Source organism: Mesoplodon bidens (genome assembly GCF_964165515.1).
Source record: "Mesoplodon bidens genome assembly, chromosome: 13".
NCBI lineage: Eukaryota > Metazoa > Chordata > Mammalia > Artiodactyla > Ziphiidae > Mesoplodon > Mesoplodon bidens.
The window spans coordinates 80,078,514-80,150,602 of record NC_138169.1 but is presented as its reverse complement, the minus strand read 5'-3'; positions in this window follow the sequence as shown (position 1 = coordinate 80,150,602).

The following is a 72,089-nucleotide window of genomic DNA, read 5'->3' as shown; positions in this document are numbered from 1 at the left end:
ACTAAATTTGAGTATTTCTTTCAAAATTTTTGAGTTGATCTATAACACAGCCTTGAATTGATTTACACAACATGGTACAAGTTACGTACTTAGATAACTGGACAACCACAGATGAAATTCTCCTTGCCCATTATTTTTTATCATTTCTAAGTATGTGAGGAGTGATGTAAAGGAAAAGAGAACATAAACAATGAAAATAAATGATCTAATGTGCTTTCTGACATAGAGTTTATAAGAAGTAAAGATATACAAAGTGCAGTGAGAGCACTTATATAGAAATTAAAAGTTGGGATTCAAGAAGATTTTTCCCATGATGAATTAGCATTATGTAAAGAGTATAAACATGTCAAATAGTTAAAAATAATCAGGGCAGTGATGCTTCAAGAATTCTTATATTTTTGGGGCTTCCCTGGTGGCACAGTGGTTGAGAGTCCGCCTGCTGATGCAGGGGACACGGGTTCGTGCCCCGATCTGGGAGGATCCCACATGCCGCGGAGCTGCTGGGCCTGTGAGCCATGGCTGCTGAGCCTGCGTGTCTGGAGCCTGTGCTCCACAAAGGGAGAGTCCACAACAGTGAGAGGCCCACGTACCGCAAAAAAAAAAAAAAAAAGAATTCTTATATTTTTGAAGAGAACAAAACTTTTAACTTAAAACCATTATTATCAGTTTATCATCCTCTGGTGCTATATTAACCTTTACAAATTATCATATAGAGTGAAATATAGTTTTTATCCAACTGAAAGAGGCCATTTTTATCTCTTATGAAAAACATGGTATTATTTTTAAATGACTTTCATCCACAAATATCTTTAGAATATTGGAAAGGAATCATTTGCTTTTTAGATTCATAAAAAGTTTTGGATATCTCCATGGACACATCTAGACTATCTACCATGTCTTCCTTCATTAACCATGTTACATCAGCTGACTTATGAGCTATACAATTTATTAGAAAGTAGAAAGATGTGTGTTATTTATAAACCTGAAAAATAACTACTTTCAGTCTGTTTGTATCTTTAATATGTAGCCTACAACTAAGTGTCCTAGGTGAAGTAATTTTGATTTCTTCTTTACTTTTTATTAAAGAGCAAACTTGGCTTCAATGAATGTGTTTTTAAAATCTAGTGGCTTTGTCACCTGCAGTCTGTTTCTATTGAATTCTTACCCCTCCATTTTCAACAAGGAGGATGTTCTCAGAAAAAGGATGCAAAATTGGATGTATACTCACTGCACCTGGCTGTTCTGTTCATCTGATTGAGGAGAAACCTTGAAAAATCTCAACCTCCTACTTTCAGGCTCTGCTGAAAAATATTTCTCTTTCGAATAATAGCTAAGGTGGTATTATGTAATAAATAACAGAACAATTACAGAAGACTTGCATTTTTCTGTCTCCCTAGGCAGATGTCTCTTCTCCCCTTTTAAGCTTCAGTTGAAATATTTATTTTTCTTTAATGTGCACATTCTTAGGCCTGAATCCTGAGAGATTCTCTGTTTTCACACTGGTCTCAAGCTATCTAAGTCAGCCACTCCTTCTCTTATGTGAGTCTTTTATTTTTATAATCTGGTAAAATCAGCATGCTACACACAAATATTGGTATGGAGAAATACCCACAGATATTTAATGATAGCTGAGATTGTCCCCTCTTTTTATTTGGAAAGAGAAAAACTTTAAAGTATTATATTTGTCACTATTAATAAACAGTTCAACTTGCAAAGCTTAATCAGACTTGATATTTAAACCCTTAAAATTTCATAGTTAATTTGAATTTGAAATGAATATGAGACTATGAGATGCATATATAGAATATGCATATATAATAAAGGATGATTGAACATTTGAATATATTATTTATCTGTACTGGATTATCTATTACCAACTTGGAATCATCCCCAAAGCCTTCTAAGTTTTTCTCTGCATTTCAGAGAATAAGCTAAGGACTTTACTTCTCAGAATCCCCTTCCCTCTGTGCCCCAGGTTATGATTTGCCAACATAATAAACTCACATGATATTTGGAAGGTGTTCTATTTGGAAGGTGTTCCATTTGTAGGTAGAATTGCCTCCAGACTGTCCTGCAGGCCTGAGACTCCCAGCAGATTCTTGGTGAGTCCTTGGGAAACACTCATTTTGAGGCCACATGAGGAGAGACAGGGTGGGAGTTTGAGAGCTTCCTGAAAACTGAAGCAGCTTTCTGGTGGTCTTCTTAGAACTACACATTTTAAGTAACATATTTGAGTGTGAAATTACAGTTCCCTTACTGAGAGCCTATGGTGGTCAGTTTTGTTTGCCCCAAAGGCAAGACAAGGCTCTCCAGCTGCTCCTGACTGCCATGCAAGCTCACGTGCTAGCTGGGCCACATGATCCACCCAAGAAAACAGTGATCATAGGAGTGAAGGGTCTGTGTCATTCCATTTGGAGGCTTTGGTAGGTTTTCATGAGAGGTTCTCCTCTCACTGACTTGCTGGGTCAGGGATGCCAAGATCACCGGCACGTTCAGTGCTTCACTACAAGAACTCACAGTACTCAGCATATGATTGTACTCAAGATAAGATTTACTATGGGGACACAGTGAGGATATGCCACTGGGCCAGTCAGGGAACAAGACACATCAGGTAGAGTCTGGAGAAATCCATGCATTGACTTCCTATGCTTTCTCCCACTCCTTGGTGGGGGTCACGCAGAGCATGACCTTTTCTCAAGCAGCAACATGCATCAATGTGTGTGCGCAGTATTTTTGTCCAGGGAAGCCCTGTTGTGACTTAATGCCTGAGTTTTACTGAGGACTAATCACGCAGACACTTTCCACCCACCAAAATTCTGGACTTCTACAAGGAAATCAAATATTCACATGGTAGAAACACTGTGGACAGGCTGGCACCATCCTGTAAGTAAGTCCTTCTTAGATCAGGCCTGCATATTCTTTCCTGCACACACATGTGCAGATACCTGAAAATATATGCGAACATCTGCAAATATTTAGTATCCTATTGAAAAATGGTTTCTGGCTGGCTATTGATCCCTGGTATAGATTGAACACTTGATCATGGGGTGCCCTGAGCTGCCCATTATGAAACTGATGTGGATGTGGTCATAGTACTACAAGGTAGGTCAGATTTAAGACAACTCTGAAGGACAGAAGCACAACAAGTAGTTTAGATTATTATCATAACTATGACTATTACATTGAATCCTATCCCTCAACCCATATCTATAGCATCATAGGGAAATCACTACGACTCATTGACTCTTGAAGAAGGTATTACTTTTCTGGTTTTTGGATGAAAGTGGAACACATGAAACTAGATAGCTTGAGGATTATAAACTTCACCTAGTCATGGCTCCAAAAGACAATGACAGAAATTCTTCTAGCGAACAAAACTTGAAACAATGAATGTGGAATTTTCCACTCTATCTGGAAGAGGGTATGGAAGAAGTGTAGATGCTGATTTTTTAACAATTTTACTGAGGTATGATTAACATACAATGATCCGTACATATTTGCACTGTGCAATTTGATAAATTCATACATACATTTGTGAATCCATCACCACAGTCAAGAAAGTGAACAGATCTATCACCCTCATAAGTTTCCACGTGAACTTCTGTTATCTCTCTTCCCCATCCCTCCCCAGATCCCCTCCTAGATGACCACTGATCTGTTATCTGTCATTACAAATTAGATTTTTTAAAAGTTTCTAGTGAATAGAATAACATAGTATATACTTTCTTTTTTGCCTTTTTTCACTTATAATTATTTATCACATTGTATGTTTCAATAATTATTTTTCCTGAGTAGAACCCTATTGTTCATATACACTACAATTTGTTTATACTTTTACTGATTGATAAATTTTGAGTTATTTCTAGATTTTGTGATTACAAACACAATTGCTATAAACATGTACAAAACTTGTATGAACATATGACTTCTTTCCTCTTGGGGTAAATTCTTGGGAGTGGAATGGCCGGATCATATGGCATTTGCTCTCTACCTAATTGCTGAGCTGGAACATTGATCTTCTCCTGCCCTCAGCACTCCTGGTGCTCAGGCCTTTGGACTCAAACTGGAACCTAGACCATCAGCTCTCCAGCTCTCAGGCCTTCAAACTTCACCTTGGGCTTTCCTGCATCTCCAGTGCAGACTGCCGGTCCTGGGACTCTCAGCCTCCACCATCACATCAGCCAATACCTTATAATAGTTTCTCTCTATGTAGATACTATTGCTTGTTTTTTGGGAGAACCCTGACTAATATAACTTTTTGATAAGCTGTCAAACTCTTTCCTAATGTGACTACACCATTTTACATTCCACCAGGATTGTATGAAAGCTCCACTTCTACTACAGCCTTGTCAAACTTCCAAAAACAGAAAAGGAGGGAACATTTCCCAATTAATTCTATGTTACCAGTATTACTCTGTTACCAGAACCAGATGAAGACACCACAAGAAAACTACAGACTATCCCCCTTATGAACACTGATGCAAAATGTCAACAATATACTAGCAAAGTGAACACAACAGCATATTAAAAGGATAATACCCCATGACTGCATGGGATTTATCTCAAGAATGCAAGGTGTTTCATAAGAAAGTCAATTAAATAATACACTACATTAGAGGAATGAAGGAATGAAATACACAACCATACCAACTGACACAGGAAAAAACATTTCTCAAAATCCAAAACCCCTTCATGATAAAATTGCCCAGGAAACTAGGAGCATAAAGAAGCCTCCTCAACATGATAAAGGGCTTTCACGGATAATCCACAGCAAACATTTTACACAATGGTGAAAAGCTGAAAGCTTTCCCTAGGATCAGAAAGTAGACAAGAAAGCTCACTTTCATCACTGCTATTCAATATTATACTGGCAGCTTTGGTCAAAATAATGAATCAATAAAAGGAATAAAAGGCATCCAAATTAGAAAGGAAGATGTAAAATTGTCAAGAGTTGCAATGTCTGAGATAACACTTAAGTGGAAGAAATTTTACATTAAGGGGCAAGAATTTTCATTGTGTGGCTGCTTCAAATACCAGGAACCACAGCCCTAGAGAAGCTACTTATTTTTCTGACAGTCTCAGAGCCCTGCTCAGGACCTGGGGTGAGGGAAAAGGAATATTTGGGAAAAATAGGGAAAAAAATATTTTTACAAGGATTATTTTTAAATGCTCTTAGGTAGTAGCTACTTGAAAACAAGCTAGGGGACTGGTGACAACACAGGAAAGTAAGTGAAGATTATTAACTCCTCTCGTCTTAGTAAGAAGCATATTAGAATTAGAGATTCCAATATAAAAGTGATTGTAATAATAGAAGATATTGTTATTTTTTTAATTTACTAAAATATTTAAAATTGACATTTTTGTAGTTTGGGGTCCTTATTAAAGCAATTTCTTTTCATTAACATCATGTGGAAAATAACAAGTTTTATTTAATTCTTTTAATATATATTAATTATATGGTCATAGAATCATGAATTTACAGGGGCAGAGAGGGCATGAAGAATAAGAGTGAATCGAGATTTTGTGAACCTCAGTTCTCTATTTCTTGCAATATAAAAATACAAAGAAATAGAGTTTTCTTAGAGTTCGAACCCATGAGTACTGAATTTGAATTCTACATTTTTAAAGTGACAATAAACATTACAGAAGCTGCAGAGAGTCCTAGGGTTCGTGGAATGAAGGTATTAGGTACAGGGATTTAAACCAGCCTTAAGAGTGTGTAGCCATTAGAAAAGCAGTTAAAGAAGATAAATTGAGTTATTTTCACTTTGTACTATACTTTGAGTTATTGTAGTTTTTTCTATTGTTATTGGCTCACTCTATTCAATTTAATAAGTTGCATTTAAAATGCTGTGCTTTCCTAATAGATATAACCTGGGTATAAGGATCCCCCCCCAACAGACATTTCTCTGCTAATTATTTAATACCAACAGCATATTGAGTCAATTCTAAAATATAAACACAAGCCTAAAATGGCCAACTCAGACACATTTTCAAGAGACAAAAAGCTCATTTTATCAAAAGATTCAATACATTCCCTAGAGCTAGCCACAGCAGGGATTTTCTTTCTTTCTTTCTTTTTTTTAAAACATCTTTATTGGAGTATAATTGCTTTACAATGTTGTATTAGTTTCTGCTGTATAACAAAGTGAATCAGATATACATATACATATATCCCCATATCCCCTCCCTCTTGCATCTCCCTCCTACCCTCCCTATCCCACCCCTCTTTGCAACACTATTTACAATAACCAGGACATGGAAGCAACCTAAGTGTCCATCGACAGATGAATGGATAAAGAATATGTGGCACATATATGCAATGGAATAATACTCAGCCATAAAAAGAAACGAAATTAAGTTACTTGTAGTGGGGTGCACAGCAGGGATTTTCTATGGCAATTCACTTACTTTCCCTGGAGCCAAATTATTTTTGTTTTATAGGAAACATGCACAGAGTTGTTTAAGACACACACTCAGCAACCTGATAATGGCCGAAATTTTCTTCAGTGCTTCCAAGACTCTTGGTAAACACTTAAATCTTAAGGTAAACCAAATTTACAGAGTATTTGGAGTGTGTGTTGCCAAATAACTGTGGCAAGGACTCACTATCTATGTCACACATCGGTACACACCACACCATCTCCAAAGGGCAAAAAATTTTGTCAGTATCATGACTTAATAACAAGTTTTGCCTTTACATTCTGTATAATAAGGCAACCTCCAGAGTTGGAGTAAATATTTGTAAGCCACACATCTGATAAGAGGTTAATATCCAAAATGAATAAGGAACTCATACAACTCAATAGCAAAACAAAACAAAACAAAATAGCCCAATTTTAAAAAAGTGTGCAAAGAACTTGAATAGACATTTCTCCAAAGACATACAAATGGCCAAAAGGTATATTAAAAGATGCTCAACATCAATAATTATCAGTGATATGAAAATAAAAACTACAATGAGATATCACTTCATATCTGTCAGGATGACTATTATCAAAAAAAAAAAATCCGAAGTTAAATGTTGGTGAGGATGTGAAGAAAATGGAACAATTGTACACTGTTGGTGGGAATGTAAAATAGTGAGGCAACTATGGAAAAACAGTATGGAAGTTCCTCAAAAAGTTAAAAGTAGACTCCCATATGAATCACAATCCCACTTCTGAGTATATATACAAAAGAATTGAAATCAGGATCTTAAAGAGATATTTGTACTTCTATGTTTATTGCAGCATTATTCACAATGGCCAAGATATGGAAACAACCTAAATATCCATCCAGATTAATGGGTAAAGAAAATGGTATATACATACAATGGAATATTATTCAGCCTCATAAAGGAAGAAAGTTATGTCACTTGCTGCAATGTGGATGAACCTGGAGGACATTATGTTAAGTGAAATAAGCCGGTTACAGAAAGACAAGTACTAAATGATTCCACTTATATGAAGAATCTGAAATAGTCAAACTCATAGAAACAGAGAATACAAGTGTGGTTTCCGGGGTCTGGATGTTGGGGGTAAATGGGGAGTTGTTCAATTGGGTGTACCATTTTGGTTAGGACAGTTGAATAAGTTAGAGAGATGTGCTGTGCAGCATAGTACCTATAGATAACAGTATCTTATTGTGCACTTCACAATGTGTTAAGAGGGCAGATTTCATGAGAAGTGTTTTACAACAAAAGAAAACAACTCCAAGAAACAAAAACAAAAACACCGCTGGGAGGTGGGAAGGTGTTGTATATATCTATTTCCTTGTTTGTGGTGATGGCATCACTGGTATGTTCATATGTCCAAACTCACTAAACTGCATGCATTAAATATGGTCAGTTATTTGTATGTCAATTATACCTCAATAAACCTGGGGACAGAAAGCAAAACAAAAAATCTGCATATTAGAAAACCACAGATGAGCATTCTTCCTTGTCTTCCTACTCATTCTAATTACACTGCATTTTCCCTATGTCTCCTCTTTCTTCAGTTATGAATGTTATTTAAATAAGCAAAGCCTTACTGAATTCTATAAAAGAGTTGTTACTTTTAGCCAGATTCACAACTGAAGTGAGTCTATTGCAAAATGCCCTGGGAAAAGAGTAATTTTTTTGGAAAACAGAGTTGCATGAAAAATGTCCTGATTGGGAGATTCATATACATAAAGGTGTTTGGCTACGGTGTTGACTGAGTTTTAGAATAATTCTGGACATAGTTTTTATTTGTATTTCTAAAGAGGGAATTAAAGATCTTAGAATTAGGACTTTCATAATGGTTTTATTTGTGAAAATGTTCAGTGATGTTTTATATTTGAGGTTCCCAGAATGAGGAGAGTTCTTTATCCTCTATGAGAACAAAGCTGTCCAGGTTTTTCTGGACAGTCGGTGGGCAAATGCATTGGAAGTTATATTCATGAAGAAATGTGTTTCTAAGGGTCGTTTTGGTGTTAACTTTTAATCCTATGATAAGCTAAACATATTGTTTGAAATGTATTATTAAACAATCTGTTTATGTATCCACAAATTTAAGAACACAGAAAGTGGCTTCATATTTCCACAGGGTTGGAAATTATTTCTTGTGAAATATCAAGTACATTGGGTTTTTTTCCTATTATTATTTTTGAAAGACTGTGTTGAATAATTGCTTTTTTGCTCTAAAGAAAGTACTTGGAATCAAATTCAACTATAATCGTGAAGATTACCTTATTTAAATTAAGCTATATTATAGATGAAGAAAACGAATGTCAAGAAGGCCTAGTTGATTATAATCACAGATTATTACTGGTATGCGAGATGAGAATCTTGAATACCCACCTTACATGCTATTCCTCCACTGTGCTACTGCAGTTACATGAGATAAGTAGATTTTAATATCTGACTGTTTAATTATTTAAAAAGCCTCAGAATTCCTTCCTCAATGATCTTATTAAGAAACATCGTCAAAATGGAAGTTAAAACATGTCAAAATGCTTTTAAAACTAGGGCACTTGTCACAGGTCTTAAATTAGCCTGCCATTATTGAGATGGAATTCTTGATTAAACCAAAAATTCTGGGCAGGGCAATTGCTTGGCCCTCCTCACAATGAAAACTGACAGTGATTCAACCAAATCTTTCCATTATACCTGTTCTATGACTTCAATATATGACCTTCATCTTTAATTAAACTTAACTGACCAAACCTTCTCCTAAGTACTTAAAGTTTTCAAAAATAAATCCTTTAATAGATTACTTAGATGACAGTCTTGCTCTCACCTTTCACTTTGCAGATTATAGATTACAGTTATACATCTTAGTAATGTCATCAGATTAATGATAGATTACAGAGGCAAGTAATCAGCATGGTATTTCCTTAATAATGTCTTCCCACAAGTCATCAGCATCATGGCACTACAGCGGTATTACATCGACAGTGGTTTTCACCAGCCTATCATCTATGCAATTGTACATCACTCCAGCAATAAGGATGCGAATAAATCATTTGCTGTCACCTTAGTATAGAATATTAACTTAATGCTGCCATGAGGTAACTGAAGGAAAGGATTTTTTTCTTCTGTGACTCATTACCATTGAGGTGGAACCCAATGTCTGGATGCAACTGAGGTTTAGTGAGACTTCCTTTCAAGCAGGATAAACCCCTAGCACTTTAGAAATTTTTGGATCTGCATTGTATCATCTGTTGGGATTAGAAGTTGTTTCAATCAACAAAATGATTTTTACTTTGACTAAAAACACTTAAAATAATTCATCAAACTAGAAAATGCAGACAGGTATAGATAAATAATATATAAATATATTTATAGATAGATATTTCATAGGTGATTTTATTTGACTATAACTACACTTGTTTTAGATTTATTGGTCTGCATGTTTGCATTGTGATTTGGGCAATTTATAGTAATTTAAAAAGCAATATACGGGGATCATATGTATTTAAAATGAAGTCTCCTATAATTTAGGTGTTACTTTAAGGATAATTGTGGGGGGTGTGTGTGTGTGTATCTTCATTGTACAAAATGGCATGACTTTTAAATGTTTTGTGTAATGATTACTGGAATATTCTTACAGCTAATGGATATTTTAATCTTAAAAGATGGATTCCTTTGTATTGTTGTTAATTGTTCCTCTCCCATCATTTCCCAAGAATTATCTAAATTGTGAAGAAATGCAAAATTTTATACAAAACTTTAGAAACCAATATTTTGTTATACAATCATATTCAACATTACATATGATGTAATTGCTTTTTACTTCAAATAATTATATTCTTAAGTAATGAATTTTAAGTCAGTATAGTTTTAAAATTTTTATTTAAATTAATTAAACTGAAATAGGTTTATATGTTATGAGGATTATTTCCCAAACCATGTTTTATAAAAATAGTGATTGAAACATCATTTTTTTAAAGTTGTGAGAGTGGGGAAACACATACATAGTATAAAGGAATGAGGACATGTTGTTGGAAATGGAAAGAAATCTCACAGAATATTGTGTCAATCATGTGTTCCAGTATGAGGGATAAGATATTTTCACATGATTTCTGTAATAACTGAAGTTTTATGTAAGAAATCACTAGTTTATTAAAAAAATCAGAGTTAAGAAATGAGCTTGAAGGAAGAGAGTGAATGCAAGGGAGACACAGGGAACTCAGGGGGGACTTTGAGAATTTGGGGTGGACTGAACCCTGAGTTCCAGGAAACAGCTTCCAAGGAAGATACACCAGAGATAAGAGGAAGTGATTGATGCTTGTTGAATACTCAGGACTTCAGAAGATGCTATGACGTATACGTACCCTGATGATTTATATGCAATAGTATTCACTGGGTGCAGGGTGAAGCTGCAGAATTTTAGGGTTGGTGGAATTGAGCTAACAAGCTTGGGGTATCATGGAGGCTCATTTCCAAGAAAAACAAAAAAACATTGTGACCAGGAAACCTTGGGGTGAGGGCCTCTGTGGTATATGGTAAAGACATGGTATGCATAATCATGTCAGCAAAAGCTTGATGCAGATGGGACCAGGTCCGTGGGCATTGGTTTTTGTTGGTTGAGTTTTCTAACTTACATAGGGGACATATCGAGGAACATGTGAAAGTCAAAAGAAACAGAGGAGAGAAGATTCTGGTCATTGGATTATGTCAGGAGAGAAGTAGTTTCAGCTTGAATGAAGCTTGGACTTAACTTTCAGGAAAAAAAAAAGTTCTCTGGATAAAGGAGAAAAGTTGTCCTGATTCTAGGTACAGTGTAAACTTTCAGTGAAACCATGCTTCCTTAATAATGTATGCTTCTTGGTTTTTGTTGTTTCTTATTTTTTTGTAAAATTATCTTAAGACATCAGTGTGATATTGTATTCAATTGATCATTTTAAGATTATGAACATTTAAAAGATTGGAAATGGAGTATTTATATCATAGTGGGGAAATGAGAAGGGGATAATTACTTATTATTGTTTCAGTATCAATTCGTAATCTTCAGTTAAGTTACCAAAGAAAAATAAGAGGCTTAATGCCAAATCTTTCTTGGCTGGCTGTGCTAAAGAAATCACGCATATCTTGGTCATATATTAAAAGCAAAAAAAACTGCTTCATGTTTAAGAAACTACACAGCAGGTGCCTCTCACAGTGGTACTTTATGTTGACTTCTCTGTGTAACAGATTCTATCAGAGCTATTCCAGCAGAGTTGGTAAGGGAACTAGAGTCAAAAGGTTTGGATTTACATTCTGGTCTGAGGTTTAATTGTGTCCCTGAGTCAATATTTCTTCATTTATTTCCATACCATCTTTTTTTAAATCTTTTTTTACAGTTTTACGAAGGCAGAAATAGCATACAATAAACTATACACATTTAAAATGTACAATTTGAAAAGTTGTGTCATCATACCTCTTTCCTGGATCTTTTTTTTTTTTTTTTAACTTCCATGGCTCTACTTAACTTTCGAACATGTGGAATGTGGTAGGAATAACTTTTAATTTTCTTGTCTCCTAATTCTCATATCAGTGTTGATCATGGGTCTATTATGATTTTTTTTTTATCATTATGGGTTGCTTTTTCTGCTGCTTTTCATACCTGGTGATCTTTGACTGGATGCTAGACATTATAAATTTTAACTTATTGGTGTCTGATATTTTTGTATTCCTATATTCTTGAGCACAGTTCTGGGATGAAGTTAAGTTACTTGGAAATAGTTTGATGCTTTCAGTGCTTGTTTTTAAAGATTTATGAGGTGGGATCAGAACTATGGTTAATGTAGGACTAGTTATGCAGGAATAGTTAGTGAGGCAATATCTTTCTAAGTGCTCTACCTGTTGCCCTATAAATTATGAGATTTTCCTGTTTGGCTGGTGGAAGTAAGCTCTATTACTGGCCCTATGTGGATCCTTGGTCCTGTTCCCTACATTCTTTATGAAAGTTTGTTTCTCGCCTCTCCAGATCTTGAGGGTTCTTTCTCCTCTGTGATATAGTCTCCTGTGACTTCTACCAATTTTGTTCATGGAGTCCACTGAGCTGCAGTCTGGGTTCCCCGTCCTGAACTACTACATGAAGATGCTCTTCAGGAAGTAGCCTTGAGGTGTTATAGTTCTCACCTCATTTGTTTCCCATCTCTCAGGAATCATTATCCATTGCTGCTTGATATTAATGTCTTAAGGTTCATTATTTCAAAAAATATTTTCTCAAAAAATTTTGGTTGTTCCAAGAAGAATTTAAATCTCTTCTTTGTTGCTCCATTTTGCCTGAGCCTTAAGCAATCTAATTAATGCCTCTGTGCCTGTATTTTCTGTCTACAAATTAGAGACAAGGTTAATATTTTCCTAAATGTTTTCTGAGATTACCGTTTAGTTATTATGTGTAAAGCATGTGCAACTTTATTTGATACTTAGTAAGTGCTCAATAAATATTAGTTTGTATTATCAATGTGAAGAAGTATATATTGTTTGAATTAGTGTAGTTATACAGAGTATTTTAATATTTTGTTTCTTTTAGGTCTACAACCTTCAAAAAAAAGTAACACCATAGGAGTAGCATGAATATATGTTACAATGCTGTGAGACTTATTTAAACTTTTAAGCTTCTGTAAATTATTTAACCATCTAAGCTTAAATTTCCTCATTTATTACATAGATGTTGAAATAGCACCTAGCTCATAGAGTCATCGTAAGGAGTATATGTGATATTCAATGTAAAGAACTTGACACAATAAAAAGGCTTTGATTACTCATTGTAATTCTTACTTTTATCCCTAGAAATGAGTTTGTCAAATAAACATTATGAAGTTGCATAAAAAGACTAATAAAATGATTTAATTTGTTGCAAATTAAACCTGCTTTAAATATACATTAAATGTCATTTTGTATATATGTTGCAAATTAAACCTGCTTTAAATATACATTAAAAGTCATTTTGTATATATTTTTGTCAATTATTTTTTTAACATATATATGTATTGTCAATGGATAGAGAATTCTTGAGTGTATAAAATACGTAAGTATACTTTTGTCCAGAAACTGCTGGTTCTGTCATCTCTTCTTCTAATCCTTTGGTTTGTCTGAGCATCAGTCTTCCTGATAAAAGATAAGAATGTTGCTGCTACCAAAATTCCACAGGTTGACCTATTATCTTAGGAGATGGGGTACATCAACAATCTGTGTGATTTTATTAGCTTGACTCTATTGCATCACATGTAAAGCATTTTAATTAAGGTATTTTGTTTAATTGGACTTTCAAATAACTGTGTGCAATATATCAGGAATTGAAATTAATTATAAGTGAATCTATTAAAATGTTTTTGACCAAGATTGAAATAGCAGTTACTAAATGACTGAATCATTATTGGATTTAAATGCTTTATGGTTATGACCCACATATATAAAAAAAGTTTCAAATTAGTTAAATGCTGCCTTATTTCACTATTGATTAGAACCTTTTAGTTACCATATTCTGAACTTTCAGAAAAGAACAATGGATGAAAATACATATCAACATTTTTACATGTCTTGTTATTAGGAAACTTTTTATTAGAAAGTAATGCTTATTAGAAAGTGTTCACAATCCCCATGGAAAATAAGCATTGTTTATGTACTTAATACCTGTTGTCTCACAATTATATAGAGAAGCTTATTTTAAAACATTACTGAATTTATGGAAACCTTTGTCATTATTCTTTTGCTATTTGCTTCTGATACCAAAATTCAACTATCATACATGTCGTGGGGGTCCATAAAGTTATTTGAAGTGTGTAAAGAATCTCCATGCCTGAGATGATTAGATATTTCAGCTTTAGATTATGGTAGAAGTTATAGGACAAATCTAGCCTGCTTTGGGGATTCCATAATAGAACTTTCATGGGTATGAAAAACAAGTCCACCTTGACTCTGGCAACTGCCATGGTGTATCTCTTTCTTGATCAGCAGCAGAATTTTGCTAAAAATACTGAACTTACGGGGGTAATTACTTAAAATATCTGGGCTTATTACTAATAGCTATCATATCGCAAAGTTAGCTATTTCTAACAAATGTGAACTAAATCAGAGAGTAAGCACCTTCTGTTTGAGAAATTGACCTACAGTGTAGAAAATAAAATATAAAATAATGATTAAAATCAGATCACAAGTTCTACTGGTTAAAGTTTGAAACCATGTCATAGTTAAAATTATTTTCCCCAGAGACATAATGGGATAATTGTGACACACCTTTTAACTCAATCATTTCAGGGTTTTTGATAACATTTGGAAACATTTTTTGCCTGTAACTACTGCTTTTCACTGATGCACATATGAAATATGGTAGGATGTTATTTTTCCTTATCCAGTTCACCTGGATTTTCAATAGCTTTTCATATCTTGTTCCCTGTAGCTTTTCATTTCCCCCCAGTCGAACCCGAGAATGTCTCAGCATGAGGGACTGCTGCTGATTTGCGGGTTCAGCTATTTTTTCTGGTGAAAGTGTTTTTCACTTTGTTGTTTGGTTCTTCTGGCCCTCATCTGTTGGACTAAGAAATGATGAAAGGCAAAATATTAACTTGTGCCATGTTTTATATGATATACTATTATATCTTAACTTTTTAACACAATTCAAATATTTTAAATAGAAGGTTTGATTAATAACCTGGATAATCACTTAAATGATCAGAATAAAGTTATAATTTAGATTGGCTTAATATTGTTGCATCTTCTGAGAACTCACAATATTACGTTTAGATCACCTGCTCTGCCATTTTGTGTTACATATAGTTAACTGGGTTTATATGAGCGTATTTAACTGAATGCAGAACTCCTGAGTACACAGTCTGATTTATATTTTTGTTACAACATAAAGCATATGGACTAGCACACTGAAGGTCGTTGACTGAAAATAATGTGTGCACACACACACACACACACACACAAATAAGACTTAACTAAATGTTGCCTATTGGAAGCTTACTTCATATATAAAGACACAAAATATTAAAAGATAATGGACAGACTAAGGTATAATGTACTAATAATAATCAGAAGAAAACTAGAGTGGCTATTCATATCAGACAAAGTAGGTTTCAGAACAAAGAATATTACCAAGGGTTAAGTGTGTATTTCCTGATGATAAAGGCATATATTAATGAGGAGTACATAAAGAATATAAGCATTTATGTATCTAAAAACAAAGCTTCAATTTATATGAAACAAAGACTGATAGCATTTTTTTAAACAGAGAAATATACATATGTAATTTTAACACCTCTGTTTCTCAATAACTGAAAGAGTGGGTAGACAGAAAATCAGTGAGAAAATAGAAAACTTAAGCAGTGCTATCAAACAACTTGACCAAAGTGATTTGGATAGAACTCTCTAAACAACATTAGTAGAATGAACACACACTCTTTCCAAGAGCATATGGAGTATTTATCAAAATGGGTCATATTCTGGCCCATGCACTGAGTCAAAATAAATCTAAAAGGAGTCAGTTCATACACAGTAGGATCTCTGACTACAGTGAAATTAAATTACATATCAAAAACTGCATGGTATTATTCAGCACTAGAAGCAATGAGTTATCAATCCAAGAAAAGACATAGAGGAAACTTAAATGCATATTATTGATACTAAGTGAAAGAATCTGAAAAGGCTACATAGTGTATGATTCAACTGCATGACATTTTGAAAAAGGCAAAACTATGAAGACAGTAAAAAGATCAGTGTATGCTAGGGATTAAGGGCGTGGGAGAAATGAATAGGCAGGGAACAGAGCATTTTTAGAGCAAAATACTCTGTGAAAATACTTTGTATGATACCATAATGATGGATACATGTCATTATACATTTGTCCAAATCCACAGAATGTGCACACCAAGAGTGGAATGTAGTGTAAACTATGGTCTTTGGGTGATTACACTGTGTCTAATTAGGTTCATCAATTGTAACAAATGTACCACTCTGATAGGGGATGTTGAATATGGTGAAGGCTATTCTTGTGTAGGGCAAGGGAGATATAGGATATCATTGTATTTTCCCCTCATTTTTGCTGTGACCCTTACACAGCTCTAAAGAAAAAGAATTATATAAAATCTGACCATGTTTGTATGGATAAACACACATTAATAGGTGTTCGTTATACTATCTTTTCATTCTTTAAAAGTATTATTGAAATTTTCAAATAAATACTTCTTGTATTTTAGTTTAATTTATTTATGGATGATCTTAGCATTGATAAGCACTGATATATGGATATATCTATAATATTTGATTTTCTACATTTTCTAAAAGAAATACATTTTATTTTCATTACCAGAACAAATTTGAGTAACATAAAATTTGTATAGTATTAGTTACAAACCTAGAGGCATGCAAGTATAAACTAAATAGTATGGTGAAATTATTGAATAAATTACAGTATTAGATAAAATATAGGACTCTAGACCACTACAATTTTCAACTTTGTTTCTATTTTTATTATTTATAAAAATATTTCTGTTAATTATCCACAAAGTTATTTAACATATAGCTTAGTATAGTTAAACATAGGGATTGGATCTAGGTTTAAGAATGAGTATGGAAACTAAGAAAATACAAATATCTTTGCAATTTAGGAAGAACAGTGCAGACAATATAAATGCTGGTCAACATGTGTGATTCAATTCTGAAAATATTTAGTAGCTATTATTATACATTTATAATATATTAATACAGAGAAATGTAACTAATTTCTTGAAGTTCAATACTAGTATCAAAAATAAGAAGTTCAATTAATATATTCAGACAAAATTAGTTCTACTAAAAGGCTTTTAATAAGACACAATTGTTCTCTGACTCAAAACAAAGAGTAGTTTTATATAGAGTGTTCCACAAGTGAAAACGGTAGATACCTTTTTGGTCTAACTGAAATAGTGATTCCTTCAATGGTCTGATGAATCATATCACACCTCATTCCCAGTATAATAGTAACTGAATTCACACAGTGGAAACTGACATAGCAATGTAGGAAGTCAGGAAACCAGGCATTCTTTTCCTTCTTTCCTTCTCTCTTTCTTTTTCTCCCTCTCTCTCAAGGAACAGAATCCCACTTCTGACTGTGCAGTTAAAAGCTTGTAGCGTCCTGGGTCCCTGTGTTTCTCAGAAAATAAACAAACTAAATTTCACCATCTGCTCTATTGCTATATATCTGCTTTTGAAGGCAACGGGTAGTTTTTAATCAACTCCTCTGATGACATAAAATAAAACAAACCAGGGGAAAAAATAGAACAGTTCTTTGAAGGAACTATAGAGCAACTGAGTTAGCCAGGATGAAATAGCCAAGATCCTTGGAGAAGGGACATGAATTCAGGCAAGTCCGTCACTCTCCACTAATTCTCCATTTGAGAGGATTGACAACCCACAGGCAACAAGGGGCCCAGGGTCACACTTTCTGCAGTCTTACAAAAATGGAAGAATGCTGCTGAGAGTTCCTAAGCATGGTCTGAATTTGAGCAGCCAAAAACGTAGAGATAGGGAACCACAGTGAAGTCAGCCTGATATTCTGTTTCACACTTTGTCTCAAAGCATCTGGGGCACCTAAGTTGCATGGAGCAGGAGGCCAATAAGAGAGCATCAACTTACAAGGCCAAAGAGCTAGGCAGGACTTTCAGCTGTCTCAGTGCTGCGAAGGGAAGCAGTGTAAACCCAGGATCTACAAAGGGAGAGGTGGACTGGTTAACAGCCCACACTTTCAAAGGAGACCCCTTGAGGCTAAAACTTAACAGTAGGGGCGGGGCTTCCCTGGCGGCGCAGTGGTTGAGAGTCCGCCTGCCGATGCAAGGGACACGGGTTCATGCCCCGGTCCGGGAGGATCCCACATGCTGCGGAGTGGCTGGGCCCGTGAGCCATGGCCCCTGAGCCTGCGCGTCTGGAGCCTGTGCTCCGCAACGGGAGAGGCCGCGACAGTGAGAGGCCCACGTACAGCAAAAAAAAAAAAAAAAAAAAAAAAAAATATATATATATATATATATATATACACATATATATATGTATATATATATACATATATATATATATACATATATATATATATATATATGTATATATATATATATAGTAGGGGCAAAGATCAATACTGTAACCAGGCTCAAATCATCTCAAGGAGCAAATTTATTCTTACAGGAAGAAGAAAACATTACACTGAACCTCTACAATTTTTCATACACCGTGCAATTTTCAAATAAAGTATTAAGCAATTTTCACATTCTCCTGCAGCCAGAGAGCAGTAAAGCTCATTTTCAAACCCAAGTAAAGGAAGAGTAGAGAGCAGAAGAACAGTAGACACTAAGGTAAATGATATTTATACCTAGCAAGGGGCACCCCTCTTTTTCTGTCAGACTTCTGAACAGGGTGGGTGGTGTGTGTGTGTGGTAATTTAATCCTTTATAGTAGGAAGTAGCTTGACTCACACCATGCCTATTACAATACACACTGGTCTTTGCCGACCTCTGTAACCTCCCCCCGTAGACATACAGTCAATTAGCTTTTGCTCTACTATTTAAAAATTTTTTATTCTGCCTCTAAGAGGGCATATACTATAGTGCCTAATATATTATTAATTATTTGATTTAGAACACTTTTTTTTAATGAAACATAGTTCAAACAGTAGAGCTAGAGTTTAAAAATTTCTCAGAGTAAAGGGCAGCTTCAGTTATGCCAAGGAAATGTCAAGAAATCTCCACTTACACTGTGACTTACAGTTGGGCCTGTTATAAGTTGGCATGCTTTGTACCTTCTAGTTAATGAAAAAAAAAAGTGCAGCTTAACTGGAGTGATAATAGAGAGAGAGGAGAGAGAGTGAAAAATAAGAAGGAAGAGAACAATGTTCTGGAAAAGTATTTTGTGACTTGAAGCATTATTGATACAGTGCCAGCCATTGTCAAATGGGATTATTTTGTGCCATTTTGGCAGTTGAGTGTTCTGACTTCCAAGTAGAAAATTACTTCCTTATCCTCAACTGAACAGTGACATATAGGGAAAGTGTTGGGAAAAAATTGAAAGGGAAAGAATAATCTGTCATAGGGAATCATATTTTACCATTTAGGATCCTATGTCAGAGCGACAAGACAGACTGATGACCGATTAGGAGATAATAATACAGACACATGACCTAATATCGAAGATGGACGTTTGTTTGATGAAAGATTTTTCTCCCACTAATGTTGAATTATTACAGGCAAAGTTCCCTCTGTGATTCACTTCATGATGTTGCCAATTGCGCTGACTTTTCAAATATCATTTATAAATAAAAATTTGACCTTAATATTTCAGTAGCATTAATGAGACTTAAGTCAAAGATAATACAATTCAAGAAAGGATATACAATAGGGAATGTCAGATGCAGAACTTTTCTCTGACGTTATATGATTAGGAAAAAAAAGTCATGAGGAGTTTAATAAAGTTTCTAGTTATATACAGGGATGCTAAGAGCTCTCCCAAGCCAAGGGTCCTCAAACAGATATGGAGGTTCAGGCTGGGGACACAGCATGATACACATGAACAGCTGTCCAAGGACAGCGCATGCACAGTGGTGTCCCTCAGACTTGGAACTCGTGTTCTCTTTCTCTTACTGCATCATATCCCTCACTCTAAATCTCTGTAGCATCTTGTGAGTACTTTTAAATATCTAACTTGGGGAGAATGCACCTAGATATTGTAAAAAAATTAAATATGTAATTAAACCTCTTCAAAAATATCCACGATGAGCAAAAAAGTAATGAACCACAACAGTACTCCAGATCCAGAAAAGATTTCCTTGTGTATTCTTCCATATACTTAAGGAAAATATGATCTCCATCTTAAACTTCCAGAAAAAGGAAGAGGAGGTAGACGTTCTCAAATCATTTTATGGATTCAGTATAATGACTGTACTAAAATCTGAAAAAGACACCAAGGTGGGGGAACTACAGATGTAAAATTCAATAAAAATGTCAACAAATCAAACCTACCAAAATATAACAAAGGATGCTGTATCATAACCACGTAATGATTATGTTTAGAACTGAAAGGTGATTTAGCACTTAAATTTATTAACAATGTGATTTTTCACATTAGCAGGAAGAAGTAGAAAAAACATATGAAAAATTCAATGGATGCTGAAAAAATCATTTGCTATAAAACAAACTTTTTTAATATGATAAAGTGTCTAAAATAAATACAAGTAACATCATTCAAATGGTAAATAAATTAAGAATTTTTCTTCTAAGTTCTTTAATAAATCTCTCTGTTTCTATCAACCATTTTGTAGCCTTAGAAGCAAAGCCTACCACATGGTATATGTTCAATAATTGTTAGCTCTGCAACTGTTATTTTTGATGGAATATAGTTATTTTTTTATTAAATGATGGATATTAAAATGTTCCATTTCATGTTATTAAGTCCCTATTACTTCATTTCAGATTTCAATATGCAAGGATAATTTTCTATCCTTGCAACTCTTCCTGTTTGCCAAAATAAGCTTGTCCAGAAACTTCCTATGAAATATGATTCCCTCCCTTTTTTTTTAAGGTTTGTCCTGGATTCGGTAATCTTACAAAGTTTCACAATCAAATCTTACAAATTCACTTATACTAATTCACTGCATGAACTTTCTGATCAATTTATATTAGTCCCTCCTCCCAAACCCTCTAAATTCTAACCTTTAATGGCTCATGATATTTCCCTGAAATGCAGTGTCCTCCTGGTCTCCTCAGTTTGATTATTACAAATTCTGAAAGCTCCAAATCAAGGTCCATCTACACAATAACACCTTCTCTAGCTCCTCTGACACATTCAGATCCTGCTATTGTCAGAACTAGAAAGCAAATTATTTTTATTTTGAACTTGACATATGCTCATCCCTATAGTGCATTTGCATACTAATAGTTTATGGACACAACCTCACTGAAAATTTCTCAAGCCCAAGACCATGACTCTGATTCTTATTATTCCCCAAGATGCTCATCTTATTTTGGTCTTGTAGATAATGACTGAGTTTTACATGGTTCCCTAATAACAAACACCTTTCTTATTTACAGGGCTGGGGCTCGGAGGAAGTAAATGTGGTACTCACTTTGAGTGCAAAACTAAGGGGAGCACCAAAAAACCCTCTCATGAAGCAAGATAAATAATGAATGTAATATATTTTAAAAATTACACTTAATGCAAAAATTCATAATGAACAAAATATATAATTTTAAATAAATACAGGATCAGTATTACTAATTTTACCTTATGTCTCAGGCCCTAGTATTACTCAGTACAACAATGCTTATTTATAAGGTGAGAAAAAATTACATATATGGGGTCTTTTCATCATTGTTTTAATCTATTGGTAACTGTAAACACAAAGCTGAAATGACAGAATGAGACCAGGAATCCTATGGAACACCTAGGTGACTTCAATTTTTAAATACTTTTATCCTGTTAGGAAATGAATTGCAGTGGTCAGAGCTCAGATATTGAAGTCATACAGATTTAATTCATAATTGTGGCCCTTTTTAAAATTATTGTTAACTGGAAGCTCTTGATAAAATACCTAACATTTAAGATATAGTTTCATGATTAAAAGAAAAAGATATTGATGTCTTTGTAGGGCTATTAGGAAGATTAAGGGAAAGAAATAATGCATATAAAACAATTGCTGGAAGAATTGTAATAATCTCTAGATTACAGATATCTTGGTTACTACAAACCATTTGTAAGATATGTTAAAAAGAATTCTGATCTATAAAAATACAGATGACTCCTGAGGAGAGGAAGAAAAATGATCTGTGCTTTATGGAATTTATAAGCAGTTCAAGGTAAACAGGAAAGCTGGAGTTCATCAAGAACCCAAGAATTCTCTAAATGGGTCATGAACATCTGTAAGACGCCTTTGTCCCTTTCTGATGAAACCCTTCAAAGTTAAAGACTAACTCTTTAAAGTGAAAGACTCACTTCCCAAAAGAGCGAGCTGAAGTTGGACAAGACAAGCAGATGGAGCAGGAGGGACATTGCTGCTGTGGGTGCTGTGGAGCAAGTCTGGTGTGAAGAAATTAAATTTTATTTTCTGTAGAATTGGAAAAAAGAATACAGTATTACTGAATCCTTGAAGAATGGTTTGGACTCTTGGGAAAAAAAAATTTATTTACAATCTTGCTTAAGAAGGAATCAGTAAGCACATATTATGGGTCAAAAATAAAAGAAAGAGATAAATGATTAATTAATAAATGAAAAATTTTTTTACATTGTAAAATTGTGATAGAACATGATTTCTATATCCAGGGACTCACAATCCAATGGAGTAACAAAAAATATTAATGACTGTAACTCAAAGAACACTGGAAAATTATTTAAACTATCATAGAAGTATAAAGAAAGAGCCTAAAAACAGTAGGGGGTCTATTTTGTCTGATATGAGAACTGCTACTCTAGCTTTCTTTTGATTTCCATTTGCATGGAAAAACTTTTTCCATCCCCTCACTTTCAGTCTGTATGTGTCCCTAGGGCTGAAGTGGGTCTCTTGTAGACAGCATATCTATGGGTCTTGTTTTTGTATCCATTCAGCCAGTCTATGTCTTCTGGTTGGAGCATTTAATCCATTTATATTTACGGTTATTATCGATATGTATGTTCTTATTACCATTTTCTTAGTTGTTTGGGGTTTATTATTGTAGATCTTTTCCTTCTCTTGTATTTCCTGCCTAGAGAAGTTCCTTTAGCATTTGCTGTAAAGCTGGTTTGGTAGTGCTGAACTGTCTTAGCTTTTGCTTGTCTGTAAAGGTTTTAATTTCTCCATCAAATCTGAATGAGATCCTTGTTGGGTAGAGTAATCTTGGTTGGAGGTTTTTCCCTTTCATCACTTAAAATATGTCCTGCCACTCCCTTCTGCCTTGCAGAGTTTCTGCTGAAATATCAGGTGTTAACCTTATGGGGATTCCCTTTTATGTTATATGTTGCTTCTCCCTTGCTGCTTTTAATATTTTTTCTTTGTATTTAATTTTTGATAGTTTGATTAATATGTGTCTTTGTGTGTTTTTCCTTGGATTTATCCTGTATGGGACTCTCTGTGTCTCCTGGACTTTATAAATCAATCAATGTGATACACCATATTAACAAAATGAATGAGAAGAAAAAATATGATCATCTCAATAGATGCAGAGAAAGCTGTCAACGCCCATTTATAATAAAAACCCTCCAGAAAGCAGGCATAGAGGGAACTTACCTAGACATGATAAAGGCCATATATGACAAACCCACAGCCAACATCATCCTCAATGGTGAAAAACTGAAACCATTTCCACTAAGATCAGGAACAAGACAAGGCTGCCCACTCTCACCACTCTTATTCAACTTAGTTTTGGAAGTTTTAGCCACAGCAATCAGAGAAGAAAAGGAAATAAAAGGAATCCAAATTGGAAAAGAAGAAGTAAAGCTGTCACTGTTTGCAGATGACATGAGACTATACATAGAGAATCCTAAAGATGCTACTAGAAAACTACTAGAGCTAATCAATGAATGTGGTAAAGTAGCAGGATACAAAATTAATACACAGAAATCTCTGGCATTCCTATACACTAATGATGAAAAATCTGAAAGTGAAATTAAGAAAACACTCCCATTTACAATTGCAAAAAAAAAAGAATAAAATATCTAGGAATAAACCTACCTAAGGAGACAAAAGACCTGTATGCAGAAAATTATAAGACACTGATGAAAGAAATTAAAGATGATACAAATAGATGGAGAGATATATCATGTTCTTGGATTGGAAGAATTAACATTGTGACAATGACTCTACTACCCAAAGCAATCTACAGATTCAATGCAATCCCTATCAAATTAGCACTGGCATTTTTCACAGAACTAGAACAAAAAATTTCACAACTTGTATGGAAACACAAAAGAGCCTGAATAGCCAAAGCAATCTTGAGAATGAAAAACGGAGCTGGAGGAATCAGGCTCCCTGACTTCAGAATACACTACAAAGCTACAGTAATCAAGACAGCCTGGTACTGGCACAAAAAGAGAAATATAGATCAATGGAACAGGATAGAAAGCTCAGAGATAAACACATGCACATATGGTCACCTTATCTTTGATAAAGGAGGCAATACATACAGTGGAGAAAAGACAGCCTCTTCAATAAGTGGTGCTGGGAAAACTGGACAGCTACATGTAAAAGAATGAAAATAGAACAATCCCTAACAACAAACACAAAAATAAAGTCAAAATGTATTAAAGACCTAAGTGTAAGTCTAGACACTATCAAACTCTTAGAGGAAAACACAGGCAGAACACTCTATTACATAAATCACAGCAAGATCCTTTTTGACCCACCTTCTAGAGAATGGAAATAAAAACAAAAATAAACACATGGGACCTAATGAAACTTCAAAGCTTTTGCACAGCAAAGGAAACCATAAACAAGAAGAAAAGACAACCCGCAGAATGGGAGAAAATATTTGTAAATGAAGCAACTGACAAAGGATTAATCTCTAAAGTTTACAAGCAGCTCATGCAGCTCAATATCAAAAAAACAAACAACCCAATCCAAAAATGGGCAGAAGACCTAAATAGACATTTCTCCAAAGAAGATATACAGATTGCCAACAAACACATGAAAGAATGCTCAACATCATTAATCATTAGAGAAATGCTAATCAAAACTACAATGAGGGCTTCCCTGGTGGCGCAGTGGTTGAGAGTCCGCCTGCCGATGCAGGGGACACGGGTTCGTGCCCTGGTCCGGGAAGATCCCACATGCCGCGGAGCGGCTGGGCCCGTGAGCCATGGCCGCTGAGCCTGCGCGTCCAGAGCCTGTGCTTTGCAACGGGAGAGGCCACAACAGTGAGAGGCCCACATACCGCAAAAAAAAAAAAAAAAAAAAACTACAATGAGATATCATCTCACACCGGTCAGAATGGCCATCATCAAAAAATCTAGAAACAATAAATGCTGGAGAGGGTTGGAGAAAAAGGAACCCTCTTGCACTGTTGGTGGGAATGTAAGTTGATACAGTCACTATGGAGAACAGTATGGAGGTTCCTTAAAAAACTAAAAGTAGAACTACCATACCACCCAGCAATCCCACTACTGGGCATATACCCTGAGAAAACCATAATTCAAAAAGAGTCATGCACCACAATATTCAATGCAGCTCTGTTTACAATAGCCAGGACATGGAAACAACCTAAGCATCCATTGACAGTTGAATGGATAAAGAAGATGTGGCACATATATACAATGGAATATTACTCAGCCACAAAAAGAAACGAAATTGAGTTATTTGTAGTGATGTGGATGGACCTAGAGTCTGTCATAGAGAGTGAAGTAAGTCAGAAAGAGAAAAACAAATACCATATGCTAACACATATATATGGAATCTAAAAAAAAAACAGTCATGAGAAACCTTGATGCAAGACGGGAATAAAGACACAGATCTACTTGAGAATGGACTTGAGGATATGGGGAGGGGGAAGGGTAAACTGGGACACAGTGAGAGAGTGGCATGGACATATATACACTAACAAATGTAAAATAGATAGCTAGTGGGAATCAGCCACACAGCACAGGGAGATCAGCTCGGTGCTTTGTGAGCACCTAGAGAGGTGGGATAGCGAGGGTGGGAGTGCGGGAGATGCAAAAGGGAAGAGATATTTGGATATATGTAAATGTATAACTGATTTACTTTGTTATAAAGCAGAAACTAACACACCACTGTAAAGCAAATATACTCCAATAAAGATGTTTTAAAAAAAAACAGCAGTAGAGGATTCGTGTTTATTTTGATAAGCAGAGTTCAGAACAATGTACTTAATACATGAACATTTGCACTTTTAAAAAGAAGGAAAAAAAAGGAGGTGGTAGATGTAGTCAGAATACATATTTAAATCCACATGAGTATGTATTTTTTATACTCACATGGAAATGCAATGACCCTACTATATAACCAAGAAACCAATACAATTAGTTACCTTTAGTAGGTGTGAGGTTATATGGTCACAAGTTTAAGGGGGAAGGTAAGACAAATTTCCACATAATCTTTGTCTTTGATCAAATAAATACACTCCTAATTCCACAAAATAAGTACAAAATCTAAATTATAAAAAAGTTCTATAAATGAATACAAACTGAAACAAATCAACCTAATCTTGGATCAATTTCATAGTATTAACACAGGAAGAAATAACTTATGTCAAGTAATTGAAGGGAAAGGTATTGACTGTACTGTAAGATTGTACTTTATGTGATGCATGAATGAAAAGTACAAGGACGTTTAAAATTTCACACTATGTTATTTTTAGCAACAAAGTTGAAATTTTGTTATGGAACTACTGTTATTATTGCCAGATTAATTAATTACTATGTTAACTATGTTACAAATCAAGATTTTTGGATTCGGAGAAAATATGTACAATTATAAAGCATAACAAAAGAACTGAAATATTAAAATTAAATTAGAACTTTCTTTTTTTAATTTTTTAAATTTTTTATTAGCTTCTCCTTTATAACAAAGTGAATCAGTCATACGTATACATCTGTTCCCACATCCCTTCCCTCATGCATCTCCTTCCCTCCCACCCTCCCCATCCCACCCCTCCAGGCGGTCACAAAGCACCGAGCTGATCTCCCTGTGCTCTGCGGCTGCATCCCACTAGCTATCTACCTTACGTTTGGTAGTGTATATATGTCCATGCCTATCTTTCGCTTTGTCACAGCATACCCTTCCCACTCCCCATATCCTCAAGTCCATTCTCAAGTAGGTCTGTGTCTTTATTCCCGTTCTACCCCTAGGTTCTTCATGACATTTTTTTTAAATTCCATATATATGTGTTTCCATACGGTATTTGTCTTTCTCTTTCTGACTTACTTCACTCTGTATGACAGACTCTAGGTCTATGCACCTCATTACAAATAGCTCAGCTTCGTTTCTTTTTATGGCTGAGTAATATTCCATTGTATATATGTGCCACATCTTCTTTATCCATTCATCCAATGATGGACACTTAGGTTGTTTCCAGCTCCGGGCTATTGTGAATAGAGCTGCAATGAACATTTTGGTACATGTCTCTTTTTGAATTATGGTTTTCTCAGGGTATATGCCTAGTAGTGGGATTGCTGGGTCATATGGTAGTTCTATTTTTAGTTTTTTAAGGAACCTCCATACTGTTCTCCATAGTGGCTGTACCAACTCACATTCCCACCAGCAGTGCAAGAGTGTTCCCTTTTCTCCACACCCTCTCCAGCATTTATTGTTTCTAGATTTCTTGATGAGGGCCATTCTGACTGGTGTGAGATGATATCTCATTGTAGTTTTGATTTGCATTTCTCTAATGATTAATGATGTTGAGCATTCTTTCATGTGTTTGTTGGCAGTCTGTATATCTTCTTTGGAGAAATGCCTATTTAAGTCTTCTGCCCATTTTTGGATTGGGTTGTTTGTTTTTTTGCTATTGAGCTGCATGAGCTGTTTATAAATTTTGGAGATTAATCCTTTGTCAGTTGCTTCATTTGCAAATATTGTCTCCCATTCTGAGGGTTGTCTTCTGGTCTTCTTTATGGTTTCCTTTGCTGTGCAAAAGCTTTAAAGTTTCATTAGGTCCCATTTGTTTACCTTTGTTTTTATTTCCATTTCTCTAGGAGGTGGGTCCAAAAGGATCTTGCTGTGATTTATGTCATAGAGTGTTCTACCTATGTTTTCCTCTAAGAGTTTGATAGTTTTGGCCTTACATTTAGGTCTTTAATCCATTTTGAGCTTATTTTTGTGTATGGTGTTAGGGAATGATCTAATCTCAAACTTTTACATGTCCCTGTCCAGTTTACCCAGCACCACTTATTGAAGAGGCTGTCCTTTCTCCACTGTACATTCCTGCCTCCTTTATCAAAGATAAGTTGACCATATGTGCGTGGGTTTATCTCTGGGCTTTCTATCCTGTTCCATTGATCTATCTTTCTGTTTTTGTGCCAGTACCACACTGTCTTGATTACTGTAGCTTTGTAGTATAGTCTGAAGTCAGGGAGCCTGATTCCTCCAGCTCCGTTTTTCGTTCTCAAGATTGCTTTGGCTATTCGGGGTCTTTTGTTTTTCCAAACAAATTTTGAAATTTTTTGTTCTAGTTCTGTGAAAAATGCCAGTCGTAGTTTGATAGGGATTGCATTGAATCTGTAGATTGCCTTGGGTAGTAGAGTCATTTTCACAATATTGATTCTTCCAATCCAGGAGCATGGTATATTTCTCCATCTATTTGTATCATCTTTAATTTCTTTCATCAGTGTCTTATAATTTTCTGCATACAGGTCTTTTGTCTCCTTAGGTAGGTTTATTCCTAGATATTTTATTCTTTTTGTTGCAATGGTAAATGGGAGTGTTTTCTTGATTTCATTTTCAGATTTTTCATCATTAGTATACAGGAATGCCAGAGATTTCTGTGCATTAATTTTGTATCCGGCTACTTTACCAAATTCATTGATTAGCTCTAGTAGTTTTCTGGTAGCATCTTTAGGATTCTCTATGTATAGTATCATGTCATCTGCAAACAGTGACAGCTTTACTTCTTCTTTTCCAATTTGGATTCCTTTTCTTTTATTTCCTTTTCTTCTCTGATTGCTGTGGCTAAAACTTCCAAAACTAAGTTGAATAAGAGTGGTGAGTGTGGGCAGCCTTGTCTTGTTCCTGATCTTAGTGGAAATGGTTTCAGTTTTTCACCATTGAGGACAATGTTAGTTGTGGGTTTGTCATATATGGCCTTTATTATGTTGAGGAAAGTTCCCTCTATGCCTACTTTCTGCAGGGCTTTTACCATAAATTGGTGTTGAATTTTGTCGAAAGCTTTCTCTGCATCTATTGAGATAATCATATGGTTTTTCTCCTTCAACTTGTTAATATGGTGTATCACATTGATTGATTTGCGTATATTGAAGAATCCTTGCATTCCTGGGATAAACCCCACTTGATCATGGTGTATGATCCTTTTAATGTGCTGTTGGATTCTGTTTGCTAGTATTTTGTTGAGGAGTTTTGCATCTATGTTCATCAGTGATATTGGCCTGTAGTTTTCTTTCTTTGTAACATCCTTGCCTGGTTTTGGTATCAAGGTGATGGTGGCCCCATAGAATGAGTTTGGGAGTGTTCCTTCCTCTGAAATTGTTTGGAAGAGTTTGAGAAGTATGGGTGTTAGCTCTTCTCTAAATGTTTGATAGAATTCGCCTGTGAAGCCATCTGGTCCTGGGCTTTGGTTTGTTGGAAGATTTTTAATCACAGTTTCAATTTCAGTGCTTGTGATTGGTCTATTCATATTTTCTATTTCTTCCTGATTCAGTCTTGGCAGGTTGTGTATTTCTAAGAATTTGTCCATTTCTTCCAAGTTGTCCATTTTATTGGCATAGAGTTGCTTGTAGTAATCTCTCATGATCTTTTGTATTTCTGCAGTGTCAGTTGTGACTTCTCCTTTTTCATTTCTAATTCTATTGATTTGAGTCTTCTCCCTTTTTTTCCTGATGAGTCTGGCTAATGGTTTGTCTATTTTGTTTATCTTCTCAAAGAACCAGCTTTTAGTTTTATTGATCTTTGCTATCATTTTCTTCATTTCTTTTTCATTTATTTCTGATCTGATCTTTATGATTTCTTTCCTTCTGCTAGCTTTGGGGTTTTTTTGTTCTTCTTTCTCTAATTGCTTTAGGTGCAGGGTCAGGATGTTTGCTCGAGATGTTTCCTGTTTCTTAAGGTGGGATTTTATCGCTAAAAACTTCCCCCTTAGAACTGCTTTTGCTGCATCCCATAGGTTTTGGGTCATCGTGTCTCCATTGTCATTTGTTTCTAGGTATTTTTTAATTTCCTCTTTGATTTCTTCAGTGATCACTTCATTATTGAGTAGTGTATTGTTTAGCCTCCACGTGTTTGTATTTTTTACAGATCTTTTCCTGTAATTGATGTCTAGTCTCATAGCATTGTGGTCGGAAAAGATACTTGATACAATTTCAATTTTCTTAAATTTACCAAGGCTTGATTTGTGACCCAAGATATGATCTATCCTGGAGAATGTTCCATGAGCACTTGAGAAGAATGTGTATTCTGTTGTTTTTGGATGGAATGTCCTATAAATATCAACTAAGTCCATCTTGTTTAATGTATCATTTAAAGCTTGTGTTTCATTATTTATTTTCATTTTGGATGATCTGTCCATTGCTGAAAGTGGGGTGTTAAAGTCCCCTACTATGATTGTGTTACTGTTGATTTCCCCTTTTATGGCTGTTAGTATTTGCCTTATGTATTGAGGTGCTCCTATGTTGGGTGCATAAATATTTACAATTGTTATATCTTCTTCTTGGATTGATCCCTTGATCATTATGTAGTGTCCTTCTTTGTCTCTTGTAATAGTCTTTATTTTAAAGTCTATTTTGTCTGATATAAGAATTGCTACTCCAGCTTTCTTTTGATTTCCATTTGCATGGAATATCTTTTTCCATCCCCTTACTTTCAATCTGTATGTGTCTCTAGGTCTGAAGTGGGTCTCTTGTAGACAGCATATATATGGGTCTTGTTTTTGTATCCATTCAGCCACTCTGTGTCTTTTGGTGGGAGCATTTAGTCCATTTACATTTAAGGTAATTATTGATATGTATGTTCCTATTCCCATTTCCTTAATTGCTTTGGGTTCGTTATTGTAGGTGTATTCCTTCTGTTGTGTTTCTTGCCTAGAGAAGTTCCTTTAGCATTTGTTGTAAAGCTGGTTTTGTGGTGCTTAACTCTCTCAGCTTTTGCTTGTCTGTAAACGTTTTAATTTCTCCATCAAATCTGAATGAGATCCTTGCTGGGTAGAGTGATCTTGGTTGCAGGTTTCTCTCCTTCATCACTTTAATTATGTCCTTCCACTCCCTTCTGGCTTGTAGAATTTCTGCTGAGAGATCAGCTGTTAACCTGATGGGGATTCCCTTGTGTGTTATTTGTTGTTTTTTCCCTTGCTGCTTTTAATGTGATTTCTTTGTGTTTAATTTTTGACAGTTTGATTAATATGTGTCTTGGCGTATTTCCCCTTGGATTTATTCTGTATGGGACTCTCTGTGCCTCCTGGACTTGATTAACTATTTCCTGTCCCATATTAGGGAAGTTTTCAACTATAATCTCTTCAAATATTTTCTCAGTCCCTTTCTTTTTCCCTTTTTCTTTTGGAACCCCTATAATTCGAATGTTGGTGCATTTAATGTTGTCCCAGAGGTCTCTGAGACTGTCCTCTGTTCTTTTCTTTCTTTTTTATTTTGCTCTGCATCAGTTATTTCCACTATTTTATCTTCCACCTCACTTATCCATTCTTCTGCCTCAGTTATTCTGCTATTGATCCCATCTAGAGTATTTTTCATTTCATTTATTGTGTTTTTAATCGGTGCTTGATTCATGTTTAGTTCTTCTAGGTCCTTGTTAAATGTTTCTTGCATTTTGTCTATTCTATTTCCAAGATTTTGGATCTGGGAAATAGAATCTTGGATCATCTTTACTATCATTATTCTGAATTCTTTTTCAGGTAGACTGCCTATTACCTCTTCATTTGTTAGGTCTGGTAGGTTTTTATCTTGCTCCTTCACCTGCTGTGTGTTTTTCTGCCTTCTCATTTTGCTTATGTTACTGTGTTTGGGGTCTCCTTTTTGCAGCCTGCAGATTCGTAGTTCCCGTTGTTTTTGGTGTCTGTCCCCAGTGGCTAAGGTTGTTTCAGTAGGTTGTGTAGTCTTCCTGGTGGGGGGGACTAGAGCCTGTGTTCTGGTGGTTGAGGCTCGATCTTGTCTTTCTGGTGGACAGGTCCACGTCTGGGGGTGTGTTTTGGGGTGCCTGTGGCCTTATTATGTTTTTAGGCAGCCTCTCTGTTAATGGGTGGGGTTGTGTTCCTGCCTTGCTGGTTGCTTGGCATAGGGTGACCAGCACTGTAGTTTGCTGGTCGTTGACTGAAGCTGGGTGCTGTTGTTGAGCTGGAGATCTCTGGGAGATTTTTGCTGCTTGATATTATGTGGAGCTGGGAGGTCTCTTGCGGACCCGTGTCCTGAAGTTGGCTCTCCCACTTCAGAGGCACAGCACTGACTCCTGGCTGCAGCACCAAGAGCCTTTCATCTACGCGGCTCAGAATAAAAGGGAGAAAAAGTTGAAAGAAAGAATTAGTAGAAGAAAGAAAGAGAGAGAGAGAGAAAGAAAGGAAGAAGGAAAGAAAGGAAGGAAGGATGGAAGAAAGAAAGGAGGGAGGGACGGAGGAAGGATGGAAAGAAAGAAAGAAAGGAGGGAGAGAAGGAGGAATGAAAGAAAAAGGAAGAGTGAATGGAAGAAGGGAGGGAGGGAGGGGGGAAGGAAAGGAAGAAAGAAAGAAAGACAGGAGGGAGGGAGGGAGGAAGGAAAGAAAAAGAAAGTGAAAGGAAGAGGGGTGGGAGGGAGAGAGGAAGGAAAGAAAGACAGGAGGGAGGGAGGGAGGGAGGAATGATAGAAAAAGAAAGAGTGAAAGGAAGAAGGGAGGGAGGGAGGGAAGAAGGAAAGAAAGAGAAAGAAGGAAAGGAGGGGCGGAGGGAGGGAGGGAGGAAGGGACGGTAGGAAAAAAAGAAAGAGCAGGTAAAGTAAAATAGAATAAAGTATGAAATATAGTAGCGTTATTAAAATTAAAAAGTAATTATTAAAAAAAAAAACGGACAGATAGAACCCTGGGACATATGGTGGAAGCAAAGCTATACAGAGAGAATCTTACACAGAAGAATACACATACACATTCACAACAATAGAGCAGGGGGAAAAATAAAAAATCTTGCTCTCCAAGTCCACCTCCTCAATTTGGGATACTTCGTTGTAAAAAGAGGAAAAGGGCGAGAAGTCTGAAATCTTGCTAAGTCCACCTCCTTAATTTGGGATAATTCATTGTAAAAAGAGGAAAAGGGGGGAAAGTCTTAAATCTTGTCCTCAAAGTCCACTTCCTTTATTTGGGATGATTCGCTGTCCATTCATGCACTCCACAGACGCAGGGCACATCAAGTGGACCGTGGAGCTTTAATCCGCTGCCTCCGAGGCTGTACAGAGAGATTTCCCTGTCTCTTCTCTGCTCTCACAGCTCCCGTGTCTCAGCCTTGGACCTGGCCCCGCCTCTGCGCGTAGGTCGCCGGAGGGCGTCCATTCTTTGCTCAGACAGGACGGGTTTAAAGGAGCCGCTGATTCGGGGGCTCTGGCTCACTCAGGCAGAGGGGAGGGAGGGGCGCGCAGTGTGGGGCGGGCCTGCGGCGGCAGAGGCCGGCGTGACATTGCACCAGACCGAGGCGCTCCGTGCGCTTTCCCGGGAAAGCCGTCCCCGGGTCTCGGGGACCCCGGCAGTGGCGGGGTGCACAGGGCCCCCGGAAGGCGGGGCGGACAGTGACCCGCGCTCGCACACAGGCCCCGCGGCGGCGGCAGCAGCAGCAGCCCCAGCGTCCCTCGCCCGTCTCCGGGGTCCGCGCCTTTAGCCACGGCTCGCGCCCGTCTCCGGCGCTTCCCAAAGCAGCCCTCTTAATGCCCTCTCCTCGTGCACCAGGAAACAAAAGGGAAGAAAAAGCCTCTTGCCTCTTCGGCAGCTTCAACCCTTTCCCCGGACTCCCTCCGGGCTAGCCGTGGTGCACTAACCCCTTCAGGCTCTCTTCCTGCCGCCAGCCCCAGTCCTCTCCCTGCGCTCCGACTGAAAGCCGATACCCGAGCCTCAGCTCCCAGCCCCGCCCGCCCCGGCGGCCGATCAGACAAGCCCCTCGGGCTGGTGTGTGCCTGAGGACACCGATCCTCTGTGCCGGAATCTCTCCGCTTTGCCCTCCACACCCCTGTTGCTGTGCTCTCCTCCGCTACTCCGAAGCTTTCCCCCTCCGCCACCTGCAGTCTCCGCCCGCGAAGGGGCTTGTAGTGTGTGGAAACCTTTCCCTCCTTCACGGCTCCCTCCCACTGGTGCAGGTCCCGTCCCTATCCTTTTGTCTCTGTTTATTCTTTTTTCTTTTGCCCTATCTAGGTATGTGGGGAGTTTCTTGCCTTTTGGGGGGTCTGAGGTCTTCTGTCAGCGTTCAGTAGGTGTTCTGTAGGAGTTGTTCCACGTGTAGATGAATTTCTGATGTATCTGTGGGGAGGAAGGTGATCTCCGCGTCTTACTCTTCCGCCATCTTCCCAGGGTAAATTAGAACTTTCAATACAAATTCATGGACTTGAGATATACGCATATAAAAGCTTTTAGTTCATAAAGTGTAATTTTATAATACATGTAATATGTGATATATAAATATATACATATAAAGTAAATACATGTATTTTAATGTTTATATTATATGTTTGTTTATAGTTAAAATGTTTAAATACATGTATGCATGTATGTACTTTTTGTTTTTTAGCTCTGTCAATTGAAATTTCTTGGAAGCAATTTTACCTCAGTAAAATGAGTAACCCTAACATCACATAGATAAAGTAGAGATTTCTAATGCCAATTTACATTAAACAGAATCAGGATTCCTTGAGAAACAGCTGATTCCAGGCGTAAAGCAAGAAGGACACAAGATGAACTTGGGATATTATAATATATTGTGGTGGAAGAAAAGGAAACATAGTAATTTAGGGAGCTATATAAACAGGATATAGACATCTGCTTGAAGGTAATTCCACTATTAATGTTTGCTAAAATAATAATTATTTTATTGGATAAATATTAATTGAATTATTAAAAATCCATTAGCTCCTCATTTTGCTCACAATAGGGAAAGCTGGATAACACCCCTATGTTATCATTAGAGATAGCTATTAAACCTGTTTCTTCCTTGAAAATAAGGTAATTAAATAGAGAAAATTAAACATTGATCCAACATTCTCAGTAGAAACTCTATGTCAGGATAACCAAAGGGTATCAGTCAATAAGGGAATGAACTATTTTGAAAATCATAATTTTATAACCTGATATTAGATAGATAGATAGATAGATAGATTGATATATATATATATATAGAGAGAGATATTATTTCAAGTGTCAGCAACTGTTTTCAAGACTATTAAGGGAATGGTTGATGGGAATAAGATATGTGTACGATGCCAAAGAAATACTATGCGTATTACTTGCTACTTAGAAGAAGAAAAGTAACAAATATCAATGCCTAAATTATTAATGAATCCTAGCAACAGTATGGTTGGACATATAGGATGATTAGTATTATGGGATGTGAATCACTACAAAGTAAATAACCATTAAGATGTATTTTAGCCAAAAACCTGAATCTACATTTTAAGAAGTAATGTCTATTTTACAGAAAATATTGAATACTGAGGAGGAAGATAATACCTCAAAAAAGTAGTTAGAAATGTTGAGGAGTTGGAATAATCTAGGGAATAATAGCCTGATCTTTTCCACAAGTCAGAGACAGGAAAAAATAATAAAACTGTTCTAGATTAAAGGAGCTGTAACAATAAGACTCCAATGAAATGAGAGGTTGTCAGTTGATCTGGACTGGAACAAACCAGCTATGAAGAAAATTTTAGGGATAATGGGGGATTTGAATATGGAATGAGTATTAAAAATTAAATGTATAGAAATGGAAAGGTCAAAATTACTAACTCAAATACATAGGATAAAAATGTAGAACAGGAAAATATTTGGAAGGATGTACACAAATGTGTTGACAGTTTGGATGGTGAGGGGATGAGTTATTTTCTTAATTTTTTTTACCTACTTCTATATGTTTATTGTGTATCCTGTTTTGGAAGTGCAAAATGTATTTTAACTAAAATATGATAAGGTCCATATAGAAACCACTGACAAAGTGCTAGCCTTCAATATCCTTGGGGTATCAAGCAAGATCCAAGAAGATGGAGAAAGAAGAGGTAAAGTCAGGAAAATAACAGAATATGAAACAATAGCAAAAGCATAAAAAGCAAGAGAATTCTGAGGAAAGAGACAAGACTGGAAATGTATAGTAGCATAAGGCCAAATGATTTTAAAAAAGGGTAAACGACAACAGGGTACAGGACATCACACAGAGAATTGTCTGGTGATTAGAGTAAATCTTCTAAAGTTGCTTCTACCAATAACTAGCTAACTGACTTGGACAAGTCAATAGATTTGAATGGGCCTTGATTTTCTCATCTGTAAAATAACAGACCTTAAAAAATGATTTCTTAGGACTCTTTCATCTTTATCATTATAAAACAATATTCTAAACCTGACTGTTACATCTCTATGTCTGGAATACCCTTCTCCTCAACCCAGCAACTCAGCTCAGATTTATCTTTCTAAAACGATGTTGCATAATAAAAGCTCTCAACAAATTAGAGATAGAAGGAACACACCTTAACATAATAAATGCCATATATAACAAACCCACAGCTAACATCACACTCGAAGTTGAAAAGCTAAAAGCTTTTTCTCTAAAATCAGGAACAAGACAAGTTTGCTTCCTCTCCACTTTTATTCAACATATTACTTGAAGTCCTGACCACAGCTATTAGGCTAGGAAAAAAAATCCAGAAGGAATGAAAGAAGTAACATGGTCTCTATTTGCAGAATACACTAGCTAATATATAGAAAACCCTAAAAATTGCCCCCCCCAAAAAAAACCTGGTAGAACTAATCAATGAAGTCAGGAAAGTTTCAGCATAAAAAAAAATCAACATACAAAACTCAATTGCATTTCTATAAACTAACGACAACATATCCAAAAGCAAAATAAATAAAACAATTACATTTACAATAGAATAAAGAAAACAATAAAATATTTAGGAATAAGTTTAACCAAGAATATGAAAGATTTGTACACTGAAAACTATAACATGTAAATGAAATAAATTGAAGAAGACACACATAAGTGGAAAGATATCCTGTGTCTGTGGATCAGAAGGATTAATATTGTTAAAATGTCCAAAGTACTCAAAACTATCTATAGGGTCAATGTAATTCCTATCAAAATTTTTATGATATTTTTTCATAGAAATAGAAGAAACAACCCTAAAATTTGTATAGATCCACAAAAGACCCCAAATAGCCAAAGCTAGAAGAACAAATCTAAAGGCATTGCACGTTCTGATTTCAAACTATAATAATCAAAACAGTACAGTACTGGCCTAAACACAGACACAAAGAACAATGGAATAAAATCAAGAACTGGAAGCAAACCCATGTCAGCTAATATCTGACAAGGAAGCCAAAAATACTCAATGGGTAAAAGAAAGTTCTTCAATAAATTATGCTGGGAAAACTGGATATTCACACAAAAAGAACAAAATTGGACCCCTATCTTACACCACTCACAAAAATTGAAATGGATTAAAGGACTTAAATGTAAGGTGTAGAAATGTAAAATTCCTGCAGGAAAATATAGGTAAAAACTCTTTGACGTTGGCCTTGGCAATGATTTTTTGGATATGACACCAAAAGTACAAGCACAAAAGCAAAGCAAAAAAAAAAAAAAAAAAAAAGTGGAACTACATCATCAAACTAAAAACTTCTGCAGAGCAAAATAAATAATCAACAGAACTAAAAGGCACCTACAGAATGGGAGAAAACATTTGCAAACCATATATCAGTTTGGAAGTTAATCGCCAAAATATGTAAAAACTCATACAACTCAATAGCTAAAACAAAGCCAAACAAAATCACCTACAAACGATCCAATTTAAAAATGGACAAAGGACGTGAAATAGACATTTTCCCAAAGAAGACAGAGAAATAGCCAATTAGTACATTAAAAGAAGCTCAACATCACTAATCATCAGGGAAATGCAAATCAAAACCACAATGAGATATCTTCTCACAACTGTTAGAGTGGCTAACATCAAAAAGTCAAAGAGACAAGTATTGGAGAGGCCTGTGGAGTAAGGGCAATCCTTGCACACTATTGGTGGGAATATAAATTGACGCAGCCAGTATGGAAATAGTATGGAGGTTCCTCAAAAAATTAAGACTATAACTACCATATGACTTAGCAAACCACTTTTGGGTATATATACAATGGGGATGAAATCAATATCTCAAAGAGATATCTACACTCCCATGTTCATTGCAGCATTTTTTACAGTAGCCAAGATATGAAGACAATGTAAGTGTTCATTAACAAATGAATATATAAAGATGTTATATATATATATATATATATATATATAAATGAAGATGTTTATATATATATACATAAACAATGCAAAATAAATATATACTCTGCCATAAAGAAAGAAGGAAATTCTGCCATTTTCGATAATGTGGTTAGACTTTGAGGGCATTATGCTAAGTGAAATAAGTCAGACAGAGAAAAACAAATACTAATCTCACTTAGTGGAATCTAAAAAAAACCCCAAAACTCAGAGAAACACAGAGTAGCTTGGTGGTTACCAGGGGCTAGAGTTGGGGAAATGAGGAAATGTCAATCAAAGGGTATAAACTTCCAGTTAAAAAATGAATAAATTCTTGGGATCTAATATTCAGCATGGTGATGATAGTAAACAATACTGTATTATATACTTGAAAGTTGCTAATAGATGAATTTTAAATGTTCTCACCACAAAAAAACTTATAATTATGTGATTATGTAACTATGCACGTGTTAACTAATCTTATTGTGATAGTCATTTCACAACATATCCATGTATCAAATCATCACGTTGTATACCTTAAACTTACAAAATGTTATACATCAGTTATATCCTCAATAAAGCTGGAAAAAAAACAATGAATATATTTCTGCTTGTAGTTAATCCATGGTGCCTCCAAGCAGATGAAATGACTGCAACCCAAATCTGTGGCCACTTTGTTCATACTTTGTTGTTTTACTTCTCACAGCATGTTGCTTTGTCAGCTTGCATACTTGTCCCCTCTAGGAGCTTGTCTCTTTTCTGAGGCTGCGTGTTCTCATCTTCACATCTTTGATTCTTGCATGCCTAGCACGGTATCTAGCTCATAACAAGGGTTCAGTAAGTATTTGCAGATAGCACTGAATGATTCTGTAGCGAAACTCCCAGATTGCATTGAATGATTCTGTAACTAAGCTCCCAGCATAAGAGATAGAGTCTGTTGTGATTAAATGATTGATAAGCCGAGCAGATGTAGGGAAAGAAAAGGGGATTCCAGAATCACCACCATGTGTACTACGCTATGTGTACTATGCCACATTACTTCCTCTCACTGGGTTGCTTGGAAGGTTGTTTTAGTTGGTGATAGAATTTGATTCTTTATCCAACTTAGATCTTCTAAATATACACGTTGTGATTATCGTTGAGGTATTAAAAAAACAAAATAATCCAAAATAAATAAAGCTTAACTTGGGAGTGCTAAGTCAATTCAAATTTGTATTGCATCTGCAGACAGGGAGTGATGAAGTCAATTCTGAGTACCAACAGAATGTTCTCTATTTTGTGTCTTTCAACTTCATGTATCCTCTGTTCATCCACTGTGATTTCAAGTGTCCTGTTTCTTCAAACAAATCTCCACTGTTTTTCCACTCTGATGTTAAATTCAGTTCTAGATTTTTGCATATGTGCTCCATGTTTGAATTTAGTTTAAAAGGGAACTATTATTTTTGCTTTTTCTTTCTATGTTGATATGTAAAACTCACCTGACAGGGCTATACCCATTAATTGCAAAACCAAAGCATCCACTCCACCCCATAAATATTTGGGCAGATTTCTTAAATATGTTATTTTATCTTTACATTTGGAGGCTTTATTTAAACTCTTAATTGGAAAAGTAAATGAAAATGTCACTTTGTAATGCTGATCAGTATAATACTGATTTTTTAAGCTAGTTTTACAAGCTGTATTTTCTTTTATCCTCTGCTCCTTGGTGACTGAGAATTGAGATATATTGACGTGTACAAGACAGAAGAACAAAGGTGTAAATCTAAGTGCATTTTTGAAGCAGCAATAGAGATAATTCTGCAAGTGTGATGTGCGTAGAAATAGTAAAGGCCTCAATATGTTCAGAGCTACTTCATCAAGCAAATACATTTACAAAGCGTTGGAGCCAGCGGGTTGGCTCCTTCTATATGAGATGTCTGAATTATGTTGACAATCTAATAATGCGGCTGAGTAGCTAAAGGCTGATGCAGGCCTTCAAGAGTTAGTAATGTCGCTGCAACATTTTACAACATTAATGGCATCATGGAGATAAATGAGACTAATATAGTATGAAAATCATCATCTCTCTTGTTTTAAAGAAAGATTTAAAATGTATAAATATTATATATTTATATGCCTATGCCTCATCATTCACATTATGTGTCCTAGCAAACTGAGCATTGCATATAAAGTAGAAGAAACCAACTGTGGTAGAAAGTCTTTGTGAAATTCAACTCTTGAAAAGGCTAATTATTGTATAATAAATAATAAAGATTGATTTCGAATTTGAAGATAATTTTTAAGAGAGAAGAGCATGCACATTTCTTCATTATCCCCAAACATTGGCTATATTCTTATAAAAAACCCATAAAATGATACATGAAAAAGTAATGAAGTGTGGGTGAACACATCAACAGAGATGATGTACACAATAAGATGTTTATAACTATACATGATGGCGATTTAAGTACAGTCAAAATACTGATCCATACAGTACTCCAAACAAATGGCTGGTGATTTTATTTCATTCAATTTTAAACACTAACATATTAAACCAAAGGAGACTTGGTATAACATAAGTTAAAGACTATTTATTGTGAAGTGCTTTGTATTCAATATTATTTTCTTAACATAATTTTAATACCTATTAAGAAAAATTCAGTTAGAAAGTAATATGATAAATATTATATTTGTCACTCAATCCATTTTAACTAATTACTTATATATTCATTTGCAGAAATAGGCATTTGCTCTGAATAATTACTTTAACAATGCATTGGCTGCAAGTGAAAGATTCTAAGAAAACAAATACAGAAAAACATTGTCCAGGCATGAGATAAAGTGACATTTTTGCCTTTCAGTTGATACTAAAGAAAGGGTTAATGTGACCATTCATTTTCAGGATCTCATGTTTCTTTGTTTCAGAGGCTGGAAAAAAATATATGTCCAAGGGAAAATAAAAAAGTGAAAGTAATAAGCCCCAATGGACATCACCAAGGCGATTTGATACTGGGGAAGGAAGTCTGCAGAGAAAGGGAGGGATTCACATGATAGCTTGAGCTCTGAAAACCTGCACACAGCAAGAGTCGGGAAGCAGTTTGTAGCACCTAGAACTCCTTGGGCGTTTTGTGAAAACTTGCCAAAACAGCAAGAGCATTATGATTTATTCTGGGACAAACAGAAGGCCACTCACAGTTATCTGGTTCAGAGACCACTGTCTTATTATCCACGTATTCATCCATTCAACAGTAGTTATTGTGCACCTTTTATTTGGAAAGCATTTTGATCAGATACAGTGAGGAACACAGAGGTGAATAATATAAAGTCTATATTTGAGAGGACCATATGAACACCAGTCAGTTCTTTAAGTCCAGCCAATCCACGAAGTCTTTGTCATTTCATGAAAACAAACTAAAACCAAATTAGTGATTATTTTTTTCACATCAATCCCTCCACCCTTTGCTTCTGATTCACATCTTTTTGTCCTCATTTCCTTGGCATAGAACTTCTAATTTCCATGCTCTTTTTAAATGTACCGACAATGTGGTTTACCCACCTTCCTTTGGAAGACCCAGCATACTTGCATGCTTTCTGACTTTGTGTGAACCTTTGTTTTTGGTGTCCTCTGCTATTTCAGTTGACAATATCGACAATACTCTGTTTGGACTCTTTTCAGCACCTGTAACTAGCCTGTCCCCAGCTAGTTAAAATATACTCTATCAACTACTTGTATCATAATAGAGGGAATTTGGATATTTTATTTCAGATAGAATGAAAGTGGATTAAAATACAATATAATTTGAGGACACAGATGAAAGAAAAACACAAATGCATATGCTCTAAAATAAAATAAAATGAAGCCAACAAAGCATAAACTGTTTAGTTATTTAAATTGGAATTACATGTATTTGCTATGCCATGAATTTTTTATTCTTTACATTTTCTTAACCCTGGTTCCTCTACATTAATTTGGTCATATGGGGAAACTTAATATTTCATATGGAATATAAAAGCAACATGAGGAGTAAGTGCTGATTAAAACAGAGTTGAATGTGTTTTGGGGAAACATATTTGAGGATTGACATTAAATATTCCAGAAATTTTGGGCAGTTTCCAATAATCATAGACAAAATTTTTGGTTTTAGCATGCAACTGGAAGACCAAATCCAGCAAAATACATATTTGGATCTTCCTAATTCTTTGGGGGATGGAGTTGTTTTTGAAATCTATAAAACCTTAAATAAACCCATAGTTACAGAATTTACATATTTATTTTTAATTTCTAGCTCTTAATTTCCCCCCCCTGAATGTTAACCATTTCCTGGGTACCTTGATTCCTGGTATTATTGTTAACATGCCTTTGTGTTAGTGACAGATTTTTATGGTGATTACTTGAGGCCATCGAAAAAGACCATCTCTATTTCCTGTGAAATTTTAAATCAGCATTTTAAATTTTATGCTGATATAGAGAAAAAGGGGCACAGTATATGAGTCATATAATAATCAACACTTAATTAGTTATTGAATAAATGATACATCTGGAGAAATATGACATTAATGTTTAAATATATGCTTTTTATTTATGAGAGCATCTTGGCTGGTCTTATTTTTTCTTGGTAGAAAAATATGACTTGGAACAGTCATTTATCTCAGTAACAAGACCCACACTTTCTACACATACCCTATCTTTCTGTTACGGGTAATGAAAACTGGCCTTAAGAAAAATAGGTAAAGAAGAGTAAGTGAAAGCAACAAAGGAAGCAAACTGTCCATTTCCCTTTTAGTCCCAGGCCCCAAGTGGCCTCCAGATACACAGTAGTTGTCCCATGGTGGTGCCTCTCTCAAAGTTGACAGACTGTCCTCCTCCCACATGAATGTACATTAAAGTTTTTTAGTGTTGCACCCACAAGTAAAAGTGTAGTTGCCTCAATTTTTACTTCCCATGTATTGATGTCATGGCTTTAGGTACAAAGAAACAGAAGAAGAAGAAAATACAATTAATACAGAAGGATTTAATCTCTCTGGAGTCCAGGACTGTCTACGTTTCATTTCTTCCCTTTACTTCTCAATTCACATTTGAATGTTTTTATTATCAGTAAGTCTGCTGGTACAGTAAATATAAAGTCTATTAAGAAATATCTATGTACAAAATCTAGGAAGAATTTCTTCCCTGGTTTTTCTTGTTGGATGTAAACAATGTTCTAAGATATAAAAGTTATGCTTTTATGATGCCATTGTGCTGAACTTCAGCCTGGGCATCAAGTTTCTTACAGTGTGAAATGTATCAATCCTGTCTATTTTCAACAGGAGAATGAGAAGTATCTAGCATTTGTAGAGATGTGGATGGACCTAGAGACTTTCATACAGAGTGAAGTAAGTCAGAAAGAGAAAAACAAATATTGTATATTAATGCATATATGTAGAATCTAGAAAAAATGGTATACAGGATCTTATTTGCAAAGCAGAAGTAGAGACAGATATAGAGAATAAATGTATAGATACCAAGGGGGAAAAGGTGGGGTGGGAGGAATTGGGAGATTGGGATTGACATATATACACTACTGATACTATGTATAAAATAGATAACTAATGAGAACCTACTGTATAGCACAGGGAACTCTACTCAATACACTGTAATGGCCTATATGGGAAAAGAATCTTAAAAAAGAGTGGATATATGTATATGTATAACTGGTTCACTCTGCTATACAGTAGAAACCAATACAGCATTGTAAAGCAACTATACTCCAATAAAAATTAATTAAAACAATGATATATTGGAAAAAAATGGTCCTTCATAAATCCAGCATTTAAATTCTTAGTGCAGGGAAATTTGATTTACTACAATTTATGCACCTTGATTGCTGTAGGAAAATGTTTACAGAGGTTTTGCTGTATTAAAATTTCATCAAGTTTATTTGAACTTAACTGTAAGGAGAATGTAGCAAATGACGATCACTGACTGACTAATGTCAGAAGGTTTTATATTTGTAAACATGACACACTGATAAGCCTGTGATGTCATTAATCTACTTGATTCATGTGTAAGTATTAACTTTCTATGTTTCCGATGATACATAAAGGAAATTATTATAATAGTAGGGAAGATTTGTTGACATCAATCCTAATGCTCAAACAATAGTGAGCTCCCTGGGAGAGGGAAAGCTGTTACTGAAACATCGTAGATCAATATTAAATATGAAAACAATAAAGAAACACTACTTTGCTTTTTCTTTGTAATCAAAAAAAAAAAAAGAAATACCTAGCAATTTTAGGAAAATGAGCAAAAAATCATTTACTATTTGCTATACATGCAAAGGGTATAAGTATAAATTTGAATAGTTACATAAGCTACTTTTTAATTTTGATTACTTTAATGATCAGCGATGCTCAGTTTGGAAATTTGAATTTCATATAAACACATCCTAGGGCTTCCCTGGTGGCGCAGTGGTTGAGAATCTGACTGCTAATGCAGGGGACATGGGTTCGAGCCCTGGTTTGGGAGCATCCCACATGCCACGGAGCAACTAGGCCCGTGAGCCTCAACTACTGAGCCTGCGTGTCTGGAGCCTGTGCTCCGCAACAAGAGAGGCCGCGATAGTGAGAGGCCCGCGCACCGCGATGAAGAGTGGGCCCCCTTGCCACAACTAGAGAAAGCCCTCGTACAGAAATGAAGACCCAACACAGTAAAAATAAATTAATTAATTAATAAACTCCTACCCCCAACATCTTCTTAAAAAAAAAAAACCACATCCTAGACATACTATATATTCTATTTGCTACCTATTCTTTTAAATTTTAATAAAAATGGAAGGAAGGAAGGAAGGGAGCAAGGGAAGGAAAAGATAGTTTGGGCACTTCTTTTTTAAAAATCCTAACTCTATTTCGACTTATAACTCAATAGGATTTACAATATCCAAGAAGACTTTCGCCTTTTTCTGCAATAATGCTATACAGAAAGCAACAATAAATCTCATTGTCTTTTAATATCAAATATTGTATTGATTGACTGATTGATCTTCATGGGGGCAAATGGAGTGGCTAGGCTTTATGAGCCATGGCTGGTTAGGTTCAGGTCTACTCCATATTTCTTTGTGATCTGGGACCACAGGCCCTCACTCATCTACAGGATGTCAGAGAGTGAGCAAAAACATGCGCTGTCTTCTAAGACCTATGCTGAGAACGGATATAGTTCTGCCCTTATTGTCTGGGCAAAACACAGTCATCAGGCAGCCCAACATCAAAGGGATGAGAGATAACATTCTATCTATTGTGGGAGGAAATACAAAGCCAAATGTCAAAGAGCACAGATGGATAATTCCAAAAGAGTGAAGGTATGAGAATTTGAGAACAAGCATCCAATTCACCACTGATTTCTAGGGACATCAGAAAGGCCATCATCACAGTGAGGTAAATCCAAGCTGAAGTTATTCAACAAATATCAATCAACAAACTTTTCTTAAACACCTGTCTGAATTAAGCGTTTTGTAATGTGTAGATGTTAGAGTTAGTAAGAGGTATACCCCTAAGTTTACTTTTGAAAGGCTTATTTTTGGTTGCTTTTGAAAGTTAATATTTAGCTCCTTCCTAGGATCATCTGAAAGGCTTATGGGCTCATCATTCAAACCAAATTCTTGGATTGACCAGACAAGAACTAAGTTGTTTTCTGTATGTTGAAAGGAGTTTGTTGTCATTAATCAATATGCTTAAATGTTCCAGATAGATGAACACTTAGTCTTTCAATCAAAAGAATTATCTTTTAGTTCTTTTTGTATGTGTAACATTTATAATGAAATGCCCTATTCATAGCAATTGCTTTAAAAATGTTTATTAAATCCATAACTATCTTCTTGCAGCAGATCAATACATATTAATTTATACTGCAATGTATATTATAGTATATTTGAATTTAAATAGATGACATTTTATCGTGCAAAAAAGCTTATGTATATTTTCTTTTCAAATTATTTTAAAGCAAAAAGTTATATCTGTGGGTCGTTACATTATATACTATATAACTAAATATTATATATGTATATATATTTACTGTGAAGAAATTATATTGTATATACAATATGTAGAAGTACTTGTGTTTTTTATATATACATATATACTTTTTAGGTGAAGAAAAAAAACTTGGCTTGATTTCTAACACTAATTATTTCAATTGCAAAGTAATGTAGAATGGTAAGTAAAAGGGAAAAATATTTGTCTTTGTGTTTCCCTTTTTGAATATTATGACTAAAACTACTAAACTTTATTAAATCATGTATTTTACTATTATCATCAGTGTTTTACAATTATGTATAATTTTATATATTTAAACCTTATATTATTTGCATATTTTTGGTTTGATGTCTAACTTAACAGGCTAAGAAAGTTTACTGTCATATAACTGTATTGTAATTGAAATACTCTCCTAGGCATCAATAAAACTATTATTTAGCTTTTACCTACACTACGCTCCACAACTGCAAAAGATTTCAGAGTAAATAAAACAGTGAAAATTGTCTCTCTTTTTTTGTACACAATGTTAATTTATTTACCACTAGGCAAACATGAATATTCCACAAAGAGCTTTATATGGCAAAACATTTAGCTACTTGTTAGGGTAAGATGTTATAATCAGATTTAGAATGAAATATTTGTATATATAATTTATGAAATGGTAATGTTCTACTAGCCAAGAAAACACACATGGCCAACCTAGACTTAAGAGTTAAATAACAGATCCACTTTTGATGAAAGGAGAAGAATTTAAAATTAATTTTGAAATTTACCCTAGTCTTTGTTGCCTTCCTCATGTGTAAAATGTCACTTCCATCCAAAGACTTCCAAAATTATCATCCCATTATGATGTCAAAATCCCAGATTATGATTTACATTACACCCATTACTTATATGAAGTTTAGATGGAAAGGAGATGTTTCCAGTGCAATTTTTCAAGTGTGCTACCTCTTAATCTCCAGTCCTATAAACTAAAAAACAAATGATCTTTTCACACTTGTAAATATCATGGTGAGACTGTTGGTGGATAACTATAATAAACCCTCATGTTTTACGACATGAAGAATGAGATGTACATGGAGTCACTGGTCCACAAAAAATATGAAATTCCAGTGGCACCTGGTTCCAGGCCCACCTGCTGAAGCAGTAGTGAATGTCACTTCACCTAGTTCTAATCTGTGGGAATCCATCCCTCGTTCAATGTTCTACATGTCTTTTGACTCTACCATGTGGGATCTTTACTCTGCCTCCTGAGACACCCGACTTTTTCCTTAAGAAATTGCCAACATTTGTAGTTTAATATCTTTCTCAACAAACTTCCTGCTTGTAGAAAGTTGGCAATCCTGAGGGCCTTTTGAGATTTGATCAATTTCAATTCCTTTTGGTCAAAGTCACCACATTTCCCTTAAAAACTTTTGTGAGGATATTATCTTTAAGTTTATAATCCATTTATTGCAAAAAAGAAAACAAAAAACTACAGTTCTTTTTGAGACCTCTCTACTTTGCATGTTTCAACTTTGTGTAATGCCTCTTATTGTAGCTGAGAGGGTGTATTAGGTATTGTATTAAATTTTTTGAAGATATTAATACAGATAGCCATATCTTTGATATTAACTATGGTGTTAGTCCTTCTTTTACTTCAAGAATCTTTTACTGACTTGGAGACTAGAGGTGAGTGAGCCCAATAATTTTCCAGCCCAATAATTTATGCCTCTTCTGTAACCATTTTAAATTTTTCTTGCAATCTTAACAGTTTCTTCCCTCTCTCCTAAAGTTCTTTATCACATGTAGTTAGGAACATCCAACTGACACTTTCAATATTCTGTCTGGAGATCTCTTTGGAAAAATTCATGTTTATGAGGTAGATTTTCTATCTGCCAAGTTATTGCAGGTTACAGTTGTGCCAATTGTCTCATGATGACATAAATAAGTTGTCATTTCTTTCCACCCGTCAGTAATAATTTCTGCACCATTTCTCCAGCCTTCTTCAACAGTGTGTTTGGCGATTTTTCATTTTCTAACACCCAGTTCCAAAGCCTATGCCATATGTTTTAGGATTTACAAAGACAACACCCATTTCTAGATAACAATTTCTGTTCCATGTAGGTTTTCTCTTTGTAAAAAAAAAATCTCAGAAGTTAGTTACAACAGCAATGTTGTATCACAATTTATTTATGTAAAACAACCTGTGACTGCTCTGGCTTATCTGCTTTGTTGCTCTCTGCTGGGTTCACTCATGCCTCCAAGGTGAGATAGTGAGCTGGAAGCTGCTGTCTGGTGTTTGGCAGACTTTGGTTTAACTGGGACAGCTCGTTATTTGTTCCACGTGGTCTCTCAGTATCTAAAAGTCTAGTCTGGACTTATTAATGTGTTTGTCTTAGGGTTTGACAGAGCAGCAACTGAGTGAGCTCTCATGTCCAAACACTTGTCAAGCCTCTGTGTGATCGCGGTTGGAAAAGTTCTAACTGGCCTTTGAAAATCATTGCATCGCCAACCTAGACTCAAAGAGTGGAGACGTAGTTACATATTTTGATGGGAGGGGAAGAATTCGTGATCATTTTTAACTCTGCCAATGCATACTTCTGCTACTCTTTTGTTCTTCTGCCCTCAGGAGGAGAAAAGCTTCTCCCAGATACTGGCTGGCCTAACGGGGCAGTGGCAGTGCGCCGTTTCCCCAGCTCACCTTAAAAGGGATTGTGTGCTTCCATTTGACTTCTTGCACTTCTTCTATCATGAAGAAAAGCTTTCTTCAGGTAGTTTCTGCCCCCTTAGCTTGGACTCCACAATTTAAAATATGGGAGTGCCAACTACAAATGGGCACCTGCCGTCAGCCTCTATAAGGATTAACTCAAGAGCAGCTGCAGCTGCTGACCTTCAACACCCAATGCAAGGAGTTCGGGGTGGAGACCAGGAACGAGGTCCTCTGTGCTCTGGGACAAACTGGAAGGGCAGGTCTTTAGACAGATATTTTCAGAAGAAGATTTTTATGAGCCCAACTCTTGCATTTCCTCGTATCTATAAAAGCACTAAAATCATTAATGGTGACATCTGCTCCTCGTGACCAGCAGCCAGCCTCTGCCAACATGTGTGCTTGAGTGCACGTCCCCCCTTCACTAACCTCACATATAACACTGACCTTCACTGCTACCTCTTTGGAGCAGTTCCTCAGAGCCACATGAAATGCTGTCTCCCAGGCTATAGTTCTCATTTTGCCCCAAATAAATCTTAACTCACGACTCTCATGTTGTGCTCTTTTTTTTAGCTGACAAGAGTTATGTTTTATCCAAATGCAGTGGGAATCAGTCCAGCTAGTTCTGCAACTATCTGAAGTAGATACACCCATTGTACCTCAGCCAACCACAACACATATGTGTGAGTGAAAATAAATGTAATGTTATTCTATGCCAAGGAGTTTGGAGTGTCTTCTAATGAATCAATAGATGACTAATACATGCACTTTCACTTTGATGACCAGGAAGATACACTGAAGATTTGACCTGTACTAGTGGGTTTATTTCCTTAGATAAGCTGAGAATATTCATGATGTTTACCTAATTATTTATCTGTATAAAACAATACATTTTCTTTTTCATGTTTCATTGATAAGAACTATGTGTTATGTTATTGACAAATGCAGTCAATCTGTTTTCATTGCCATAACTCCGCATAATCATCATGGAACCTGTGGCCAAATCAGTTTTTTTTCTTTTTTTCTTTTACTGATGAGAAGAATATCGCCAATGAATTCTAAAAATATTAGCTTAATATGTCTACACTCAGACACCTGTTAATGAAGGCAAGGTCACTTCTAAATAACAAATGGGCAAATTTGGGCCTAATTTTTAAAAACTTTTATTTCTTATGCAATGTGTGCTTGGTGCTTTCGCCTAAATAGTTGCTTCAGTCTTCCAGTTTGGGTATCTGTTAACACTAGTTTATAGCAATCTTTGAAATCAGGACTTTTTTTGATACAATGAAAGTTTTGTTGAGAAAAAATTTAATGGAGACTATAGAATGAATAATGATGGCTTCAAGAATTACCTTCAGCACATGCTAAATAACAACCCCTCACCCCCATGCACTCACACACCAAGACATTCTCACTGGGGCAATGTTTAACCCCCAGGAATTAGAAAATGGATAAGTGTCTACATCAGTTCTTATATTATTAGCTTTACAATCTGCTGATTCATGTCTACAGTACATGATTTTTCAATTACATTTTCCTATATCAACACAAAAAAACCTGATTACTTCCTTGATTCAGTTGTTATATTTATTCAGAGCTCTCTATCTTTATATCTACATTTTCTCCAGATATGATCATTAAAACTTAGGGAATCTATTATTTGAAATGATTACCTCCCTATTTCCTACTGTAAGGGCTAGTATGACATTGAAGGCCCTGGGGTGAAAACTTTTTCCAGTTTAAATGAACTCCACTAACAAATTCTACAAAAGTTGTTATACAAATTATACTAGACCATATTTTTTGTTTTTGGAATGATGAGACAGAGTTTATAGAAGTTGATGGCGTCGGAACAGAAATGATTCTTTTGGGGTTTGAATGCTGCTTGAGGAATTCCCCACTCTCTCAGAATCAGGTTCTTCAGCTGTTATTTACAGCAAAGTTTATGGATTATCTGGCTACCTCAGCCAAATGGATGGTGACCTTTTAAATATTTCATGGACATATCATGGTTATGAGAATCCTGAAAAATTATCCTAGGTTCTGTCATTTGCTTTGGTAGGAAATCCAGAGATTGATAGGGAACTGGGTACATTTTATTTTCTTTGGGTGTTTTATTTCTATTTCTTATTTTATTCTGTAGGTCTTACTCAAGCATTTATTTATGAAACAGGGGAGTCAAATTTTAAACAGGTAGGAGGCAAGGCTAGAAAGGCACGTCTCTGAAGTGTTCTAGGCAGTCCAGCATCCCTGCTGCATCTTGTTATTCTTCCCTTCGTGTAACTGCAGGTGCGAGTTGCCTTTGATAAAGTAATTGGATTCAGGAAACTCTCAGGCATGAACATATAATTATTGCTCCTGCTTTCTTTTTGCTCCTCGGACCCACAAAAAGACATCTGGCTCAACTGTACCATTAGGAATAAAGGAGAAAATGATAGAACAGTTGATTCAAATTGTAGTTTTTAAATTCCTTATGAATCTTCTTTTCAACCAAGAAGAAACATAGGAATCTGCTCTTGACAGCCCTTAAGAAACATAACAGGAAACCTAAAATGGAGAATGTACCAATACAAAACAACAATTTTAATTTTCGAAGTAAAACCATTACACACTTTCATAAGAAATACAATGGCATTTTAGTTTTTGTGATCAACATGGAATAAAGGGAAATATCTAAAAATGAAATGAAATATTGAAGAATAATCATAGAGCTGTCAATGCTTTTTGTCTCTCTTCTCCAAAATTGTTGTTAGAACTGTTATAGCAGCAATTTTCAATTTAAAAAAGAAAAATGCATTCTTAAAATGCCACTACTTTGAGGTTTGTTGAATTGTTCATTCTGTCTTCATGCCAGTGGTAAAACACAGCTAACTGAGGGGGCAGGTGATATTTTCTGATGTTTTCACATGTTCCATTTTTACTATTAAAATGGCACTTTTTAATGTGATAACTAATGGTTAACATAAGCAGATGGAAAATCATGTTTGCTTTTCAACTGGTTACTAGGAAGGATTCCCCCAGCCCCCTTTTTTTTAAACATCTTTATTGGAGTATAATTGCTTTACAATGGTGTTAGTTTCTGCTTTATAATAAAGTGAATCAGTTATACATACACATAGGTTCCCATACTAGGAAGGATTTTAATCGCAGATCTAGCATCCAGAAATTCAGATATTGAATATCATTTCCATGCTTTAAAAATGTGCATCAATATATGTTTACATGACTGGATGTCATGCGGCAGGTTACACACCCAGCTTATTGATTGCTACTGACATGGTTTCAATGATCTATTTGTTTTGAAGTTTTTTAAACATCGCAATGCCTTCCCCACTTTACTCCACTCTTATTATATAACATACCCATTTAAACAATGTTATTTTGGATTTTTAGAGACTATTTTAGAATATTAGGACAAAAGTAATAAGATAATGAAGGAATGAGAAGCTGTATTTTGATATCCTACACTCCGTAACTCATTTTTCCATCTAACCTCAGGTAGAATATAATGGTTATTTCTGGAGGACTGTCAAGTGTTAAGAAGCAAATTACAAATGATAACTTGATTATAAAGTTTTTTAAAGCAAGAACATTATTGCTATAAAGTCTTAGTGAAAAATTTAGTTTTACTTATAATTTTGTAAAGAAAAAAATACACACACACAAACCCAAATGACTTTATTCCTACATTTGAATGGAACTATTTATCAAGGCGAGAATTCAGTAGGCTTCTGCCATTGTGGTAAGATGAATGATGAATCAGATGCAAGGCAGGATTCCTTAATAATTTATTGGGTCATGAGTTATGGTTTTGTTCAATTGAAAATTATTAGATGGGTTTGCCTCAGGTGAAGAGCATAGTGTATGGAAAAAGAAAATACATTAAGCAAACATTCCATGAGTTTAAGCATTTCAAACAGTGTACTGGATAAAGGCCCTGATGCATTTGTCGTTAATTCAGGGGACAATTTTACCTCCTCACAACATAATCACAAGATGGGAATTGTCAGCACAGTTCTGTAAATGAGATGTTCATAATGAATAGTCAGTATAAGTCATTACTTTATCCAATGTTCTTCCTCATGAATGAGGATAAGGAACAGTGCTGAAGTCAAAGCTTGACTTTTTAATTGAAAGGTTTTTAAAAAAATCTCTAATCACTCATTAAACATTGACTCTCCCATACATCTAACATATATTTACTGAGCACCAACTTTGTGCAAGAGACACTGTTCAGAGCTCATTACAAGAACCACTTTAAAATAAAAGCTTGGTGTTCAGCCCTTCTGAAGTGTAAATACCTTTGCCTGGGTTTTCTTAGCCTAAGACATCTGTAAAGTTGCCCAGATTTGGCCAAAATAATGAAACTAATGTAAAGGTAAAGTTACAACCTCAATCTTTATTTAACTAATACCCTTTTACATTTTTTGAGGAGTTAGGATATGTCTGCTCTTATATACAATAAATCAATGCTCTGCTAAACAACTTAGTATAAGTAATATTTAGTTAAACGGTAAGAGTTAATGTTAAATCAACCTCTAACCAACAGGTATTTGGTTTCAGGATTTTGGGTTTCATTTTGGGAGGTTTTTCATGATGCCCTGAATTGTTGCTCTTTATTGGTAACTCCTCATACAATGTATTAGTTCTGGCAAAAAACAAACAAACAACAATAATAAAATCATAGTAGTCACTTTAGTTTTATGTCTCTCCCTGATAATTCTCCAACCTAGGTTCTCCATATACTGGGATGTAGGAATCTCAAAGGAGGAACAGTTTGATCATATATTTTGATTGTAATGTTTCTCTGGCAGTGAGTTGTGCAAGAAAAGTATCTCTCGAGGAATGAAAGTCAACTTACTACTGGCTTAGAGAGAGACACAACAAATATTTCAGCCACCTGTCACCATTAGGCTTTAGGATAAACTAGTGAGTGCCTATCCCATATTGGTCAGATGCAGGTGCCTCTTGACTGAGGCTGTGAGTGGAATCTGGGTTCACTTATTGCCCCAGCCAGAGGGTATAGGTTCCTTTCTGCAGAGCTCTGCAGAGGAAACCTACAAAAGTTCTTACATAGTACATACATTTAAAAAAATTAATTTGATTACTTTAAATATTTTTAAAGATCATATGATCCCTCTTTTTCTTTCAGGTATTTATTACATATTTTGTACAAGAGACTATGAGTTGCTGGTGTATCATAACTGAACATACATCCATCAGGACACTAGTATAGCCTCCTGCTATAAACATCCCCCACTAGAGAGGTACCTGTGCTACAGTTGATGAGCCTAGATTGACACAGCATAATCACCCAAAGACCATACAGTTCACTGTTGGTGTTGTACATTCTATGGGTTTGGACAAATGTATAAAGACATGTATCCATCATTATGGTATCATACAGAGTATTTTCAAGGTGTGTGTGCACACATACACACGTCTATTACCTGAAGAATGTGCAGTGCATTTATCTTCATCATTAGCTGTTATTAAACTCCAGTGTACACAGGAACATCCTGAGAAGCTTGTCAATACATGATCAGCCCCATCCCAGAGCTGTTGATCCACTAGTTGTGTGAGGTACGGGAATCTGTATCATGTATAAGTACCCCATTTGATATCAGTTCAGGTGATCTGATGACATATACTGAGCTACACTTCTCTAGATGCTATAAAATTTAACTTTAAAATAAGATGTTTTTCTTTGCCTGGATTTCTAGAAAACCTAGACACAGATTTATAGTTTAGTCAGGTCTTATAAAATGAAGATAATACGTATACTTATATACATACATGTAATGGATAAATATAAATTGATATATAATTCATGTCCTTTTTTTCTGGAGAAGGCAATGCATAGAAAATAATTGGATATATATGTATATATAGGTATATATATATAAATATTGTATATATAGGTATAAATATTGTATATATATATGTATATATATATATTATATATATATTATATAGTAAAAGGACAGCTGATTGGACTATATGATATGGCTGTAATGTTCAAGAATTGCATTTTTAATTATATTTATCAGAGGAAATTTGCAAGTGGATTTACGTTTGAAAATTTTAGACACATTTGGTAAATTGTTTGTTAACATTGCACTAAGTGAATTTACAAAGACTACCACAGATAATCTTCCCCAAAATAAGTTCATAGGAAGAGAATAGAAAAGTAAAGGTGTACAGTTCCTCCAAGTTCCTGAACCCTGTATATGTTTAACAAATAACCTAGCCATAGAACAGCTCCATGTGTGTCATAATGCATTATGAGAGATTTTAGGGATTGCTACATTAACATTCCATTTTTGGGTCCCTCAGTAACTGTGCTGAAAAATTAGAAGGAAAAGTGGAAAAAAACACCTCTTCAGGTTAAAAAACAAAACCAAAAACTGATTTTGAGCATCGCATTAACAACATATTCTTCTTGGTTTCAATAAAGTTTAAGAAAGGAATATTTCTCTAAGGATTCAGAAACTTCTTATTCATATATATTTTAATTATTTTAATAATATGCCTGATAATAATTTTGCAACATATACATATATAAAATCATGATCTTGTACACCTTAAACTTACACAATATTATATGTCAATTATATCTCAGTAAAACTGAAAAAAAAATTATGCTTGAATCCAACCTAAACGCCTTCTGAAGGTACGGGCATGTGCTTGCCCATTACAAAGAATATAATGGAGTACAGAAAATGACTGCGAATCTCAAGAAGATTTGGTGTAAAGATGGGGATGTAATTTATTTGAGTAGATGTTATCTCTATTTTATATTTAAAACTTAAGCATGGAAATAAAATATTCACATAGTACTTTTTTTAACAAAGCCTGAGGCATTTATTTTGTTTGCTGTGGAGAAAGATGTACTTCTCAAGGAACAAGAATGTATGATTTTATCGAAAATTATGAATTTTCATTTCAGATAGATCAACAACTGTTTATGTCTTCGTGGCCCAACAACCTTGTCATAAAATAGTCATAATGACATATCTTCCTTTTATGTATTTGTTTTCACGTCTATGATATTTACACAAAGGAAAAACTGCAGAGGAAAGCTGTTTATAAGATGGGCATATAATGTGTTAGTCTGCATATGATTCTGTGACTGAGGGCATTATTGTTATACTGAAAGGAGAAACAAAATTCAAGGAGAGGAATCACACAAACCTAGCAAGTTATAATATAGAATTAAAAACTTCTCAAAAATGTACCAAGTAGGAAAGGGAAATCTCTCCCAGCAGCCTCAGAAGCAGCAGATTAAAGCTCCACAATCAACTTGATGTACCCTGCATCTGTGGAATACGTGAATAGACAACGAATCATCCCAAATTGAGGAGGTGGACTTTGAGAGCAAGATTTATGATTTTTTCCCCTTTTCCTCTTTTTCCGTGAGGAACAAAGGCTCTTGGTGCTGCAGCCAGGAGTCAGTGCTATGCCTCTGAGGTGGGAGAGCCAACTTCAGGACACTGGTCCACAAGAGACCTCACAGCTCCAGATAATATCAAACGGTGAAAATCACGCAGCGATCTCCATCTCAACGCCAAGACCCAGCTTCACTCAACGACCAGCAAGCTACAGTGCTGGACACCCAATGCCAAACAACTAGCAAGACAGGAACACAACCCCACCCATTACCAGAGAGGCTGCCCAAAATAATAATAAGTCCACAGACACACCAAAACACACAGCCAGACGTGGACCTGCCCACCAGAAAGACAAGACATGCCTCATCCACCAGAACACAGTCACTAGTCCCCTCCAACAGGAGGCCTACACAACTCACTGAACCAACCTTAGCCACTGGGGACAGACATCAAAAACAACAGGAACTACGAACCTGGAGCCTGCAAAAAGGAGACACCAAACACAGTAAGATAAGCAAAATGAGAAGACAGAAGAACACACAGCAGATAAAGGAGCAAGATAAAAACCCACCAGACTTAACAAATGAAGAGGAAATAGGCAGTCTACCTGAAAAAGAATTCAGAATAATGATAGTAAAGATGATCCAAAATCTTGGAAATAGAATAGACAAAATGCAAGAAACATTTAACAAGGACCTAGAAGAACTAAAGATGAAACAAGCAATGATGAACAACACAATAAATGAAATTAAAAATACTCTAGATGGGATCAATAGCAGAATAACTGAGGCAGAAGAACGGATAAGTGACCTGGAAGATAAAAGAGTGGAAATAACTACTGCAGAGCAGAAGAAAGAAAAAAGAATGAAAAGAACTGAGGACAGTCTCAGAGACCTCTGGGACAACATTAAACACACCAACATTCGAATTATAGGGGTTCCAGAAGAAGAAGAGAAAAAGAAAGGGACTGAGAAAATATTTGAAGGGATTATAGTTGAAAACTTCCCTAATATGGGAAAGGAAATAGTTAATCAAGTCCAGGAGGCACAGAGTCCCACACAGAATAAATCCAAGGAGAAATAGGCCAAGACACATATTAATCAAACTGTCAAAAATTAAATACAAAGAAAACATATTAAAAGCAGCAAGGGAAAAACAACAAATAACACACAAGGGAATCCCCATAAGGTTAACAGCTGATCTTTCAGCAGAAACTCTGCAAGCCAGAAGGAAGTGGCAGGACATATTTAAAGTGATGAAGGAGAAACAACTACAACCAAGATTACTCTACACAGCAAGGATCTCATTCAGATTTGATGGAGAAATTAAAACCTTTACAGACAAGCAAAAGCTGAGAGAGTTCAGCACCACCACACCAGCTTTACAACAAATGCTAAAGGTACTTCTCTAGGCAAGAAACACAGCAGAAGGAAAAGACCTACAATAACGAACCCAAAACAATTAAGAAAATGGGAATACGAACATACATATCGATAATTACCTTAAATGTAAATGGACTAAATGCTCCCACCAAAAGACACACATTGGCTGAATGGATACAAAAACAAGACCCATATATATGCTGTCTACAAGAGACCCACTTCAGACCTAGAGACACATACAGATTGAAAGTAAGGGGATGGAAAAAGATATTCCATGCAAATGGAAATCAAAAGAAAGCTGGAGTAGCAATTCTCATATCAGACATAATAGACTTTAAAATAAAGACTATTAGAAGAGACAAAGAAGGACACTACATAATGATCAAGGGATCGATCCAAGAAGAAGATATAACAATTGTAAATATTTATGCACCCAACATAGGAGCACCTCAATACATAAGACAAATACTAACAGCCATGAAAGGGGAAATCGACAGTAACACATTCATAGTAGAGGACTTTAACACCCCACTTTCACCAGTGGACAGGTAATCCAAAATGAAAATAAATAAGGAAACACAAGCTTTAAATGATACATTAAACAAGATGGACTTAATTGATATTTATAGGACATTCCATCCAAAAACAACAGAATACACATTTTTCTCAAGTGCTCATGGAACATTCTCCAGGATAGATCATATCTTGGGTCAAAAATCAAGCCTTGGTAAATTTAAGAAAATTGAGATTGTATCAAGTATCTTTTCCGAACACAACACCATGAGACTAGATATCAATTACAGGAAAAGATCTGTAAAAAATACAAACACATGGAGGCTAAACAATACACTACTTAATAATGAAGTGATCACTGAAGAAATCAAAGAGGAAATAAAAAAATACCTAGAAACAAATGACAATGGATACATGACAACTGAAAACCTGAGATTCAGCCAAAGCAGTTCTAAGAGGGAAGTTTATAGCAATAAAATCCCACCTTAAGAAACAGGAAACATCTCGAATAAACAACCTGACCTTGCACCTAAAGCAATTAGAGAAAGAAGAACAAAAAAACCCCAAAGTTAGCAGAAGGAAAGAAATCATAAAGATCAGATCAGAAATAAATGAAAAAGAAATGAAGGAAACGATAGCAAAGATCAATAAAACTAAAAGTTGGTTCTTTGAGAAGATAAACAAAATTGATAAACCATTAGCCAGACTCATCAAGAAAAGAAGGGAGAAGACTCAAATCAATAGAATTAGAAATGAAAAAGGAGAAGTAACAACTGACACTGCAGAAATACAAAAGATCATGAGAGATTACTACAAGCAACTCTATGCCAATAAAATGGACAACCTGGAAGAAATGGACAAATTCTTAGAAATACACAACCTGCCAAGACTGAATCAGGAAGAAATAGAAAATATGAATAGACCAATCACAAGCACTGAAATTGAAACTGTGATTAAAAATCTTCCAACAAACAAAAGCCCAGGACCAGATGGCTTCACAGGTGAATTCTATCAAACATTTAGAGAAGCGCTAACACCTATCCTTCTCAAACTCTTCCAAAATATAGCAGAGGGAGGAACACACCCAAACTCATTCTACGAGGCCACCATTATCTTGATACCAATACCAGGCAAGGATGTTACAAAGAAAGAAAACTACAGGCCAATATCACTGATGAACATAGATGCAAAAATCCTCAACAAAATACTAGCAAACAGAATCCAACAGCACATTAAAAGGATCATACACCATGATCAAGTGGGGTTTATTCCAGGAATGCAAGGATTCTTCAATATACGCAAATCAATCAACGTGATACACCATATTAACAAATTGAAGGAGAAAAACCATATGATCATCTCAATAGATGCAGAGAAACCTTTCGACAAAATTCAACACCCATTTATGATAAAAACCCTGCAGAATGTAGGCATAGAGGGAACTTTCTCAACATAATAAAGGCCATATATGACAAACCCACAGCCAACATCATCCTCAATGGTGAAAAACTGAAACCATTTCCACCAAGATCAGGAACAAGACAAGGTTGCCCACTCTCACCACTCCTATTCAACATAGTTTTGGAAGTTTTAGCCACAGCAGTCAGAGAAGAAAAGGAAATAAAAAGAATCCAAAATGGAAAAGAAGAAGTAAAGCTGTCACTGTTTGCAGATGACATGATACTATTCATAGAGAATGCTAAAGATGCTATCAGAAAACTACTAGAGCTAATCAATGAATTTGGTAAAGTAGCAGGATACAAAATTAATGCACAGAAATCTTTTGCATTCCTATACACTAATGATGAAAAATCTGAAAGTGAAAGCAGGAAAACACTCCCATTTACCACTGCAACAAAAAGAATAAAATATCTAAGAATAAACCTACCTAAGGAGACAAAAGACCTGTATGCAGAAAATTATAAGACACTGATGAAAGAAATTAAAGATGATACAAATAGATTGAGAGATAGACCATGTTCCTGGATTGGAAGAATCAATATTGTGAAAATGACTCTACTACCCAAAGCAGTCTACAGATTCAACGCCATCCCTATCAAACTACCACTGGCACTTTTCACAGAACTAGATCAAAAATTTCACAATTTGTATGGAAACACAAAAGACACCGAATGGCCAAAGTAATCTTGAGAAAGAAAAACGGAGCTGGAGGAATCAGGCTCCCTGACTTCAGAATATACCACAAAGCTACAGTAATCAAGACAGTATGGTACCGGCACAAAACAGAAAGATAGATCAATGAAAGAGGATAGAAAGCCCAGAGATAAACCCATGCACATATGGTCACCTTATCTTTGATAAAGGAGGCAGGAATGTACAGTGGAGAAAGGACACTCTCTTCAATAAGTGGTGCTGGGAAAACTGGACAGGGACATGTAAAAGTATGAGATTAGATCATTCCCTAACACCATACACAAAAATAAGCTCAAAATGGATTAAAGACCTAAATGTAAGGCCAGAAACTATCAAACTCTTAGAGGAAAACATAGGCAGAACACTCTATGACATAAATCACAGCAAGATCCTTTTTGACCCACCTCCTAGAGAAATGGAAATAAAAACAAAAATAAACAAATGGGATGTAATGAAACTTCAAAGCTTTTGCACAGCAAAGGAAACCATAAACAAGACCAAAAGACAACCCTCAGAATGGGAGAAAATATTTGCAAATGAAGCAACTGACAAATGATTAATCTCCAAAATTTATAAGCAGCTCATGCAGCTCAATAACCAAAAAAACAAACAACCCAATCCAAAAATGGGCAGAAGACCTAAATAGACATTTCTCCAAAGAAGATATACAGGCCAACAAACACATGAAAGAATGCTCAACATCATTAATCATTAGAGAAATGCAAATCAAAACTACAATGAGATATCATCTCACACCAGTCAGAATGGCCATCATAAAAAATCTAGAAACAGTAAATGCTGGAGAGGGTGTGGAGAAAAGGGGACACTCTTGCACTGCTAGTGGGAATGTGAATTGGTACAGCCACTATGGAGAACAGTATGGAGGTTCCTTAAAAAACTACAAATAGAACTACCATATGACCCAGAAATCCCACTACTGGGCATATACCCTGAGAAAACCATAATTCAAAAAGAGTCATGTACCAAAATGTTCATTGCAGCTCTATTTACAATAGCCTGGAGATGGAAACAACCTAAGTGTCCATCATCGGATGAATGGATAAAGAAGATGTGGCACATATATACAATGGAATATTACTCAGCCATAAAAAGAAATGAAATTGAGCTATTTGTAATGAGTTGGATAGACCTAGAGTCTGTCATACAGAGTGAAGTAAGTCAGAAAGAGAAAGACAAATACCGTATGCTAACACATATATATGGAATTAAAAAAAAAATGTCATGAAGAACCTAGGGGTAAAACAGGAATAAAGACACAGATCTACTTGAGAATGGACTTGAGGATATGGGGAGGGGGAAGGGTAAGCTGTGACAAAGCGAGAGAGAGGCTTGGACATATAAACACTACAAAACATAAGGTAGATAGCTAGTGTGAAGCAGCCGCATAGCACAGGGAGATCAGATCGGTACTTTGTGACCACCTGGAGCGGTGGGATAGGGAGGGAGATGCAAGAGGGAAGGGATATGGGAACAGATGTATCTGTATAGCTGATTCACTTTGTTATAAAGCAGAAACTAACACACCATTGTGAAGCAATTATACTGCAATAAAGTTGTAAAAAAAAATGTACCAAGTAAAACTGTCAAATTTTTCAATTTTTAAACTTTTTTAAGACAGAAGAAATTTCATGAGACTATCACAATCTAATTACAATCTTGTTTTAAAATTGCCCCTTTATTTTTCTATATTTTTAAGGAGTATAAATTAGTTCTATGAAGTATATAACTTATCCATTTCTAGATTATAACCAAAGCTGAAATTGTTTTATTTGAGAATATTATATTGGTGTGCCCTTTACCATGTACGTATGACAGAGTCCTTATTACTTTTAGCCATTAAATGTTGACTGTATTTATAGCATTTTTGATCCTAGTATATATCATGCAGGCTCGTTAGTAATTCAGTAAAATGTTGCTAAAATGTTAGACTGCTTTATCCAGAACTGCGATTGTGGTATATTTGTGAGTCAGACTCTGTTTACTATGAAATATTCATATCATTGGTTTGCCTTGTTTTGTCACACACTAGAAAGAAAGAGTTCAAAAATAAAAAACAACAAAGGAAAAATATTTTTTTTTCCCTTTGATCATAGAAGCAACTTCCCTGGGTTCTGAGGTACTGGTAGAGCTGTTGCTGGTTGTGAATGCTGCACACTGCACAATACAGAAGGCACTGTTTGTGTAACTGTGTGACACAATATCTCTAAGCTTAGGTCGAGTTGTGAGAAACTTATCTGTGTCTTAGTGCTCCATAACTTTTTATCCTGGACTGTAGTATTTGATTCTGAGAACCATGATAATGTGGATTGCATTTTAGAGAAAAGTTAAATAAAAATGTTAGGTAAACTTTTAAAGTATTCACTAGTACTAAGGGACAAAATATATAGTCCCGACTTACAATGGTTTGATTTATAGTTTTTTGACTTTATGATTGTGTGAAAGTGATATGCATTCAGTAGTGGCCATGCTTTGAATTTTGAGTTTTGCTCCCTTCCTGGGCTATAATCCTCTCGGTGAGTGCTGTTCCCAGCCTGTCACGTGACCATGAAGGTAAACAACTGATACACTGACAGCCATGCTGTACCCAGACAACCATTCTGTTTTTCACTTTCAGTACAATACTCAGTAAACTACATGAGATATCCAACACTTTATTATGAAATAGGTTTTGTGTTAGTTTTTCCCAACTGGAGGCTCATGTAGTAAGTTAAGTAAGTAAGGTGTTCTGAACACATTTAAGGTAGGCTAGGCTAAGCTATGATGGTCGGTAGGTTAGGTGTACAGTCATTCCTGAGTATCCAAGAGTGATTGGTTCCAGAGCCACCCTGGATACCAAAATCCACAGATGCTCATGTCCCTTATATAAAATGGCATAGTATTTGCATATAACCTATGCACATCCTTCAGTGTACTTTAAATCATCTCTAGGTTACTTCTAACACCTAATACAATGTAAACCCTGTGTAAGTAGTAGTAAAATACAAATGTAAATTATGTTGATCGTTGCCAAACTCATGCTGGAAATTCGTTTTGCTTTTTAAAACTTCCTGGAATTGTTTTCCTGAAATATTTTTCATTTACTGTTGGTTGAATCTGCAGATGTATACCCATGGATACAAAGGGCCAAGTGTATTAAGTTCCTTTTCAATTTACGATATTTTTAATTTATGATAGATTTAACAGTACGTATCTGGGGAGTTAATGAAGAAATTCAAGAAGGAAAAACCTAAGAACAGTAAAGATGCGAAGTTGTCCTTAGAAAGTTGAGTTGGGGAAACAGTCTGTTCTCCAGAAGTTTCTTATTTTAAAGTTACCTGTATCTGTGGATACGGGAAAGGACAAACCAATAAAATTGCAGACTCAGAGTTGACATTTTTCTCAGAAAGTAAACATAGGAAAAGAAAGGCAGATTTTAAATTAACATTTAATGTAATATAGGTAATCAGTAGTAGATACAGCCAATATTGATGTGGGGAAAAATACACTAAAGGGCCAGATACATGAAGGTCATCACTCTTTTTTTTTTTTTTTGACGTAAAAACCTTTTTAATCCAAGAAACAATATTGTGGAAAATGCCTTAGAGAGTCTTAATTAGAGACAATAGCGAACGGAGCACAGTGGCTAAAATAGGGAAGAGCAGAGTATAAAAAAATAACCGAGATATTCCCAGGAACTAATTTTATTCTTAAACTGTTGTAGCTCTAAAGCCTCTTCAGTGTTTAGAACATAGTTGCTGTGAATCGCTGAATGAATGAGTAAATATCCACTGACAGACGGAAAGTGCCTGGCAAGCTCTTTAGAACTCTCTATATCTACAGACAGAGCAGACATTGTGCACCAGTTTTCCTGTATTCGTTTCATGGCCAACATATAGACCTAAGAACCAAGTGTGAATAACAATCAGCAAGATGAGTAAGTCATCATAAACAAGAGAACACTGTCCCCACTCTAAAGGGCTTAACATCTGTGCATGTTTTGTATAAATTAGGCATTTCATAGAAACTTGGAGTTCAGTGAAACAATTCTCTGCTATGTGAGAACACAGACAGTGTGAATTCTAGATTAGGTTTTTATATTTTCATGACTGATGCAAAGTGAACTACATATATAGATTATAGAAACATTTCTTCCAGTTCTGAGACCATAATTCAGAGACTTAATAGCCTATTGCTATATATTACAATTATACATATAGCATTAATATAATATTAGCTAAAAGGCTTACCATATAGTCATGAAGTTAAGGGAAATTTTTCATCTGTATTTTAATTTTAGGTTTAAACAGACAACTCTGGGAATATTATTCAATCTATATTAACTAAGACTAATAATCAAGGCCTTCATTTAAACAAATACTAATGCATGCAGCAGAATTAAATCCAATGACTTTGATTTTTTTCCCTGGAGCTATTGTGAAATTATTTGATCCATCTTTCTTACTTAACATTTTGAATCTGGTCCATTAAGACTTTGAAAAGGCAGAGAAATGCTGCATTAAGATTAAAGCTTATATATCGAGAAGCAGCTACCTAAACTTTGAGACTTTAATGCCTAGATGTAATATTTTTATTGTACATGAAGGGAAATAAGTTTCTGTTGTTTCTGACCTTCAGAAGTTGTGCTTTATGTGTAGTTAAAATTAATAAACTCCTGTTTGCTGATCAACAAATGAGGCTGTTTATGGGAGTCAGTAGAAATAATTATGTGTATACATGAAATTTTAGGAAGGTCTAAACTTTGTACCCTACAGCTATTCAGCTCTATCCATTACTATTCTACCTTATTCAATTACAGTCAATTATTTATGCACTTTTATCCATCTAAACTAATTAATTTCTGCCCTGTTTTTTTAGCTTACAAGTTTGCTTGACCAGTAGAAAAAAAATCTGTTGCTTTAGGTACTGGTGAATTATATTCTTTATTAAAATAAAATTATTTGATGCAGATATTTCTCCCACTCTTCTCAGGTTGTGTCATATTTTAATGATTATCCTTACATACTTTAACATATCATGTCTATGGTCCTTCCAGAGGTGTCATTTTCAGTCTAGACTTTTAGGATATGATGATGCTTGATTGAATTTACTTATAATGAGCATCTAGAAATAGATTTCCACTTCAGTCCTGTAGACCTTGCCAACCAATTAGAATGAAAAGCCAGAAACCCTGTTACAATTAGTGAACTTACACTTTGGCTAATCCATTCCTACACACCTTTTATATAATTATCATTATTTTTAGTCTGTCCTTTTCATTCCGTAAGGTGGGGTATCTCAATTTACAATGTAGAAAGTTCAGTGTTTTTTTAAACAATACTGAAAACCATCAAAAATTAATTCAATGGTTTAATAAAAAAATACACCCTACCATGTCATTCCATTTGAAAATATTTCTTTCCTAAGCAATTCTACATTTATTATTATGGTTTGAGAATAATATACTGGTAAGATAATGTTTCAAATGTAAGCATAATTTAACTCATATTTTTAGAAGTTTTAATTGGTTTTGACACTTCTCTGAAGATTCACAGAGATTTCTTAGATATTAAATATCATGTAAATATTAAGTAATGATTATGGCTGATGTGGTATTTTCTAAATGAGGAATATCAAGGTATCTTAGTAACTGATAGTCACTCTGGAAACATGGGCAAAAGCTAAAGGACAGGATACACAGTATCATTTTAGCCCTACACATAATTAAAAAAGAATAAAACGGAATATAAAATTTTTCACTCCACCACTCTTTCATAGAAGGAATTTGTACTCAGGTTTTTAATGTTTGTTTTAAGAATCAAATGTCTATTACAATCAGTAACGAGCTTTTACAAGAATGAACAGACAAATTTTTTTCATAGGTCTATGTTTAGCTATGAACTTATTTGAGACCCAACAATTCCAAGACTAGATTCTTCACATCTTATGAAGGATAAACTGCTGTCTTGGCATCCTTCAAACTATAGTTCAAGCTGGAGTGGCCTGCCATTTCTTTCTTCTCTTACAATTAATTCATCCCCAAAATAAAGCTAGAGTCATCACAATGATTTGTCACAATCTATATGGAAAGGGATATAAGAAAGTGGCCTCTGGGATCACATTGCTAAAATTTGAATCCCGGATTTGTGACCTCAGGAATTTAGCCTCTATGATCTGTTTCTTCACGTTAGAAATGGGAAAACAGATATATCTATTTTATAGTGTTGCTGTGAGTTCTAAATGAGTTACAATGGGAAACCTCTTAGAACTCTATTTCACACATAAATATGACCTCTTTTTAATATCATCCAAATTCAGTAATATATTTACATAGAATTTCACATTTAAACAATTCCAGAGGCTCTGGTCAGAAGTTAATATGAAAATTATATACCAGTCCCTTATAGATTTTATATACAATTCACACACTCTACATTCCACAGTAATAAACACTGTTCCATCTTTTTTTTTTTTTTTTTTGCGGTACGCCGGCCTCTCACTGTTGTGGCCTCTCCCGTTGCGGAGCACAGGCTCTGGACGTGCAAGCTCAGCAGCCATGGCTCACGGGCCCAGCCGCTCCGCGGCATGTGGGATCTTCCCGGACCGGGGCACGAACCCGTGTCCTCTGCATCGGCAGGCGGACTGTCAACCACTGCGCCACCAAGGAAGCCCCATCTATTTTTTAAAAGATCTTCTGACAAGTGTTTTGCAGAAAATATTGTAGATTGGGAAGAAAATTTTCTTGAATCCTACAAGTCCCTTCAATGTTGATAACATCCTTGTTTCTAGTCAAATAATTCCAAAGAGATCCACATTTAACTTACTTTCTTCTCACACAATTGTGCTATATTGTCCTATTATATATTTATATATGGTCACTGACTGCAAGTCGATGCCAAATAATCTTACTCTATATATTTTTACGGAATTTTTGTTTCCTTCATCAGAAGAGACTGTTTTATTTCTCCCTAAACTTTCCATGCTGCCTACAGATTCTCAGCTGATGACCTTCCCTTATGCTTCAATTAGAAAACAAAGGCAATTAGTGAGGAACTAATTCATCTTTCCACTGCCAAACAGACACATCTGCAAACACTTCTGCCCAGACACTTTGATTTTTCTGCAGTTCCAATTAAAAGACTTTTGTTCTACATTTCTTCCCTTTTCTGGTATTATGGATCCCAAATTCTATCTACTTTTCATAGAAGCTGCTCCAGGAATTATACTCTAACTCTGCATTATTGATTTCACACTCACAACTAATTCTTCAGGGAAGTGAAATGTTGCTCAAAATACTTCCTGCTTCTCTTTATGATCCCTCTAAAAATTCTCATTCTACAAGAGGATTATGTTGTTTTGACACACTCATGTATTAGGATTTGCCATGTTACTTTCTTTGGCAAGTGGTGTGACAGTGAGAATGATACATGCTGCCTCTTAGCAACAGCTTAAGAACTATCATATGGTTTGCTTATTGTTGTTTTCCTTCATTATAAGGGGAGTGATGACCCAGAAAGGGGATGCTATTTCATCCAGGCTACATACAACCAGGACCATATATCAAGTATTCAAATTAACACCAATGAGGCAAATTATATATATATTATATTATTATATATTATAATTAATATATTATAATATATTATATTATATATATTATATATATTATATATATACATATGGGCTTTAATATATTATAATATATTATAATATTATATATATGGGCTTGAATCTGGAGCCCATGTTCTTAACTTCTGTTCTGAAATATATTCACCATTTTCCTAAAGGACAGAAACTCAAAAGTCACATTAACCTAACATATTCAAAAGTATTATCCAGAGATCACTTCAAAAATTGCTTTTCAGGGCTTCCCTGGTGGCGCAGTGGTTGAGAGTCCGCCTGCTGATGCAGGGGACACGGGTTCGTGGCCCGGTCCGGGAAGATCCCACATGCCACGGAGTGGCTGGGCCCGTGAGCCATGGCCGCTGAGCCTGCGTGTCCAGAGCCTGTGCTCCACAACGGGAGAGGCCACACAGTGAGAGGCCCGTGTACTGCAAAAAAAAAAAAAAAAAAATTGCTTTTCAGATTGAAAATTAATAATCTCAATCCTCCTAGTTCTTTTGTAATACTAACCAGAGTATCTACTTACTGACCTTCTATCATTGAAATCACATTATGAAGATGAACCTATGCTTGTACTGTCCATAATGTCTTTACAGCTCAATATTGAAAGATACAAATTCTATATAATTGCTTGAAAATGTTCCCTAAACTTGGATGAAATATGATAGTTTTCAGACCCTGATACTTTCAGGAGATTGGTTAATAAAAACATGAATCATTTATTCATTCACTCATTCATTCATGCGTTCAACACTTATTAACCTTCTACTGAGTGATATATGCCCTGAGACATATGATAGGAATAAGGATACATAGAAGACACAGTTCTTGCCATTAAATGGCTTTCAGTTACAGGAAGATAAACAGAACTGAAAATAAATTAGTACAATAAAGTGTTACAGGTATCCTTATAGATTCATACACAGGATGGGACATTAAATAGTGCATCATCAATTCTCCTAGGAGGAAACAGGACATATAAATAGAGTGCTGTTTTTAAAACTGACAGACCAGAAAGGTGGAGTGGTCCAAGAGCCAAGGAAAAGTGGTACCATAAGCAAAGACAGGAAATAAATATGAAGCATCCCAGAATGTTCTGGGAATCACAAGCATTTCAAATTATCTAGAGTTTAAATGGCTGTGAAAGGAGTGGTGAGCAGGGGAGACTTTAGTTAGAACTTGTAGCATAGATTCCTCTCCATTCTAGGAGATAAATACATCAAAATTGCCGAATAAGTGTACAATTTTAATTGTCTGTATCTGAGAGAAATATATTAATTATACCATGAATCCATGTAAAATAAGCTACTGTCTTCAGAAGCAGCATTCATGGAATCATCTCAGTGCCTACAAGACAAGTGACTATAGGGTGTTAATATTGTAAACTTAAGTCGATAAGATGAGGGTAAAAGTTTTAATTGCACTCTAAAATTGATTTAATCATAGTACTAGGAATAAATGACACATGACACTTGTGAAGTTCCAGGATTGGGAGAACAGTATAGGAATAAAGCTATAGCAAAAGAGATTTGGGACATGCTAAGAAGGCCATTTGATATCATATTAGAAAATATCTCCACTCACCCTTGAATAACTTTTTAATTGACTATTAGCCTATTAATTAGGCTGAAGAGTAAAACAATAGACTCAGATCATTACTGTGAAGATAAAAGAAAATGAGTTTTTGAAGTTATGCAAAATATTAAGATAAACTATTTTGCCCAGAGTAGGATTCATTTGTTTTGTTTTGTTATTTGCTTTTGCTTTTAAAGTACTTACTATGTAAAATTTAAAACAAATACAAATACAAAAGAATACTATAGTAAAGCCCCTTTTACTCATCAACCAGCTTCAACTTCTTTTTTTTAACATCTTTATTTGAGTATAATTCCTTTACAGTGGTGTATTAGTTTCTGCTGTATAACACAGTGAATCAGCTATACATATACATATATCCGCATATCTCCTACCTCTTGCATCTCCCTCCCACACCCCCCATACCATCCCTCAAGGTGGACACAAAGCACTGAGCTGATCTCCCTGCGTTATGTGCCTACTTCCCACTAGCTATTTTACATTTGGTAGTGTATACACGTCCATGCTACTCTCTCACTTCGTCCCAGCTTACACTTCCCCCTCCCTGTGTCCTCAAGTCCATTCTCTATGTCTGCGTCTTTCTTCCTGTCCTGCCCCTAGATTCTTCAGAACCTTTTTTTTTCTAGATTCCATATATATGTGTTAGCATATGGTATTTGTTTTTCTCTTTCTGACTTACTTCACTCTGTATGACACTATCTAGGTCCGTCCACCTCACTACAAATAACTCAATTTTATTTCTTTTTATGGCTGAGTAATATTCTGTTGTATATATGTGCCACATCTTCTTTGCACATTCATCTGTTGATGGACAGTTAGGTTGCTTCCATGTCCTGGCTATTGTAAATAGAGCTGCAATGAACATTTTGGTACCTGACTCTTTTTGAATTATGATTTTCTCAGGGTATATGCCCAGTAGTGGGATTGCTGTGTCATATGGTAGACCTATATGTAGTTTTTTAAGGAACCTCCATACTGTTCTCCATAGTGGCTGTATCAATTTAAATTCCCACCAAGAGTGCAAGAGGGTTCCCTTTTCTCCACACCCTCTCCAGCATTTATTGTTTGTAGATTTTTTTGATGATGGGCATTCTGACCATTGTAAGGTGATACCTCATTATAGTTTTCATTCGGATTTCTCTAATGATTAGTGATGTTGAGCATCCTGTCATGTGTTTGTTAGCAATCAGTATATCCTCTTTGGAGAATTGCCTATGTAGGTCTTCTGTTCATTTTTGAATTAGGTTGCTTGTTTTTTTGACATTAAGCTGCATGAGCTGCTTGTATATTTTGGAGGTTAATCCTTTGTCAGTTGCTTCATTTGCAAATATTTTCTCCCATTCTGAGGGTTGTCTTTTCATCTTGTTTATGGTTTCTTTGCTGTGCAAAAGCTTTTAAGTTTCATTAGGTCCCATTTGCACATTTTTTATTTTATTTCCATTTCTCTAGGAGGTGGGTCAAAAAGGATCTTGCTCTGATTTATGTCATAGAGTGTTCAGCCTATGTTTTCCTTTAACAGTTTGATAGTGTCTGGCCTTACATTTAGGTCTTTAATCCATTTTGAGTTTATTTTTGTGTATGGTGTTAGGGAGTGTTCTAATTTCATTCTTTTACATGTAGCTGTCCAGTTTTCCCAGCACCACTTATTGAAGAGGGTGTCTTTTCTCCATTGTATATTCTTGCCTCCTTTATCAAAGATAAGTTTACTATATGTGCATGGGTTTATCTCTGGGCTTTCTATCCTGTTCCATTGATCTACATTTCTATGTTTGTGCCAGTATCATACTGTCTTGATTACTGTAGCATTGTAGTATAGTCTGAAGTCAGGGAACCTTATTCTTCCAGCTCCGTTTTTCTTTCTCAAGATTGCTTTGGCTATTTGTGGTCTTTTGTGTTTCCATACAAAATGTGAACTTTTTTGTTCTAGTTCTGTGAAAAATACTATTGATAGGTTGATAGGGATTGCATTGAATCTGTAGATTGCTTTGGGTAGTATAGTAGTTTTCACAATGTTGATTCTTCCAATCCAGGAATATGTTATATCTTTCCATCTGTTTGTATCATCTTTAATTTCTTTCATCAGTGTCTTACAGTTTTCTGCATACAGGTCTTTTGTCTCCTTTGGCAGGTTTATTCCTTGGTATGTTATTCTCTTTGTTGCAGTCGTAAAAGGGAGTGTTTCCTTAATTTCTCTTTCAGAGTTTTCATCATTAGTGTATAGGGATGCAAGAGATTTCTGTGCATTAATATTGTATCC